At 41.5% G+C, this 72,089-nt stretch overlaps 3 protein-coding genes across 8 annotated transcripts in view; 1 reads left to right on the top strand and 2 right to left on the bottom strand.

Moving 5' to 3' along the window:
- Positions 1–10,329: 10,329 nt before the first annotated feature.
- On the top strand, positions 10,330–39,403 carry tnn (tenascin N). Its single transcript, XM_035635292.2, has 19 exons — positions 10,330–10,492; positions 15,406–15,603; positions 15,819–16,019; positions 16,846–17,220; positions 20,795–20,928; positions 21,029–21,158; positions 22,709–22,891; positions 23,183–23,272; positions 28,260–28,523; positions 30,441–30,704; positions 31,181–31,444; positions 32,734–32,997; positions 34,824–34,954; positions 35,567–35,705; positions 35,846–35,997; positions 36,322–36,418; positions 36,528–36,692; positions 37,182–37,345; positions 38,664–39,403. Exons 2-19 carry the CDS (start codon positions 15,408–15,410, stop codon positions 38,811–38,813), a joined length of 3,363 nt encoding a protein of 1,120 aa, XP_035491185.2. The 5' UTR covers positions 10,330–10,492; positions 15,406–15,407; the 3' UTR covers positions 38,814–39,403.
- Positions 39,404–43,417: 4,014 nt separating this feature from the next.
- On the bottom strand, positions 43,418–52,668 carry LOC118311067 (uncharacterized protein KIAA0040). 2 transcript variants are annotated; one of them, XM_035634579.2, is made up of 3 exons: positions 52,496–52,667; positions 48,880–48,947; positions 43,418–48,357 (listed from the first exon to the last, which is right to left on the bottom strand). In XM_035634579.2, exon 3 carries the CDS (start codon positions 47,704–47,706, stop codon positions 47,374–47,376), a length of 333 nt encoding a protein of 110 aa, XP_035490472.1. In that variant the 5' UTR covers positions 47,707–48,357; positions 48,880–48,947; positions 52,496–52,667; the 3' UTR covers positions 43,418–47,373. The 2 variants fall into 2 exon arrangements, with proteins under 2 accessions (XP_035490472.1, XP_035490474.1); XM_035634581.2 differs by lacking the exon at positions 48,880–48,947 and having other exon boundaries at positions 52,496–52,668.
- Positions 52,669–61,697: 9,029 nt separating this feature from the next.
- The window catches only part of tnr (tenascin R (restrictin, janusin)), a 147,459-nt gene continuing 137,067 nt past the window's right edge, over positions 61,698–72,089 (bottom strand). For all 5 annotated transcript variants that reach the window (XM_035635287.2, XM_035635289.2, XM_035635288.2 and 2 more), the window contains 3 exons: positions 67,831–67,992; positions 67,084–67,247; positions 61,698–65,408 (listed from right to left, as the gene is read on the bottom strand). In XM_035635287.2, coding sequence (XP_035491180.1) covers positions 65,289–65,408; positions 67,084–67,247; positions 67,831–67,992 — 446 coding nt within the window. In that variant the 3' untranslated portion in view covers positions 61,698–65,288. The remainder of the gene's footprint in view (positions 65,409–67,083; positions 67,248–67,830; positions 67,993–72,089) is intronic.

Genomic DNA, 72,089 nt, shown 5'->3' on the forward strand with positions numbered 1-72,089 from the left:
TCTGTTACCGAGGTAATTAAGGATTACTCACTGGCACAGCCGCCCCATCCATTAAAATGACAGCATTGCAGTAAACATGGTCACGATTAGGTAACCTTGGACTTACCCCAAGCCAGCAAGCAAGAAGCCTTGGCGCTGTCTCTGACTCAGATCTAAATTGTTAGGCTCATGTTGGGCTTGTCTGCCTTTTATCACCTTGCAAATATTACTAAACCGCAACCATTTCTCTGGGTGACACGGAAAAACTGATGCTTGCTTTCATTTCGAGCAGGCTACACTAATGCCGCAACTATCTGGTCTACCCAAAACATGTTATAAATCAGCTCCAGCTGATCCAGAACCCTGCAGCCCGAGTGCTGACCAGTCACACCAATTCTAAAGTCCTCACATCGTTTGCCAGTCACCTTACGCATTGATTTCAAGATAATTTTCCTTGTTTTAAAAGCACTTGGTGGTCTTGCACTACACTTCATTGAATGTGCCTAGTTACATCTCGTCTCTAGACCATTGTTTAGTAGATGTACAGTCCGTACATGCTGAACACCAGCAAAGAGGCTCATGCCTGCTCGTGACACATTCAGGAAGGAAAGCTCTCTGTTTCCACTCGTACATCCCACGCTTACAGGCATCGCCAACCAGCGAACCTCTCCCGTGTTCATCAGCATATTCTTTCATCCCCTAAGCAAGATGGATATAACAACGATCCTGTGCCTGATCAAAAAGCAGACTGGAGATGGGAAGGGGAGAGGGCATATTCACCTTCACTGTTCATGTGTCTCACCACGTTTTTCAAGGCACATATGCACACTCAAACTGAAACGAGTCTAAATTCCAGGGTTGACAAAACGTGTAGCTGGTAAACAATGTAAAATAATTTCTGTCTTTTTTTAGGTGACGGGCATGTCCACCTTTGACGTAACCATCAATATGACCTGTGACTATAAAACATACAAAGACCACATAATCAGATGGCACCAGGCTGCAGCAAAATCATCTTGAGATATAACGTTTGACAAAACTCCACTTTTACATCTTGGTGAGAATGTGATCTCAGTTGTGACCGTTTAAGGCCACGGTCAGAGGATATCATCTTATTTTGAGCACGTATGCCTCTGGTTGTAAGAATATTTGACACCATTTTGGAGTACAGTGACTTCCAGCTGCCAAAACAAAAATGTTCCTTATATTTCTGTACAATAACATCATATTATATGGGACCATAATGTGAAGGAATTTGGCACAGAAAACATGTCACGGCTTTCTGAAAAACTTTAGATTTCCAAATCTGAGCCGTATCCAGGTATTTTTCAAATCTATATAGCCTCGTAAAAATTTCTAGCTCAGGCACATCTCACATCTGCAGTAGGCATATCTCAAATCATTAGTAATGTCGGTTTTAAATCTGCACTCTTTTTATATGCTGATAGAGAGAAATATTTTTCCAATGCAATTCAGTATATTTCAGGTATTTTCTGAAGAATGAATGTAGAACATCATGGAAAAGCTCTGGTCTTGATTATAGTTCTTTTTTTAAAAATGTGGATAAGATTATTCCTATGATTGATACGTCTATGAAAATGTGATCTAATTTTTTTCGAGCTTATTGTATCTCCAACAAACACATTACAGCAATTAAATGTCAAGAAAAGTATTATGTCTTGAACGACTAGTCTATACAAATGTGATTGGGTGCTTACAGTCCTTCTGAAATATTACACAATTTCGGTGAAACCATATTCAAAATGCATACAGTACCTGGTGCAAAGAGGAAAAACCAAACAGTGAGATATTTCCTGTATTACTCTCGCGGGGTAAAATAAATATTCTCCATGAGAAGTTGTAAACTTCACAAGCGGAGACACAGTTTTCAACTGTTCCTTTATTCTGCACCGGATGTCTCTGAATTTTTTTTCTTTTTTTTGAACCAAACATATGTTACAACATTTAAAAGCAGTTTAATAAATCACTGACAAAGCAAACCATTCAGACTGGATTTTTGATTGTGGAAAACTCCTACAGCAGCGCAAGTATATTTAAACACTCCATAAGTGCGCCTTGGGCGAAAGATCTTTCAGGCTTTCCAGTACTTTAGAACCAAACATACTATCGCAACAAATACAGTTAGATTTTGCTCAATGGTGTTTGCTTTTAATGTAGCGCTGAAACCTCTGTTATGAATTCAAAAACAGTATGTGTCCAGAAGTGAGTATTTCAGAAACAAGACTGTCTTGTTATATCGTGAGCAGCATATACCGTATAGGTATCAGGCACTGAATCACCAGTCTTAAGCAATTACTTTCCCTTCACTGACACGTCAGCATGGGAGCTCGTTCTCCTCTCAGTAATCAGTGTCCATTTGAACCAGATACAGCTCATTTAGCAAGAGGCCCTGACCTGACTGACTCAGAGGTCCCTGCTTTCCAGACTTCAGGAATGTCTCGCATTTCCCCAGGAGAGACAGAAAGCGCAGGAGAGAGAAAGAGAGAGCATTGTCAATTTAAGGCATGAATGTTGTGAGATCAGAAATAGAGGTGACAGGGCCTTTGCAGTAGCTGCCCCCATCCTCTGGATCAGCTTACCTATTCCTATCAGAACCGCTCACACTCTAGAGACACCTTAGAAATCATAAAGACCCACTTCTTCTCACTGGCTTTCAATTCCAGATCAAACCTCGATTCCATCCGCTACTGTGCAATATTCTAATTCTCAAACATCTAGGGTGTTAAAAGTGTTGTTGCTTTTTGTATTTTCTGTTTTCATGTTTTTCTCTGTATTATATACATATTTGATATTATTTTTATTTTCGTATTTTAAGCTAGTTCAGCACTTTGGTCAATTGTTTTAAACTTGCTCTATAAATTAGCTTTTTAACCTAAGTTTGGGGCAATGTATCAAGCAAAAACAAGCATAAAGTTTATGACAAAATCTAAAGGCAATTCTTTCAATTCAGTCATAGGCGTGTTTATCAGCCTGATCATCACATATGCCAAAACCTCTTGAGGTGAAAAAGGTTCATATTAGCAAAGTTTGCATGTATTTACATGCAAAAATCTCATTAAACATGACAAGAAGCTAGATTCCCCAGACTTTCTAAGTAAATCATGTTTTCAGGAACTGTCCAACATATCATTAATTAATTAAAGTTTAATAATATGGGCAATTGTGTGATGTGTGGTTGTCTCATACAGTCTGTTTTGATAATTGCCTCATGGATGATTGATTACCTGCTTAATATCATCAATCACACTATTGTAAGACTTGGGGTCTTTTGGGTCAAGTAAAAAGGACGAGTCCCATCAACAGACTTGCTGTTTTCAATTATGCTCTGCAGAGAGGAGCATCAACTGTAATTCTCAAACTCAAGTCCTCTGTGCTATCTGTGTGAATAAAGTATTTAATTAAGAACCTTGAAAAACAAAACAAAAATCTGATTTGTGTTTCATCCCAATACTGTCTTTCCTCATATTCCATGGAATATAAAGGGATGTTTTTTAAAAGCTAAACCTGTTAATTCCTTTATTTTATGGTAAAGTGTTGATGTCATTGTCAAGGAGAAGAACAGAAGCACTTTAAGATGATGAGATCTCAATTTAAGTCCAGTGAAAAAGGAAAAGAGAGCGAGAGAGAGAGATGCGGATACATCTGTGATTATACTTTGTCACTGGACCACCAACGCTACAGGAAGTCTTTCTTGACCCAGGAGACTCAAGTGAAGGGTAACTGCTGGTGCCGTTTTACAAAGCTGAAATAATTTCCTTTGTGTCAGGGTTTGAGGAGACGTAGATTCACGTGACCTGCCCTTTTCCATGTTTGAGTTTGAACTTACATGAATACAGGAACAAAATCACTCGTTCAAAATGCTGAATGAAAGAATAAGTACATGCTTTGTGTTATTTGACACTTTCACTCTCTCTGTAACAATGTGCCTCTATCTTTCAGTGGTGACCTACAGGTCTCGGCCTGTCAGTCATCTACGACCTTAACTATGTTTTTGGTGGTTGGCAGAAATCAGATACCTCATATGGAGCACTTTTCAAAATCCACATGAAGTGCAAACAGATTAGTCATAAAAGATCATTGTTTCTAAAATGGACCAGGCAAAAACTATTCGATCCTTCACAAACGTATTTGGTGTGTGAAGACAGAAATAGGGAAATCAAAATCAAAATCAAATCAAAATCCTGATAAAACTATGTCGTAAGGAGACATCACTGACATCATCAGCTGCCTTGATCTCCTCAGGCAAGTCGTCCACAGACAGCAGATAAAAGTCTCGATTGTTTTTAAAAAATGTTTAAAGTTTGGAAAATGTGATAACTTCTCTTAGTTCTGGTTGAAAGAGTTATGCGCTCTGACCAGTGTCTTGTCGATCAAATGATTTTTGATACTAGGCAGTTGCAGTGAAATGGCGGGATGAGAAGAAGGCATGTAAAATGGTCTCTGTGTCTTTAGATGTTAAGAACAATTGTATGTTTGATACATTTCTTAGATGATTAAACCTGCTTTTACTTTATATTATTTCTTGTTGAAATCTAGTCCCAGGCTACTTTTTATTGGGGAAGTTTACACCGTGCAGTCTGTCTAGTATCTATTTGTTCCATTTCCACTGTAAAATGAGCATGAGCCCCAGGTATAGGCAGGAAGTGACAGTGATCTTTATCAGCTAACCCTTTCTGGTTTCTCCTGGGCCTAAAAGAAGCTGCTGCTGAGTCTGTGAGATGAAAAGCCGTGACCACTGCTGGGTTATGTCAGCTGGTGGACCGGGGTCAGGCTTCCACATGGCGTCTCAGGACAGGATGACCTGACCCTGCAGGACTGGTATCCACATCAGCCCAGGACGTTCTGTTTCTGTTACTGTTGACACCAGCTCATCTGTCATGCTGCTGCTTGACTTGCCCTTGTCTGTCCCAATTAACTCATCTGCTAATGTGCTTCACTGGTCTCATGTGAATCAGGACTCATCAGTCAGTTATCTGCTCTTCATATTTTCTCAATTGTAGCGCATGTCAGTGGCAATGAATATATGTCATGTCTGTTGTGAGAACATGAGACGAATATATTCAAACTCTATATCAAACAGCTCCCAGATTTCTACGTTGCGATCTGCGGCAGAATACTCTGCTCTGTGCCATATGCTGTGTGACCAAACAAAAAGCCACATTAATCTTTAGGAAACAATGTGAAGGTGGCCTGTGTTGACCGCTCACAGTGGTTGAAGAACATTAACAGATAATCATGATTGTGAAGAACTGTGGTTTGCATTAGAGATAATTGAAGACAGGGCAACGGCTTTTAATTTATGAACATGCTCTTTATGTGTGTATGTATATACAAGTTTGTTTGTGAGAGCACAATGTGGAAGGCATCAAAGGCAGCTGAACACACAACAACAAGAGGCATGAAAGGAGCACATCCATGTGGCCTTAGTTTGTCTTCACTTAAACGACTGAGGCTCGATCTGCTCTGTGTCCTCTGATCTGATCTGTTGTCCACCAAAGTCACACACGTTCAGTTTACACTGGTTGAAAAATGAAATCACCCTCCGAGACATCTGAGAGCTGTAAACATGCCGAGTGTGGCACCGAAGCCCTGCTCCGGCTTCCTCTGATCTGATCTTGTCATTTCCGTGTAAACAATTAGAAAACATTTTGGCCCCATTATTGCATGTTTAGACTGGAATGGTGCTTTTTTGCTCAGTGATGGAAACTGTCAGCTCTGAGTTGGCTGTGTGAACACATCCCAATAACCGCTGGGCCAGTCAGACATTTAGTCAGTCTTCAAACATGGTTCACATATTTAGATACCTGCGGATGCTATTTGGATCTGCCCGTCAGTTACCATTTTGCACGCAGCCCCTCACAGTGCAGCTCCCCTTCAGATCAAATCAGCTCTCCCAATCAACAGTTTCCAGACCCACAAAGGAAACAAGCAATCAGATCCCCTTACCACAGTTAGTCTGTGTGTGATTAACTACACCACAGGGTTCAAAGGGCAGCATTAATGTGCTCTTTCTTTATTTATTTGGAAGAATCTAATGAGGGTCCAGGTTTAAGTTATTGAAAGTGTACAGACAAGCAGTAGTTATAAAAGGCTGAGACTGTTAAAATAGAATAGCGTCTTTACACTGAGGGTCTGTCAAAGGTGTTTTTGTTATGTGCTTTATCTTTTTAGCTATACATTTAATCCCAAAAATATTGAGGATATATATATATATATATATATATTATAAAATAGTAAACAAAGTCCATTACAATCCTAGGTGTTGTTTTCAGATTGCTTTTTTTGTCCAATAGTTACTTTTGGGAATGTTCAAGTAATCAACTAATCAACTCAGCACATGCTGAAAATACTGTCTGTCAAAATGAATTCATAGTTTCCATGTCCATTTAAAAAAATTAAGATAGTTAACAGCAGATCTGAGCACCTTAATGAATTAATTTTGATAAATAAGGAAGACCAAACCTCTTTATTATGACAGAATTCATCATTACACCAATTTGTTTAAACATGACTTAATTAATATTGCATTTATCAGCTCATTTAGTGACATCTTTGGTATAAGTGGGTATGTTGCAAGTATCATGGGGCAGGAATTTAAGCCGCTTAAGTACCTTTGTAAAAAGAGGTTGCAAAAATTCACAATTTACATAAATGTTCTAATATAAATATGAGAGAATCAGGAGGGCTGATATTCATCTTGACTGGGAGGAAATCCAAGATGTCAGGACTGCAGCAAGGGAAGAGGACAAATAACTACTTTATTTAGCAAACATGAAAATCAAAGCCCCCGACCTGGAGCATGAAACAGAAACATACCAACATGCTCATTGCTTCATTAGTTCTATAAGAAACACTCACACTCACACTTATAGAAACTGAGGTTATTTTTGCAGTAGGCCTACACTACATGATTAAAATATACAGGCCGAGAATGTATGAAAAGATACAGCATATACCATGCATGGCTTTGTTGACAAAACCATGACGAGGGCCATCCTTCCACCTACAACCAAGCATTTCTTCTGTTCTGATAATGTCGGTCTCGTTAGGGTGATGATCACTCTTCGTGTTCTCGAAGCTCGTATCTGCGCTCAGTGTGTTGGGAGAATGAGAAAAATGTAAACCCCAAGCCAAAGCCATCCCTACTAAGCATCGCCAGATAATTAAAAGTAGATGCTGAATTGGAGTTAAAGTCAAGATTTTACACTGCCATCCACAGAACATCAAACAAGGGAATTCATCACGATGATCTGTTATTGTTGTTGTAAAAACCACCAGTCATTTTCATACAATTTTCTAAATGTATGCATTGTAAATCAGTATCTTTGATTATGACGCCGAGAAGAGAAAATAGACTTAAACTTGTCATTATGATTTTAAAACTGATTGCACAGTGTTATGGTGATAGAAAAACTACACCATACATGCTTATATTGGTCCCATATAGGTCTTGCTTTCACGATGTTATTCTCTTGGCCATGGTAAAATACAGCCTCACATAGGGCGGCCTTTTTTCATCACATCGAGCAAAAGAGGCTAAGTGCCTGTGTCAAGGATTAAGAGACTTAAACTTGAGAGAAAATCATCACAGGAGGAGAAGAGGAAGACGCCCTCACATGAACCAGATCCACGCTTTTGAAATCGGCACCTGCCAATTTAGTACAGTTCAAATCAGATCTGTGACACCATCAGTCAGCAGATTTGAATGAACATTCAGCTTCTGGTGTGGAAGGAAAAGAAAAGGGATGACTTAACAGGAAGAAGAAAAAAAAAACTGTGGTGTGTTGTCTTTCTCCCTGGAGAAAGGAAACTGGAGTACAGATGTGCATCACAATAAAGGAAACATGATTGAACATCCAACCTGCTGGGAAGAGTCCTGTTACATCTGGTCCTGGTGAGGGATACGTTTGCCAGCATGGGCAAACAGCAGCGGGCACTTACAACGGGATACAGTCCTCACATTTCTCACTGTCCCATGGCGCTCTACAAATGTCATCGCCTCAAACATAACATGTCCGCACACACGTGACTCTCTGATACCACGTGTGTGTCCACTGTGTGTTCAGTGCAGCCAAGAGTTCCCCTTGTTTTGTTGGGGAATGATCCGCACATTTGTTAAGTAGAACTGAGGAGGGAGAGATGAACGGATTGAGAAACGCGTAAAGGATGGGGAGAAGTTATGGTTATGAATGAGTCTGTGAGTATGTAAGATCCCCTACTCTCTTTACAATAACATTTTCATCCTAATTTATCTTTGTTTTTCTACCATTGCACACAAGAGAAACTACAAAACTACAGCCACTAACTAATTGCAAGAGTTCAAGAATTTGTAGGAGCAGGAAGATGAGAGGAAGGACTGAGGGGTGTTTTTAAAGGGAAAGATCACCCATTGTTTACAACCAAACCACAGAGCATCAGTGCAAAATCTTACAAATATTCAAACCACGTGTTCCTCACTGCTGATTTGGAGTCGGTTCACCTATTAGGTTCAAACATGTAAAGTTGATGTTGGATAATTAGGTTAGAGTCTGTTTGCAACACTGCACACACAGAGACATGCAAGGACACAAGCACTGGCAATAACACGACTAGGATACAAGAATACTTGCCGGCGACATTAAAACCTCCTCCTGTTACACGCGGTAGCATTTATGCACTAGCAGAATCTTTTGACATGATAAAAAAAGGAAATTTAAAGATTCTCCTTCATCCAGGTCATAGTTATCCCCACCACAACCTAATCCAGTTGCTCCTGATTTAACACCTTTGTGGTTAAAGCAACCTGATTAATCTCTGGTGTCTTTATTTTCTAGTCGCAGACTGACTGAAGGTCTCCTGGTTTCACATTTCTTTGAAAATGGGAATTAACAAGAGTGTTGGAAAGCTTTTGTTCAGCAACAAATGTTAGGCTAAACATTACTTCCACTGGTGTTCCACAGTTGTATTATAACTCCCAGTGGAAGTGTAAACGCTCTGTAATGACTGAGCCATTTTGGAGCATCCGGTGAGTCACACACACCACAGGAGGAAGAGCAGACAGACACTGTTAAACATGACAGATATTATCTATCAAGCATCATCTTGCATCTCAGTGACAACAATAATATCCTTATTCAATAATTATTCTTTTTTTCTTTTCTTTTTTCTCCTAAATCTATATCCTTTGCTATAAAACCCAACTGGACAGAAAAACACGTTAAATTCAAAGATCTGGTTTTCTCGTTTCATCAGATCCAAGAACTCAACATTGTGTCAATGCAAACAGAGCACAATTAAAAGTTTTTGAACACCATCCTGTACAAACATCCACACCTGCTCTCCCAGCTTCAGCTCCAGTTTCACTTGAACAATCCCACCGCCCTCTGTCTTCCCGCAGAAATCGGAAACCTTACATATATTTAGAGACAAACAGCCGCTGTCAGCGTAAATTATTGCCAACCTTGACACTCGGGGTCTTTTGGTATTAGTCATGGTGGTCGAGGCGGATTTCTGCCACTGTTTCTATTTATGCACTTTAAATTTACATATACTTGCATAGCACAAAAACAACTCATTTTTCCCCCCTGCGCATGAATTTAAAGTGATCATAAAGCAGGCTCCAATTTTTGGAATGTGAAGATTGTGGTTTTTCTGTCAGCCTGCGATTAGTGCAAACAGCTGCTCTTTTTGAAAGAACGGTAAAAACATAACACCATCAAGTCAACACTTTTCCGTTTCTATCTGCTAATCATCTAAACAACAACAACAAAAAAATCAGAGCTTTCTCGATTATTATCACTACATTGAAGAACCCATTCCCCCAGACTGTAAATTCCCTCAGCTTATTTGTTTGTCTCCATCTCTAACGTGATGATATTTACAATGTCGATCGAGTTCAAATTTTGTCCCTTGTCTTTTGAGCCTCCTCGTGTATTCAGTCTTCACTTTTAAAAATGAATTTCATCAAATTGTACCGCTCCCTAGTGGTTCCTTCTCCTCCAGAGCCTACTCAAGGTTTTTCTTGATTCCAACCTTTATCCCCTCACTGTGTTTAAGCCCCTGCTCCTTCTGCTAAAGAGATTAATTTCAACTTCTTCTGCTCCTGTAAGCAAACACATACACGTACAAAAAAAAAGAGAAAAAAATCAATTAATAAAAAGTGAAGTGTTGAACTACTGAGGAAGCGAGGTAACAGTTGGGACTTACTCTGGGGGGAAAGTAGTAAAGGCTCATTATCTCTCTTCCCCTCCCTTTCCTTTTTTCATAAAATCACTTGAGGAGAGGATGAGAGGAGAGGAGAGGAGACCCTCCCAAACTAAATGCCCATTGGCCTACAGGCATTTGGGAGACATTCTAACAAGGGAGGGAGGAAACGTTTTTGGCAGTGAAGAGGTCTTTGAACCAGTGGGCCTGGCCTGTCAACAGGTGGCTGAGGAAAAGTGACACTCAGTCCTTCAGAGAAAAGAGAGAAAGAAGGTGGAGGAGGAGAACGCTTAAGAAAAACCCCTCAAGGGTAAGGCAACTTTTTTTTATTCCATTCCTTTTTCAAACATAGAACTTCATTGTGTTAAATGGATTATTTTTGTCTCTTTTTAACCCAGTTTTGGATTTTGACAAATAGAGCGCTGGTCACCATCAGTCTCATTAACATGAAGGTTTCATTGTTAGATTAGATTCATCATTTTGATTTCTGCTGTGCCCAGGGAGTGCATTGTTTTTTGTATGACCCCAAGGGAATGATTGGTCTCTTTTCCATCATCCCTCTCTCTTGCTCTTTTCACCTTTCACACCAAAATTTTCTTCTCAGCTATTCATCAGCTATTCCCTCTCTTCTATTCCCTTTACTCTCCCTCCAGCCATCTCCAGCCAACTCCCGTTCACATCTTTCCTTCCCTCGCACCTTTTCTTCCTTTCCTTCACATCCACACCTCTTCATACATCTTCTACCATCAGATTGCCACTAAGGCTTTCGGTGTACAACCACAGTCTCTCACTGCGACTCTGCTGACAGTTCCGTGCCAGTCTGAAGTTTGACTTGACACCTGGAACTTATCAAGTGTCCTGCGACTGAAGCCGGTCTCGTTTGCATGGCAGCATTTTGGCTGTGGCAAAGTTGTGGAAGTCAAGTTAATAACATAAAGATGAGATAAATTATTTTATGCTTTTAAAATGAAAACATTTTTGAAATTTTGATCAGTTAAAAAGCAAGTTGGATAATTATAAATGGTCAGGCAACATTACATCAACACATTTATTTCTTATTGGAATACTTTTTTGGTGGTGCGACAAGAAGCAAACAAACAGACAAACAAGCAAACAAACAAAAAAACAACAGAAAAGTGACATAGAAGATGGACATATTGATCAGACATACAAATAGCAATAACATGAAGCAGTTATGATGATGAAGTGTACGCTTGGATGTTTGTATGAGAGGCAGTGATCTTTACTGAGTGTGGATTATGTGGTGGAGAAAAGAGGAAATAAACAACTAAATAACGGAATAAATAAAAATAAATACATTTTAAGGAAACAGACATTGGTATTGTGACAATAAATATATGACTAAACAGTGATTATATAAACATGTTCCTTGAAAACTTTCAATATCCAGCTAATATCCACACTGTATTGTAAATAATCCTATATTGTCTGTCAATAAAGGTGCCAGCACAAATTTTCCTCTGTGATAATAACATCAATATTTATAATAACTGTGTGCTGGGGTGATAGATGGTCTCACAGGGATGTCGATCCAGCAGATTTATGTTTAATGCTACTGTGCTGGCTTAGGGAAAACACAGAAGGCCTCAGTAAATGATCTACAGATGTGGGCCCTCAGCCATGCAAAATGATAGAGAGACAGGAAGAAGGAGAGAAGGAGAGAGTGAGGGGGTGTAGGTAGATGGCATATAAAAAGTATTTAGATTGTAAGATGTGACTTTGAATAACTCACAGCTCCAGCTATGCAGTTTTCTATTTTATTTTTTACCTCCACTGATTCAAAGCGACCCCTTGGGCACAGGAAAGCTACTAAAGTATTTTGTATTATATCCCAAAATTATCTCTACCTAGGGCTAAGGCTGTTATTGTGATGTGTGGGTTGTATTATTTCTTTCTTTCTTTCTTGGTAGGTCAGGTTTTCATCTGATAGCCCAATAGAGGGGAAAGGCGTCTCTATGGTTGTGATGAAGCCAAGTCCTTATCGAGGTCTCCGTGTGGTGTGTGTGTACGGCAGCAGGAGGCAGACAGAATAATGAAGATATGAGCTCTGCTCGCAGACGATAATTGCTTTCAGCTTCGTTTTATTCTCTGTTTCCCCTCTCTGTCTGCAAGCTGCTGCGAGGGGAAGGGAAAGAGGAAAGGAAAAACAAACGTCCACACACACTGCAAGTTTTGGAACCCCATGTAAAGGCACGGCCTTTCCGCTCCTCCTTTTCAACCCACTCCTCATCTCCTCCTCAGGGTTTTTGGTTTGGTCCGATGGGATTTGTCTAGAATTGAAACCTGGCGAAACAGTCAGTCTTTTGTCTGAGGCTTAATGGCTCTCCAGAGAGGACACTCTCTGCACTTCTTTTATTGCCGCTTCTGTATATTCTCAACACAAGGTACTTTCTACAGCTGATTGTCTTGTCTCTTGTTGTCTCTCTTCCCCTTTCTTTCTTTCTTTCTTTCTGTCTTTCTTTCATTTCCCAAACTCTGAGATTATGAGATTTTCTTGAGTCAAACTCAAACACACAAGAGTCCCTGACAAACTGTCAAGAGGCCTTCAGTGAAAGGTGTCTGTGGATCCACACAGTGTTGTGTGCAAGTGATTAAATAGCTGTAAACTGTAAATGACACGTTTCACACACCGTACACTGCACATGAGCAGAGTCTCACACACTTTTTTTCTCCCAAATAAAAGTGTAAACAAACATCTTACAGGCCCTTTGACATAGAGAAGTTATTGTCAGGAAGGAATTTTTTCGACTGTGTTTATGGACATGTTGAATTTTACTTGTGTCAGTTTGCAAGCCAGGTTGAAATGCTATCTGGATGGACCGTGTGCTGAGCGAGAGCAGCCACGGGACTGAGGACACTCTGTTACCCTGCTTCCTCCTTTATCAGTCTATTACATATCTATCTATCTATCTATCTATCTAGTCATCCATCCATTTATTAATCTGTCAATTTTTCTATCCACTCTTCTACACATTCATCCATCCTCTTTGTCATTCATCTCACTAATTCTCAACTGCGACTGCACCGCTCCCCTCTTTATTCGCCATTTCCTCTCTCTATTAATCTGTATGAAACTCTCTTCCTGACTCAGACATTCTTAGCTGCCAGTTTGCGGTCCTTTGCTTGGGAGGTCACAGAGCGCTCTCGTCCAAGAGAAATAAGAAAATGCCATGAAAATGGCGAGCATCAAATAAAACCTTGACTGGGAGCTATAAACATGCTTGTTAAGCATCTCTGCACGCAAGTGCTCAGTGTCATTCCACATGGTTATAGTATACTAACTATAATGTTGCTGACTGCTGGACTGTCACAGATTCACACACACACTCTCTCCATCATTCCCTAAGCAGTCTCTCTCCCTTACTTCATCTCTCTCACTTCGCCTTACTTTCCGTTCGTGTCTCTCCATCTCTTTTTCTTAATGTCTCTTTCACATTGTCCCTGGGTTGCCCTCCCAAATCTTGGCCATTCATAAAACATTGACACAAGTCTACGCTTTTGGCCACCACATATGGTCAAAAAAGTAATTTCCCCGTGATGTCATAGCTTGGATTTCTTGTGCAGGCACCAGTCTCCAACAACCTCAAGCTTTTGACCACGCAACAATCAAACTGACAGCTAAAACGGAGTGTGCACTTGTCTATTTGTCTTCCTGAAAAAGTACTGGCACATTTTAAACAGAGCTACTTGAGTTACATCCTGTGTAAATCATCAGAAGAAAGATACATAAACCAATGTTTATTTAACTGAAAACAAACTGTGTTCAGTTGAGTAAGTAGGTAGTTTTCCACCTGAGCTCATACATAAGACCTTTCTGTGCAACTCAAGAGGTCAGGTATTCTCCACTTACTTACGTTGCATCTCTGTCAATTTGATAATGGGTTCATTGCGTTAGATGGAGGATTGGCAGGTTTTGGGTCCACTTGTTGACATTTCAATGTTCTGGCCAGTGCTCACACTTTGTCCAGTGGGATTTCAGAATCTGTTTCTCTCTCTGTACATTTTCTGCTTTCCCATCTGCTTCAGTCTTTAATATCGACAGGACAAATATTTTATTCAGCTTTTATAGTTCCTGTGTAAAGTCCAGATAAAACACCGAAATACAGAAGAAGGTTCTCTCTTCTGTGGTGACTGAAAGCAGTATTTAAGGTCTTGCAGTACTTGCTTCATACAATAATCCTGTATCTTTCCAAACAAATCCAACAGATTTATTTAAGCATATATGCTACTGTATTACTGTATATGCAGTTTTCCAGTTGCCATGAGCCTCCAACACTTTATTCGTGATTTTTCAGGCATTCTATTAAGGGTTTTGTGTTTCCATAGACCACACACGCTCAACACAGTTAAATCAGAAGTTTATTCTGCTGCTATTTACACCAGAAAGTTAATTTCTTCTGACCAAAGTCCAACCTAAGGCTTATTGAAGGTTAAGACAGCTTTATTATTCTTTGAAAGCATGCAATTAGGTTTCCCGCGTAAGCCGCTGCAAGGTTTCAAGTTCACATAACATCACTGTCATGAGACACAATGACATCATCACCGAGGACAGGTTTCTATACTTTCTGAAGCTCTGAAACGCCTGACTGAGCACAATTGACAGTTTCGAGGAAAAGGATCTCTGGCAAAGTGATGACTGCTCACTTTCTGCTGCCATACTGTGGAATGAGGAGACACACGTACGCACACACACACACGCACAAGCACAAGCTTCCTGGGTTAAATAAAGAGCCGTGTGCCCTTCTGAATGTAGTTTTGTTAAGAAATACAACTAATCCACTCATTTTTTTCCTTCCTCATTTCTCTATAAAACTCTGAATGGAAAGCACAAATGAATAATGCTCTTTCAACCCACAGACTAACGTCCCTTGACCTGTGACGACAGACATCTACAGTTCCGGCTGTCTGTTACACAAAGTTCATGCAACAAAAAAAAAAATGCATTCACTTGCATTCAAAAAACAGATGGAATACTGTATAGATTTCAGCTGTATAATGGTGTTGTGCCTCTGTGAGAATCTTGGAAGTCAATTTGATGCGCCTTGATTTGAGTTGTTTAATTTTTGTTCTCTTTGACACTTGAATTTGGTAAAAACAACTACTTTAATAAATATCCTTATTTTTCAGCTGTACACTGGCTGTTACACTCGAAACTAGCCTTATTCCAGTTTAATAATCTTCTGCTCTTATCTCGTCATATAGCCATGACAACTAGACTCCTGTGGAGGGCCCTGGGCCTGTCGGCCCTACTCTGCACCATCTCACACTTCAGCCGCGCCGACAACCAGCCAGGCCCCTCAGCCCCAGAGCAGGGAGTCACCTTCAGCCACGTCTATAAAATCGACATCCCAGGAAGCTCCAGCTGCAAACTAGAACGCATGTCAACCCAGGAGGAAACAGGTTATTCGGATCAAAATAATAAACAGCAAGAATGCAAATATGAAAAAAAAATTCAAACAAGGAATAGGAGTATGTGCATGCATTTTCTGTGCAACATGCAGAGGGATTTTGGGCTGTTCTCCACTTTTACACTGGACATAAGTGTTGTACTAAAATCTGTAACTATCAGTGTATTTTGCGATCTGATAAAATTTGAATTTTGTTGAATTTTGTAGGTCTGCAGACAGACACCACTACGAATGGAGAGAATGATATAATCTTCAGACACAACATCAAGCTGCAGACGCCCAAGTGTGACTGTGAGGAGTCTGAGAGTTTCAAGTCCTTGATGTACAGGGTCAATGGGCTGGAAGAAGAAGTCAACTACCTAAAGACCCAGTGCACTCAGGGCTGTTGTGGAAAAGGCGGTGCTGCAGGTAAGCTCTGCCACAACCCAAAGTGAAGAGGCTGAACTGGGAAGCAAATGGTTGACTGTTATGCGCTCAAGCTGGTCTACAGTAAAGGGAGGTAACATTATGCTGGAGGACAAATATGAGTAGTCATTGTAGGTACAAAGCTCAAACATTTATTGCCAGAACAAAAAGCAACTTAATATCAGGGAGCACAAAGGCCAACATAACAAACCAACCGACCCTAAGGTGAAACAAAAGTGAGATCTAACACCACCATCAAAGAAAAGGTTACAATTCTAATGCTTCCGACCTTCAACACCAACAGGAGAAAGGAGGGTTGAAACAAAATGGCAGCTCTCCCCTACAGAGCGTTCTGGCAAAGACAAAAGAAAAAGAAACTCTGATCAGTAACTGAAATGTAGAAATAAACGTAAGCTTCTCTAACACAACTCTTGAGTGAGCAAGGAGACAGCTGTTGAGAAAGAGCAAGCAAGCAACAGGCAGCATGTGGCAGAGAGAGCGAGGTGCTGGCTTCTCAGTCCTTTTATGCTCCAGGTGACTCAAGGCTGGACTGATTGAGGACATGTGATGATCTGCAGCCAATGACTTGATGGGGGAGGATCACGAGCTGAGGGCCACAAAGCCTGAGGAGCAGCACAGCAGACACTTACAAACAAATTACATTCACTTAGGGGGAGGGGAATGTAAGATTGACCAAGTGTAGTGTTGGTCTGAAAAACAGTGTATTTTCTATGATCTACATATTTTATAATAGTATAACGGAGAATGTGATTGATACGAGTGAAGAGGTTTGCAAGTAACACCGTTAGAAAAATTCTCTTTTCTCAAGGTGTGGACACGAGCTGTAGTGACCATGGTACCTACCAGCACGACGCCTGCAGTTGCCTCTGCGACCCAGGATGGGAAGGCCCAGATTGCTCAGTGTCCTCCTGCCCAGATGATTGTAATGACAATGGCCGCTGTGTGGACGGGAAGTGTGTGTGCCACCAGGGCTACAGGGGAGACGACTGCAGCCAGCTGACGTGTCCAGGCGATTGCAACGACAAGGGACACTGTGTGGATGGAAAGTGTGTGTGTTTCCCGAACTTCGCTGGTGAGGACTGCAGCGTGGCCAAGTGTCCCAACGACTGCATCGGCAACGGCCGGTGTGTGGACGGCCGGTGCATCTGTGATGAAGGCTTTTATGGAGACGACTGTTCATTAGGTAAGCATCTCAAATTCATAATGCATGATTACACTGATAAAGACAAGTTAGGTTAAAGGCCTGGTCACAGCACGCCACGTCCTTGTGATATTGATGGGCCCAGAGGCTTGGTAGAGAGTACTCGCATGCTTAGCTGGCCCCTAGTTTAGCTGGTGATGTCAGGGCTAATCCATTTGCAAGATGGGAGATGCCAGCACTCCCTTGTGACTTTACTGCGCAGTTTACTGATACCAGGCATTTATGTGGGGGAGTTTAGCTTTGGTGGAGGTCTGCCAAGGTCTGATTTGTGTTCATCATTAGACCTAAGATTTACATTGAACCTTTTTACGTAGTCACCTCTATGGCACTGCTGACATTGAGCAGTGAATATTAATTGGCAATTAATAAACATAGTTGGTATCGCATTAAAAATTAAAAAAATGTATAAGAAGCTCTGGAATCATTAGGAAAGAAATGTCTTTCCCTCTCATCTACTTTTGGGACCTGGTCAGTGCAGTTGCCCTTGCGTCAGCTAATCGTCTACCATCTGTTTAAAACATGTTTGAGCGTTCCTAACTACATCATTTCAACGGCAATTCATATCCAGTCATATTCTTACAGTTGCAAAGGGTGGCTTCACTAACCAGACAGTTGTCACTTTGGCTTTTCTGCCTCATGACAACAATTCAGCAAAAGTTAAAATGAGAAGCCTGCTACCAAAATATTTCCATCTGCTAGCAAATATTTTTGCCCAAATTAATCAGTTTATTTATACTTTGTGGATTTTTTCATTGACTTTACTTTAATACAGTAGAATAACTGTACTGTTTGTATTGTTGTTTGAACCATAAGAGCTGCCCTAGAGAGAAGTCTTTTAGCCACAGAATCTAAGAGCCAACTATTTTAAATAAATGGTCACTTTTTTGCCGCAAGTATCTCTGAGTGAAACTATACAGTTATGGCAGTTATGATGGCCATAGTGACCTACTTTTATGGAATTCAAAGCATGTTTCCGACAGTTATTTCAGATACAGCAGGTGATGGGGCCCTTTCAGTGGCCTGACCCCGTCACCACTAGCAGCTTTGGCCTCTAGACAACTTATGACATCAGGTCACATAATAGCGCAGGAATATAAGAACACCCATCAGTCTTTTGGGGCTCCATCCAGTTTTGACCCTGCAGAGGAATCATCACCTTTCTTGCTTAATGCGTTACTTGCAAAACCAAACTATTACTGTACTGCCTCAGGTGCAGAGTATAAAATTGCATTGTATGGCAATTTAAGGCCGGGCAAGCAGAAAGGTGTGGAGCAGCAACCCATCATGGAAACTTTAATTCGTTGAGTTCACACTTTGAGAATGATGGTTTCGAAAGAAAACCTACAAGTTTTGGCAGAACAACAGATGCTTATAATCTACTTAATACAAATGTCTGTCTTTACTGAGACTAAGATATTTCTCCTTCTACACTTATGCCGGAGTGCAGAGAGCTCACACTCTGAAGCCTTAGTTTTAGAAAGTAGAATCAGGCGTAAGTCTTCACAGTAGCAGGTCAAATATGTCAAACCCTTAATGGCGATTTAGTTTCTTCAAGCTGTGCTTTCCTCTGCAGAGGCACAGAATGAGAATAATTAGAGACAGATCTAAAGCTTCATGTGTAGGAGTTGTTGAATGGCATCCAACATCAACAGTAGCAGCAGGTAACAGAGGAAAAGTCAGGGAGGAAGGGAAAGTGGGAGGTAAGAGGGAAAGAAAATCCTTGGTGTTGATTTTAGGTTTTATTAAAAGTGGGAAGAAGCAGTGGGAGGAGAGGAGAACTTCAGCAAAACAGTCGAGACGTTCTTTGTTTCATGTGGCTATTTGCCATTTCAACACCTAGATGATGGACGTCAGTTTGCTCCCTGGGTGATGATGGCAACATGACTCTCAAAGTGTGGCTCATGTAAAGAGATTGTGTTCTACATAATGTACATTTTCGTTTTTTTTTCTCAACCATTTTTGCCCATTTTCCAAGTTGACATTCGGCTCAAAAACTTGATTCGGTTTAATTTGTAAAGATTTCTAAATGGATGGGAAATGTTACACATTATAGGAATCAGAGGAACAAAGAAGAACATGTTGTTTGAATTCCCATTCCATTGGTCCTGAGCAGTGTTAACACTGATGCTCCTTTATTGCTCATTCGATGCAGATTTAATCTGTCACAACAGTCAAAACATAGTTCCAGTCATATTTTCCCTCTTAAAATTATGTTCCATTCCTTTTCAATCAAAGAAGACGCAAATCACTGCTAGTTTCCATTTTTTCCAATCTTAATATGGTAATTTATTCACCCCAGCTGCTCTGAAATATAACTCGAGGGTAAAGGCTGTCGATAGTCTTGCGTCAAGTAGTAACGGGGGGATATTAAAGTACTGCTATATTTTAGGAAAAACATTAAGCTTCCTGTCTTTGCCGTGTGGAACAGAGTCATCTCTCCCTGGCCAGAGAGATGACTCTTTCACCACCCGTTTCAAATCTTATCCCTTGAAATGTGCTTTCGTTTCTGTGTACCATGGTTGAATTCTCCAAATCTACCACCATCTACCATTTATTTCAATGTGTTATACCCACAGGAAGTTCTTGTTCGTGGGAAGCCTCACTCCCCAACACTGCTGACTTGCTGTCTTCTGTCTTTTGGCTGCTGTTTTGTTATTGCACTCCCCTGTAGTTATATACCTTCTTACCCTCTTAATGTATTTCTTTCCATCATTGCCACTGGAGCGAATTTGCCTTGTATAACCACTGAAAAGCAATATTTTTTTACAAATATTTCCATCTCAGGCTGGGAAAGAAACCTCAATGTTCCAAATTTTTATTGCGTATGCCGGGTTTATGACTTGTCTCCAATGGTGTAAGAGGAACAGACAGGTGAAAGAGAAGGAAAGCTTCAGCTTCCAGGCACTTGGTTTCATGGTTGTCATTTTAGTACAATTCACACTGCAGAGACTTGAAACCTGATTGAATTAAGTAACGCATCACAATGAACGTCAAGTCTAATTTCACTGTTGGAGTTTGGAAGACATGTGCAGGGGACTCTTGTCTTGAAGATTTCAGTCCTGTTTGATTTGGCGACATCTGCAGTTACAGGTGGTACCGGCAAATGGTGGTTTAATACGACAGGTTACAGAATTCTGACAGCAGCAAAACAAACATGTCCTTTCAATAAAGATCTCAGACAATAATTGACATTTTACATCATTTTATGAGAAACCATGACTAATTTGTGCACAGCATGAGTTTGCAAGCAGTAGGGCACAATGAAAGGAGTTTGTTACCTCCCTGAGAAGTTGGTGTGCGGCACTCATCACGCAGCGCACTGAGAAATTTGACTATTTCGTAGTAAATAAATCCTGAATCCAAGAAAAATACAAAAAAAGATCTCATGTAAAATAAACTTTGACAGAAAATTGTGTGATCACCTAGGATGAGACAATTCAAGCAACAAGCTGACTGAGAAAATTGGCTTTTAGAGCCTTTAAATAGAGTGAAACTTAAAGATATGACTGGCAAAGGGAAACCGATACAATGACGCCTCTCTCTCTCTCCCTCTCAGTGTTTGGCCCTCAGGGTCTACGGTTGGTGCAGGTGACTGACGTCTCCCTCCTGGTCGAGTGGGAGTCCGCTCGTGGGGCAGAATATTACATTTTGACTTATCATCCCAAAGATGATAAGAGTGCCCCGGATCAGGTAGTCTTGCCCCCCCTCTTCTGTCTTATCAATAGATATTTCAGATGCAGTATACACACACTTTTACACATTCCTTTAATTTCCACCCGCTGTATCCCAGGTCCGGATTCCCAACACAGAGAACTCCTACCTCATCACAGGACTGACCCCTGGGGTCACTTACATTGTCCAGGTGTACGCAGTCATCAAAGAAATCCAAAGTGAAGCGGACAAGATTGAGGCTACGACAGGTGAGCACCTGTGATCAGATCTTGAAAAAATAAATAATTAACAGCATTAAACAAGTGTATTTTCTTTCGATTAAATTAGCATTTTTCAGGATGAGCTTCCTTACTGGTGAAGTAGAATCAGACTGGGTGCAACCTGTTCCTGTGGTTTTTAGACAGTATGGAGTGATGTGACCTAATGGAGGCCAGGTATGGCCTGCAGGTCTTGGGCATTTAGTTGGATTTTTCTGCAGATTAAATGGTCCCAGTTGGGTTCAAATGTGAGCACACGTGTGGTGAGCCATTAAAACGTAAACTGCAAATGTCAAACACTTGGAGGTGTTGCAGCTTAAGAAAGTAGATTAAAGGGAATAGGCAAGGCAGGAAGATGGCAGGCCAAGTTCTACAAGGGAGGAAAAGCATACATTGTACCCTCTGTTTAACATTTTGGGCCCTGGTTTGAAATTTGATGAATGAATGTTTCGTGAATGGCGACTCTTGCTAAGTGCACTCATTAAAACGGTGATCAAAATTAAATGGGTCTGAAAGCTTTTTCAGTCGTACTCAAAGCTGGAGCTTGTCATCACTACGTGTTTCATTAAGAGCTGGTTTGTTAACCATTTAGTTAAAAAGTAGCCTAATTACAGGGAAATGGCTTGATGGGAAGTCGAACTTGTGCACAGATGTGGTCGGACACAGATGTGAAGAGAAAGATGTTACTTGGCAGGATTGGTGGGCGGGAATGAGACAGACAGACAGACAGACCGACCGAGCGAGAGACTGAGTTTGACTGTAATGTGTGGTTAGCCTGGTTAGCCATGGAAAACCTCACAAAGCATGGCATTCCCGTATGGGCATGAGGAAGCACGTCATCATCTGGCCATGGTTTCTGTGAGGCAGCATGAGGCAGTCATTTCACTGAGCACATAGTTTTCAACTTCAAACGATGATCTACTTCAAAAGAGGGTTTAAGTGAATGTTTTCCTTTTCCCCTTAGGAAAACCCTGTTACTGACATTAAAAAAAAAGTGAACCCCTTTTCATTTTGGAGCATTTGTTTTCTTTTGATGGTTCATATTATGCTGTAATTTCTCACCATAAGCTGCAAATCCTGACCGCCCTCAATTTCTTATCATGTAAGATTGGCAATTACGCAATGTTTACATGATCACCATGACATATACATGATGTAACCAAGAGACATGCCCTGTTAGTGTATATGTTTACAATGGGAACATGTATTTAAATGAGGTGCCATGGGGTGGGATAACAAACAAGATGATTTCACCCAGGGGGCAACTTGAATTTTCATGATAGGGTATAGTAGGTACATATATCAATATATTGTTTTGCTATGACTCTAAATGGCCAAAAGGCAAATTCCTTTTTGGCCGTTACCCCAGGAAGGTCACATTTGTGGGTGGTAGGGATTCATCCTTTTGCCCAAGGACATGTGGGAGCAGAGCAGGGCAGATGCTTGTGGTTACTGGGAAGTTATATGCAGCCTTTCCAGTTTGAGGCTCACGTCTGTACATCCACATCCACCTTGTTGTCCACCACTTGTATCCTTCCCAGATGTCTCTGCTATTGATGGTATCCAAGTTCTTGGCCAGACAGAAGTCTCTATCCAGGTGGACTGGAAGAACCCACCAGCTGAAGTGGATCACTTCAGGCTCACACACACTGACCCAGAAGGACAGGAGGAGGAGCTGAACGTACAGAGTAGCCAGGAGGCACGAACCAAACACACTATTGTGGGTAAGTGTTGTCAAAGCGCCAACACAATTCGCACTAAATATAGATACATTCTTAAAATATGCTGCAGTAGCAAGACACATGTAAGGACATTTTCCTCAGAAAGTTGTCAACAACACAAATACCATTGGTGCCTGACCATTATACTGAAAATATTTTTTTCTAATACTTTTAATCATCTTGTTACATTAAACTGTTTTAAATAAGTTTTAGGAATGTAGCGTATTATAATAGTACAGAGTGCATTTTCTAACATCTCTCCCAGTTAAGTTGAATTAACTTGTCTTTCTGCAGGTCTGCATCCAGGAACAGAGTACCTGATCTCAGTGCAGGCCATCAAAGGAACAACTGAGGGGAAACAGTCGTCTGTCACTGGTGCCACAGGTCAGTGTCAACACATCAGCGTTCAAGAGTTATTAAAGCTAATGCGGCTATCTGATACTCAGTTATTATCAGTAAGCAGAAGATGGGACCAGTTTTCCTGAGATGGACTGCTGCTGCCATGTAGAAATTACTCTGAGTGCATTTGTGCAACGACTCGCTGTGCCTCGTGTGGATGACACTTATAATGAACACTTAAAGTGATAAATCGGCCACTTGTTGAAGTGAAACACATTAAAGAAACAAGGGTATCTGTACTGCACTTAGTTTTGCAACATCAACGACAGCTCGTAGTTCTTGTCAAACCATCTATAATTCACCAGTGGTCAGACGCTAATAGGAAAAACACATAATCTGTCACACACATTACGCTGATACTGGTATTACCTTCCACACACACAGCCAATGACAACAGAATAAAAATGTAGCCAGCAAGAGGCACAATTATGAGTTAATACATAGATGGCTGGAATGCACTGCATAATATTCCGGACTGTTCTATTGGCGGTGGTGAACATGGTCACCGAGGGGGAAACGTGATATGTGTAACGAGCACAAGATGCTCCCTGATGGTTGAGGTGAGAAGGTATGTGATTTACAGAGTCCGTCTGGTAATGTTGGATTTTTGGTCTAGCTGTGTTCTGGACTGGTTTTAAGACGTGCAGAGGAATAAGTGTTCCCTTTCGACAGTTGCTCTTGACATTCAGAGGCTAGTTATTATCTAAAGTGACTGACACTTGGTCCACAATAGCTCAACAGTTCCTTCCATTATTCTGCTCATTTGTGCCTGGTTATTTGCTGCTTTTCTTTTCTCATTGCCCTTCCTTTCTTTTCTTCTTAACCTTTACTTTTAGCACACTCAGTTTAAAAGCAGTCCCAAGGTTAATGGCTCCTCTTTTTTTTTTTTTTTTAGACCCTAGGCAGACAATTTAATGGTTTTTAGTTTTAGTCATCAGTGTTTGCCGGGTGTTTTCAAGACTCACCTTTCTTCTTTTAAAGCCTGTCAGGTCCTCAAAGGGGCCCTGCCATTACTAATCTTGTTTTTTTTCCTCACCTAATTGCAGGTGCGTGTGAATGTGCTAATCTACACTTGACAGAGTAGCTTCACTCTACTCCAATAGCTACAATGCTTCATTTTAGGCGTAGCACAAAAAGGCTTAGAGCTCTCTGAGGAAAATAGCCCTCAGCTCTGCTTGCCAACGAGCATGTGTTGGTTTCATAATGACAGATGTGATGCAACAGAGAGCGGAGTCACCTACTATCTCTCCAAACATGTTGTTCGCCCTGGGCCAGCATGGTTATATGTGGTGACGGATAAAAGAAGCATAAGGAGGGAATATGGAAAAATAGGGTTAGTGGTTACAGCAGTAATTCTCAAATTGTTGGGGGGGGGGGGGGGGGGGGGGCATAGAGCCTCCCACTGTAGGGAGGCTGTTAATGACCAGGCAAAAAATATGGAATGAAAATAAGATGAATGACGAATTCATAGGGAAATTGCTGCTATCATGCTGATCTCTGTTTCGCTAAAATTTAACTTGGAACCTTTGTTAATAGTTGCTTCCGCATTCATTGTTAATGATTGATTAACAGAGGCTATGCCAGAAAAGAAGTTTTGAGAACAACCGGGTTACTGCAAGAAACTGAGATAAAATTAATGAGCTGGAATAATGGTACCAAACGGGAACAATACTGATATAATGAGAAATGGGAGATATTCATAGGGAAATCACGAGCAGAATAATGAATAAGGCAGAATAAAGACATATTGGGTCACAAAGAGGAAATTTCAGCGACATTATGTAACAGTACTGCAGGTAATGCCTTACTGTGTAGCCACTGCTATATGAAACTGAGCTTCGTCCTCAGGGGGCAACAGCTGACTCCTTCCATTATAGATGCTCCACTGTGGAGAGCTCTCCCTACTCTCCCTCCTTGCCATCTTCCATTCTTTCAAATTTTTAGAATTTCAGTGGCTTTCACGGTTCTCTGTTGGCTGATCCAAGAAAATTAGAATATTTCTCTAAATTCCAACTATCAAGAAATTGATTAACAAAAACAACAAATGTTTAGGCCTAATACAAAACAATAGAATGTTGAAATTACTTTGTAGAATAAATTATTTATCTTGTGTCTGCAAGATGACGCTGGCAGGGCTGAAGACATATGTTTTGAAAATGCTTTGAATTGTGAATGATATAAACTTAGATTTCAGTATGGCCTTGCAACTTGTTTGATGTAAGACTAGAATGAAATGTCTGATCGGTAGTTACTGAACTCTATATTTATCAATTATGGATTTCCTAATGTTTATCCAGTGTAGCTTTGTGAATCCTCTCCTGTCAATGCTGGCCTTGCAGCATATACACGGTCGGTATGTAAGTGTTGACTGAAATGATTAAAAAACATTTATGAAAAAATCTGAATCAACGGAATCTCTGTTTGGAGCAGACGTTTCATAGTCACTAACCTGCCAGAAGATTACATGGAGTTTAAACATGACACACCACGGCTGCTTCTGCAGTTTCAAATTCAATAAAGTCAACCAAAAGCACATGGGCTCCACTGACTTCGGCAGAGAGAATGAATGTCGGGACTTGGCGTTATCTGGACACATCATAGCACCCAATGTGGTTCAGTGGGAGGACCATGTCTCCTCAGGCTTGGGCATCAGACATTTCTCTATTTAATAGATGCTAGAAATAGGACAACTGAAAATGTGAAAAAGGACATTTAAAGACGGTAATGTGGATCCATGATGGATTCATGACGTAAAACTCAAACCCACAGACTCGTATGCGTAACTGCCCTTTCATCTGATCAGGTGTGTGTGATCATGCAGTGTCTGTAGTAGGCAGGACATATTTCTGTGTGCATGATCTCAATATGGTGACATCTCCAATTTGCATCCATTTTAATGGATATAATGCAGCATAATAACATTAAAGTTGTTTTTTTTGCACCTTTTTTGGGAGTTACAATGACTTATTCATTAACGTTAATAATTTATTAATTTGTTCAACTCTGTGGACGAAACAGTGAAACTTGTTTGCTTGTAAAATGGGCGGACAATGAGATTGTTTAAAATTAGCTTTAATTTCATCCATATCATGTTTTGCTGCTCATCTTGATAAAAAAGTACTTTCTGTCATCATAAGGAAAACTTTTAGTTTAAAGCCTGTAGCCAGGGGACTCCAGCCCAAAACATAAGTTACACGTGACAGCCTCTAAAATAACGGCACCATATCGACACACATTTTTCCTTGGTTCCATCCGCAGACATACATAGATGTATGGCTGCCGCTGCACAGTGAGGCTGTGAGGTTGTAAACGATGAAAGATGGCCGTTACTCTGCGCCTCGTGGTCAATATCTCTGCTGAACATGCCAGCCATAATGGATAAGCTGTTTTCCAAATGGCTGAAGCGACAGCTCGTGTTGTGTAGCCCGGTAGCCGCTGTCGCTCTTGCAGCTAGTGGAGTAGAACGTCTGGAGTAACTCGATCTATCATGAGCTGTAACTTCAGAAAAAATGCGGGCTCCCTCAGAAAGTAGCAGCGCTCTGGAAAAAGAAAAGATCTAATAACACATAGAGACTCTCAGGCAGCAAAGTTATGTAGCCTAATTAGAGCAAAAGGAACAGCACCTCTTTGTTCAGAGGGTAACAATATGACACCAGAGAGGGAGAAGGAAACCTGTGTTGTGCAGGAGAACAAGACCTAGTTGAATTCAAGCTTCGGTCAGACGGTTGCCAACCAAACGGTACAAGATGATTTGAAGACTTGCACTTCTACATCCAAAGAACCAAATGATCTCCTGCTGTTTTACATCCTCTTTAAATACAATCTTGCCTTCAAGCGTTGGTGTTTGTGCTATTTCTAGGAAGTTTTGGGAAATGACGGCACTGCAGGTGTTGTAGGCTTTATGGAAATTACACTGCTCCTCTAATACAGTAACTGTGGCAATGGGCCTTTTGCCTTTGCAGACTTACCAGCTAGGCTATTGGACTATTACAAGTGCATTTTTTTAAACTAAAAATCTCACTGAAGATCCAAACGACAAGACGCAAACACAATCTATCTGTATTTGTTGCCCATTTGTTGTTAAGTCATAACCACACAGTTTTATAGATAGATCACCGACTATATGCATGACCTCTGAATTTTTATTTCATTTTCAGCGGAGGAAACACTCAAACGCGGAGCTGTTACGAATTCTTTCTGCGGTTTAGCTCATGACAGACTGTGGAGCAGTGCAGCCAAAAGGACAGAAAAGTGACCGCAGGAGTAGAGACAGGGTGAAGACACAGAGGGAAGACAATGTTAGACAGTTGGGGCGACCTGATGGCTGAATGGTTAGGGTGAAGACTTTCCCTGAGCAGCACCATTGACCGCATCTCATCCGCCTGCACTTTCACTGCATTTTCTGTCTATCATCACGAATCAAATGATCCCCAAAATACCTCAAACAAAATGTAGACTGTTTCATTGTTCCTTCCTTCTCCTGGATGCGTCATCAGTCATTTCTCATGATACAGACTGTGCAGTGACTCAAGACTGACCTCAGCTGAGCCGCTGCCACAGGGGAATAATCCTAAATGATGATTGCTTTTACATTTCCCTCCACTTCCTCCGTTCCTGTCTTACTGTGCCCCTGTGACTCTGGCTCTTTCATTTTCTTTGTCCCTCCCTCTCTTTGTTGCTCCCTCGCTTCACTTTCATTAAGATTCTCTTCCATCCACACACACGCACCACCAACTGCCCCGCTTGCACCATCCATGTCTCATGCAGTTCCTCGGGCCCACTGACTCTACAGATAATGACCCCTGGTCGGGTTGTGTGTTTCTGATGTTCTCCTGAAGGCACCTTGTATGCAACTGGATAATGTCTTTCTTGCACCTTGGACATTATGGAAGGCTCCGTTAAATCACTTCAGTGTCCGAGGTTTGTTTCTCGTTCTTTCTTATCTCTTCTTTCTTATTTATCTCCTTTTCAGACATTGATGCCCCGACAAACCTTGACACCACCAAGGTAACAGAGGACACTGCAACGGTTTCATGGGATCGGGTCAAGGCAGAAATTGAGGGCTACATGCTGAGCTACACCTCTGCTGCGGGCTCCAGTCCAGAAATCCCTGTAGGCCGTGACAGCACCTCATACAGGCTGATTGGCTTGAGGCCCGGAGTCCTCCACACAGTCTACATCTGGGCCTTCAACGGAGACAAAGTCAGCAGGAAGAGTTCAACAGAAGCTGAAACAGGTAAACTTTGAACAGAGCCTGGGTTCATTAGAGGATCTTTTGTGTCCACCTCACAGACGACCCTCATTCGCAGGTAAATAATGGAGAGTAGGTTGAAAAGGTCATGTGAAATGATGTAAAGACACAAAAAATAAACTACTCGCCCATCTCTTTGAACATGCTGGTGAATCGGCAATGTGAAAACATTTTTATCCTCTCCACTCGTTTTGATGTCAGAGATCTGTGATGCTCAGATTTCTCCCAGCAGTGTGGGTTGTTTTTCTTTCATACTTGAAGCTTGAGAACATTTTGAGTTTCTTTTTTAAGATCCTTTTGTGAAAGATGCTCTTACCCCAAATATCCTCTTTGAGCAGTACATCAAAATTTCCTTTTAGTCTTTTGTGTTTGGTTTTCTGCACAATTTTCTTGTCTGGTTTATTTTGTGGTAGCAAGAAGTAAAAAGCATCAGTGACTTTTAACACTTAGCACACTAAACCCTTGTTACCTAACTGCCAAGAGGGAAACTCTCACAAAAGAAGGCTGAACCTAATTAAGCTGGACACCTAATGTAAAAGGAGATTTAGTTTAGCCTGGGGCCAGATGTCTACAAGACATTTGAGAAAAGCCAATCTCAACAAAGCCAGCCATTTAGTTTTTCCTGTGTTCTGATATCTCTCAATCTGCCTGTTGTGAACATTAACGGCTGTTGTTGTCTGCTTGAATTTATGTTTCTGAGGAAATGCCGCAGAAGAACAGGTCTGAGTACTGACTGGCAATGATTCAACTAAAACTTTACAAACTCAACAGCAAAAAGAAGATCCTGTTCTCACATTTGCACTGATGCATCTTTTCAATACCAACAGCAGTGTTTGACACGGCCAGGAACAACTAACAAATGTTAAAATCTGAAAAAAAAATTATCGGTTTCTACAGTTTTTCCATCAGAGCTTCCAACGCTTTTAGCCAAATGGTTAAGAGATGGTTTACTGCTGTGAGTTGCAGTGTCTGCTGAAAATTTAAAAGTATTTTCATATACGACTCTTAAAGTCTTTTTTTTCCCCACCAAATTCAGATTATTTTTCCTGGTTCCTTTTGACGAGGGAAGCAGACATGTTGGCTCCAATAACTTCACTCATATGTCAAACAACAGGAGGCAAATATCTGAAGTGGCTTGAAACTCAATTTGCTGGCTGGTGATGTGTGCAGCGTTACACTTGTGATCTCTGAGCAACATGCAAAGATAAACTTTTACAAATATACTCGTACCAATCTCTTTACATACTGTACAGTATGATGGCTGTTACATAGAAACCTGCCACATCCACAGCTAATCTTGACTGAATCGCGTGAATGTCATCAAGTCTGAATCCGATTTATGGCAGGGGGTTAGTGACAAAGATTTTGAGATATCTGAATATAAATGTGGGTTGTATCTAGGTTTTGTCGTAACACAAAACATCAGTAGTTTGGTGATTCATCAACAGCTTGATCAACATGATCTGTTGTGTTGAATTACTGCGTGCTGCTGTAGTTTGCATGTATTCAAATTAACACAGCTTGTTATGTACTCATAGTAGATTTTCTTACATATAGTAGCAATGTGATATGATGTCAAACTTGAATAGCAAAGAGAAAATGTGTCAAATAGGGTTTCATCATATTAAGATATTTTACATCCGAGCAATTCTTTTAACTTTACTTTTGCATCAACAAATCCCCAAAATAGGCAATTCTTTTCATCAAAAGACCAAAAACCCCCGAACTTCTCCACTGATCCACGTTTTACATCTTCTCCAGTGTTTTTGTCTTTTTGCAAACTGACTGCAGGTTATGTGAAATAAGTAGCTACACACTGCTGGATTCCGTCAGTCTTGTGTAATTTCTTTTATGTTTGCACTATGTGTAATGTTTTCTAACTGACCATGAATTCTCATGCAGAGCTGGATGCCCCTACTAACGTCTTGGCCCGTGATGAGACAGAGTCCAGTTTCAGGGTGTCCTGGGATCAAACTCATGCTGAAATTGATGGCTACGTCCTGACCTACAGCTCTTCTGAGGGCTCAAGTGCAGAAATCCCAGTTGGATCTGACAGTAATGGTCATTTGCTGACTGGCCTGAAGCCTGGGGTCCTGTACACAGTCTACGTCTGGGCCGTCAAGGGGGACAAAGCCAGCAGGAAGATCTCAACACAAGCTGCGACAGGTCTCAGATCTACGACTTGTTATTCAAATCCAAAGCACTTAATTACTTGACTGTCTAATGACAGATTTGGAGGAAAACCCCTTTGTCTCTGCTAGACACCATAATAACCCAATATGAATCTCTGTCAACTCTTATATTACACAGATGGCTAGAAAAACTAAGGGGGGGGGGGGACAGCATACAGTATCTTAAGTAAGGTTCAGAACTACCCTGAATTGCCAGAACAACTTTATCATTTTTATTTGTCTTGGAGAGAGAAATCACCCCTTAGTGCACAGTTACATCGATATTTGGTGGCTGCAAAGGCCACAATAAGGACTTACATCATTTCCATACTAATCGAACCATTAAGTGATCCATCATGCCCATCTCTAGTCATTATATTCAACCTCTCATTTAGTCAGGTTTTTTACCACATCTGTCATCCATCTATGTAATGTAGTGTGTTAATATCATCCACCAACATCTTCCTCTAGAACTGGATGCTCCTGCTAACCTCTCAGCCCGAGATGAGACAGAGTCCAGCTTCAGCGTGTCCTGGGATCCGGTCCAGGCAGAGATTGATGGCTACGTCCTGACCTACAGCTCGTCTGAAGGATCTAGTGGGGAAATCCCAGTTGGGCCTGACAGCACCTCTTACAGTCTGACTGGCTTAAGGCCGGGGGTCCTCTACACTGTGTACATCTGGGCCATCAAGGGGAACAAAGTCAGCAGGAAGACCTCAACACAATCACAGACAGGTGTCAAACATAAATTGTTGTTTAACCGAAATGACCAATCCTTTACTACCTTATAATTACAGTTGTTTTGACAGGACAACAAGACGACTCCCTTGTAAACCCAAAATGAAAAACAGGTAGTTTTCTCACATGGTCGACTAATTAGGATCTTCTTGTTTAAGTAGCTTTCCAATGTATTCTTCCCTCCGTTCATCCATCTTCTTGCCAACTGCTTATTCGGGTCACGAGGAACAAAGCAACCCAAATTTATTTCCTGGATATCTAACTTCGACTCTTCCTCAGCAGTCCCATGCCAGGGTAATCCTTCCACCCTGTCCTGGGACCCTGCAGTCCCCTCTCATTCAATCATGTCTGGAGCTTAAAGAGGCCTTCAGGGATGTTCTCGCCAACTAGACCAAACAAGTCTTTGCTTTGTCATGCAGACTGAGGTCAATCAACGTGTTGGGGATCCTCACCGTGGCCTCTTGTATCCAACAGTCTGACTACGGACGGTTCCACTGAGACGTTTTGTCAGTCTACTATATTTCTAACTCTAACTTGTGTGTAAGATCCTATGTCTGGATCCATTCCTTGGATTAGCTACCCACTCATCTGAATTGGGTAAGACAACTTTAAGGGTATGAAAGGCCTGGAAGGAAATTGCCTGCAAAGACTCAGGACACGTTTGAGACCCTTCTTGAATGCTGGTCTCCACCTGTAGTTTCTTTGGTTTCAACAATCAGATGCACTCTTAATTTTCTAACCACAACTCCATGCAGCTGCTTGTGTAACACAGTTAAGACTTGAAGCTCACATTTTCAGCAAGTTGAGAAAAGACGGATATTTTGAGCAATCTGAATTCTCTCAACGTGCACATACACCAGTAAATACACCAGCAGAATCTCCAACTGTAAAGCAGCAGGTATTTGTGCATACCTACTGCATATGATAAAGACTCAACTCTTGCTGTAGCCACGACTTTATACAGAACGTGATATTCCATCTAACTTGAAGAGGGAGAATCCATCTCAGCTCAAGTACAGAAACATCTTTGGAGTGTGATACTGTTCGAGTATCAAATGTCATTTACCCCACAACCTTCATCAAGGGGCACAAAGCGTTCAAGTTTCTGCATCAGAAACTGTTTTTGTTGAAATATATTTATATAATCTTAATTTTACTCAGTTATTTTATTACTGTTTGTAGAGAATGCACGTTAAATAGTTCAATTTCCCTTTTCACAGAGAACTGAAAACATCGCACCTGTTTGTAGTAGTATATTAACCACCTCCACTAACATCTTCCTCTAGAACTGGATGCTCCTGCTAACCTCTTAGCTCGAGATGAGACAGAGTCCAGCTTCAGGGTGTCCTGGGATCCGGTCCAGGCAGAAATTGATGGCTACACCCTGACCTACAGCTCGTCTGAAGGATCTAGTGAAGAAATCCCAATTGCGCCTGACAGCACCTCTTACAGTCTGACTGGCCTGAGGCCTGCAGTCCTCTACACTGTGTACATCTGGGCTTTCAAGGGAGAAAAAGCCAGCATGAAGATCTCTACGAAAGTTGAGACAGGTTAATACATGTTGAACTGTCTGGATTTTCAGTTGGTAAAATCAAAGTTCTCTTTAAAAGTGAATTTATATCAATTTGTCGTCGAACGCTGATCCGTTTTTAAGGAAAGTAGTGCTCTTCCTGGAGCTGTAGCATGTTCAGTTGCAGTAAAGCTGTTTCCTGTAGCATAGTGAGGGAAGAATTACTGTAAATTAAGTTATTTGGAAATCTAAGGGATTTATGAGGAAAACAGCATTTTATTTGGTTGCGGATACCAACACTTGTGGGTGTGTTGTACTTTTATGTAACACTACTCGACACACAGGAGTCATCAAGTATCAGGTGTTAGGGAATAAATCTGGATAATTCACTCAACAGTTTGAGCTCTCTGGGATGCTTGTGTCATGTCTGAGATATGTTTTGGTAAATATACAGCAACTTGAGCTTCTGTAATTGTTTAGTGTGTGTGCTTCAAAACAGCCAGTACCATCCAAAACAGTGATTAAATCAAACCGCAGTGGTCTACCACATCTGAAAACCAAAAAAAACAACTATTGATTGACTGTCTCATTTGAAAAATCATGATGCTTTTGATTTATGCACACCGAAGGGCAATCCATAATAACTCATGTCATGCAATGTTTGATTTATTAAACTAAAACATGTATTTCAAAGTCAAAATTTGTTTACTCAAAACTTTAAACTACCACAAAGCCCAGAAACTCCTGCTCTGACAGAAAATGCTCCCCACAGGCCAGGCCAGGTCACTGAGTATCCCTTGCTACCCGGTGTGGGGTAAAAATAGCAGTGGCAGCATATGGCGAATGGTTTACAACAGCAGTATCTTTGTGTGAGCCAGATGATCTGTAAAATCACCTTTTTTCAATTAGGGCAGCAAATGGCTGAGTTTTGGATTCTAAACCTGTTTCGTCGTAACTCATTAGAAACCATCAGTGGCCACAGACCAATGCGGTGCCCGGTTCAAATAGGAAAGCCATCGTGTCAAAAGGAATCATCTGGGATATATTAAAGTGTGTTATAACATTTGTGACTTTATTGTACCTAGTAACAAGCATCATTAACGTGCCAGTTGTGTCTGTGTTCCATAGACCTTTTAAGCAGCATCACTTTGAAACCAGTGGAACCTCTAGATTTGTTTCTCTTCACACTGTTTCACTTATTATAATTCATTTAGCAGATAAGGTATTTCATTTTCAGCATATTTGAACAGTTAATCTTTCAATTAGAGAAGCAGCAGAATTGCAGAAGAGCAGTGACAGTCTGAATCGTCATTTGAATAAATAATGGACTGGTTGACACACATCCCTTCTAATTTCGCGAGCCATGGGAGGTTAAAGCTCCCACTGGTTACAGCAGGCGATGTTGTGTCAGGCATAACATTTCAGCATCTGTTTCTAATAGGGGAGAGGATATAACTGTCAGTTTATAGAGGAACATTGTAAAGCTGCAGGTGGGTGGTAGTCGTCTCTGGTGTTGTGCTCGAGGTGGAGAGAGGCTGAAAAGCTATACAGTGAAATGCATCAAACTGGCGCTCCAGATTAAGGTTCATAACGGGAAGTAGGACTGAGTATTAATGCATTTAATAGTTATTTGTTAGTGTTAAAAAAACATTTGATTCTCATTTGAGAATGAGAAATGTTCGTGCAAAAACGCATCTGCAGAAATTACCCAAACAACTCTAAAATGTCTGTATACACAGTTGAACGCACTCGAGTGTGAGCACCACCAAAGTCCCAGCCCAGGGATCAGATTTCTTCAAGATGTGTTGATGAATAATTGAATGTCCTTGTGCTGTAACGCTCCCTGATTCATGCTCTTGCTCACAGATATCGATGCCCCCAAGGACCTGAAGGCAACGGATGTGACAGTGGAGTCTGCTTCTCTGACCTGGATTCCTCCTCTGGCTGACATTGAGGGCTACATCCTCACCTACAGAGATGAGGATGGCAACATGGAGGTACGGAGCCATGAGGTTCAAGTAACACGCGTTTCCTCACCCAAACAGAAACCACACCAAAGGGTATTCAGATGTTAAGATCGACTATAGAACTAAAAAAGTTACCTTTAAAATGTTGATAGCAGTTATATTAAATTTGCCTAGAATAAATCCTCTTGAAAAACTGGTGTGGGTAAATTTGCAAATCATTCTGCATTTGTTGTAATCAGCTTAACTGTATATTTACAGTAAGTGTGCTGTAATAGAGGAGCAACTATGATCTGTACATCAGTGTAGTTTAAGCCCTGTCCTTGCCCTAATGTGAATGTATTGAAAAAGGCTAAGATGCATGTTGAATCTAGGCTCTGTGGAACGCTGACCTCTTGTGGCCAAAAGTATAATTTATCTAATTTATCGAAGTGGTGTTAAGCACACGGATGAAGTGATCGATCTTTTTATTGTCTCTGTCTAATTGAAGTTTAAGACAGTGCCATGACTCATGCCGTGGACTTAATCAAAGGTTATTTTATCAAATCAGGAGCATCGTATCTATACATCATGTGGGCCTATTGGATTATAATATACAGAGTGCTGAGTAAGATTAATTTGTGTTGCTCTGTGTGTTGCGGTCAGACTGTTGAAAAGCAGCCTGGAGCCGGCGTGAGCAGTTTTGCTGTATCCAGCCTGGAGATGGGGAAGACGTACATTGTCACCATCATTGCCTACAGGGGCAACAAGAGGAGCAAGGTGGTGGAGACCATCTTTAAAACAGGTCTGTGCTTCAGTCATTATTGTCCTCCCCAATACGTCAATGAACCTCTCTTTCCTGTCTTGACATGTCATTTTCCTTTACTTATAACTCTTCTATAAGATCTGTACTTACTAATGTTCAAATCTCATCCTCCTCCCTAGTCGGCCTCTCATACCCCTTCCCCATGGACTGTGTTCAGATCATGAAGAATGGCAACAAGAAGAGCGGCATCTACACCGCCTACATCTACAATGACCGCTCGAAACCAATTGAGGTTTACTGCGACATGGACACTGATGGAGGTGGCTGGCTGGTATGGCTTTTTGATCAACTGTTCAGACCATAAATATGAGAAAAAAGCTATCCTTTAAATAAGGTTTTTATGATGTTGATAACACATTTGCACTGATAATGTGGGCGGATTTTATATCAGTGAATATTCGAGGAGCTCTGTACCAATTGTACTCAGGAATTTCAGTTAACTCAGAGGAGATCTACCTAACCCGTTAAAACGGTTTCATAATGTCTTCTTTTGAATCCCCCAACAACCTCTAGTGGTGGAAATGGTAACCAAGAGCCCATGGCAAATTATCTGAAATGTTCGCGGTACAACTGTCACACAGCTCGCTGTTTTCAGGTGCTCCAGCGCCGTACCACTGGCAGGCTGGACTTCATGAAACGCTGGAGGCAGTACATAGCAGGGTTTGGCAACATGACTGACGAGTTCTGGATCGGTGAGCGGACCGGTGTTTTCTGCAGCCACTGAAACATGCATGAATATAAAGAACAGCAAATGAGTATTTCCTCTCCACTTCACATTCTCCGTTTGTCTGTTCCCCGCAGGTCTGGATAAGATATATGAGCTCACCAACACTCCCACTCAGTATGAGCTGCGGTTTGACCTGGGCGTGGGCTCAGAGAGGGCCTACGCTGTGTATGACAACTTTAAGATTGCTCCAGTCAAGCAGAAGTTCAAACTCACCATTGGCACATACCGTGGGACAGCAGGTGGGTCTTTTGGTCCTCAAGTCTCTTCCAATTTGCAGGGGAGTATGACGGACTGAGACTGAGCAGACAACTTGTGCAGCTTTCAGGGTTTACATTTTTCCTCTCTGACACTTTACTGATATAGGAGTTACGGAGAAGGAGAGAGGGCAGGGATAGCAATGAGAGACAGAGGTGGGAATAAGAGGGGTCCCGAGCACTGCAGGCACTCTGCGGGGTGCTGGGACAGCAAATACCCACCCCACAGTTGGTGGGATTGACTTGTCTCAGAAACCTATATTCAGTCAGTAATAGACAGTAGCTATATAGTGGAAGTGGAATCTGAAGAAGTCGGGGATTGAGTGGGCTTTAGAGCCCTACAGACAGAGATGCACAGCGAGTGTGACAACGTATGTCTGTTTCTGTCATTTTATTAAACGTCTTAAACAAGTCTGAAGTCTGTTCTTTTGACATTAGAACATTTCAACTTATTGTTGTCGTTGATGATCCCAGGCGATGCTATGACCTACCACCAAGGCCGACCCTGGACTACTGTTGACTCCGATAATGACATCGCACTGGGTAACTGTGCCCTGACCCACCGTGGCGCCTGGTGGTACAAGAACTGTCACCTGGCAAACCTCAACGGCAAATGGGGAGACACCAGACACAGTTTGGTGAGTGATCGTGATGCACTGAATGTACCAGTTTGGCTTTGAAGGAAAATAAAAGTTTAAGAAGAAGGGCAGAAAAAAGGCAGCTGGTAGAGTGGTCCATCCTCTAACCGCAGGGTTGGTGGTTCGATTCCCAGCTTCTTCTGTCCACCTGTGTCCTTGAGCTAGACACTAAACCTCAATAGCTTCTCTAGGGTCAATACATGTCAAATAATGATAGTTCTCTGCCATCGCATTCAATCACACTGTTGTGTCACTGACAAATGAATTTACACTGACTGGACGTAACAGATCTTGATGGAAGGTTTAGAAATCTCCGTTTTCTGGTGTTGTGTGCCTTCACACCAGCAGGTGGCAGTGATGGTATTATGTTGTGACACTAACCAAAGTTATGAGTCTTTGTCATCAATCTTTGTATTTTGGAAATGGGCCTGTCAAACATCATGGCCTCGGTGCATATTCCCATTTGTCTCTCTTACTTATGAATGAAAATACAAGTGGATCCTAAAAGCTCTTTTACTCTCCGTGTTTCCTATTCTGAATCCCCCCCCCCCCTCTGCCCAAAAGGACCGTGGAAAATACAATGCCTCTCCTAAACGCACAAAAAGAAATAAGCAACTAATGCTCACAACAAACCACTTCTTTTCTTAGGATTGACGACTGCTCAAATAACATACAACAAACGCAGCCGACTCTCATGATAGAATACATGTATCATTGCTATTTGGGATCCTTCCTCCAGATCCTTATAGACACAAAGTAGTGCTGGGTGGGAGACTGTTCCCTGGTCAGCCATCAAAGACTGCTTCACCCCAACACGTGTGCTGAGGTGAAGCAGAAATGGCCTGAATCCATCAGCGGTGATAAGAAAACACATTTCTCACACCAGCTATAAACCACAAGTGGTTTTTTTTTTTACCAGGCTGATACGGTGACAACAACAGTTGTTATGTCTAAGGGAGACTGATACTGAAGGAAATGCCGGGGGATTTTTTTTTCTGCTCCTGTCGATGTGATTTCATCCATAATATTTCCGCTGCTGATGTCTCCTGCAATGTTTGTCAGCGAAATGCAATAACAGTCAAAACAAGTTTGTACTCACATGAAACGAAGCCAGAGGCTGGTATTTATTAGTGTGTGTCATTTTGCCTGTCCATCATGCTGCCTGCCTCTTCCGTGACTTCAGGCCTCTGCTCTTTGTTCCCCACTTTTGTAACAACGTCTCCTTGCAACCAATCTTTGTTTTCCTGCCTGTTTTTCGCTGCTCTTCAATTCCATCTTACCAAACTCGTTCCCTCTCAATTCGCTGTCCCGCTGTCAGGGAGTGAATTGGGAGCCATGGAAGGGCCACCTGATGTCCCTCGACTTCACCGAGATGAAGATCCGACCCGTGGGAGCCTTGTCCAGCAGGAAGAGGCGATCGGCGTTGCCCAGGGAGAAGAGCAGAAACACAAACCTCCAGAAGAAATAGAAGAGCCCGTCCTACTGAAACCACAACAGCCGTGTTCAGCCGTGGTCACCTGCCATCACACTAGACTGGGATGTACAGCATCTCTTCTTATTGGTGTAGCTGCGAGCACATGTTTTGTTTCTATGACCACACAGGAAATTATCACAGGTCCACGTGCCTCTGTGTCTCAACACATTGTACACTTTTGCTGTACTTTGCATTGCTCCGCATGTAACTTATTATCTGTTTGTCTTAAGTAACATGCACCAAAAACGTCCTCGATTAAGTGAGATTGTGGGAAAACACCATATGTTGATTTGAAGTGAACTTGTAGTTTTTGTTAAAAAACATAATAACCTCCCGTTTCACTGATTCTGGTAGAAACTTCAATTATAGATCCGGAAACGGTTATTAATTGGAAATCAAGAAATCCAATATTCCAATTACTGCCTTCATTTAAGCCGCTTTTATTAACATCAGGGCACCGGCCCAGGATATTTGTATTATATTTGTTAAATTCATGTTCTACGAATAATTTGATTATAGCAACCTTGCCTGTGTATAGCAGTAATGTCATCATAACATAAATGTTTGGGGGGAAAAAAAATGTTGAAAGTGGTTTGTGTGCTTTCTTTTAGATCAGGGCCAGACGGTCAGCGAGTTAGTATCCTGAGTTTATTGATTATGAAGCAGCATGGCTGTGACACATTAAACTGCCACTGTGCCTCAAAAGCTGTCACATCACATTAGTTTGTGTCGGACATGCCAGGGGATAATGGTGGAGGGCTGTGGAGATTGGCCATATTGCTCCCGTTTTATATTCATGTGATTGGGGACGGGGCATATCAATCAATGTGATGTCTCCATATCAAATGTCGACAACAATCTAGTTTGTTTGGCCCATCCTCAGAAAATTGATGACCACGGTCTTGTTTTCAATCTGGAAATCTGACAAAGGTTATTAATATTGGTTTGATTCTGGCTTTTTTACGTAATTATGTACTTTTTTTCACACTTTTATAACAACTCAGTTGGTTTACGTGACAAGGGCGGAGTACATCAATCAACCTGCTAATCTGCCATAACTGTTTTACAGTCCCTGCTCCTCATAAATTTGGAGCTGCCTACATTTTATATTATTTTTCAGCCATAAGGTTTTTTCTTCCTGCCGATCCTCAAAAGCTTTTCCAGCTTAAAAAATCAGGATCCACACTGAGGAATTAAAAACCTGTATTTGACTATTCTTATCATTTTAGTCAAACTTACAATAGCATTGCTCATTCACATTCATACTGCACATTCACCCAAGAGACACATGAAGGTTTGTTACACAGAGACATTGTAGCTTTCCTTTATAGCGAGAGCCTTTAACAATTACTGACAACAATTAATGAGGAAAGATTTTAATGAAGAGCTGGCGGTTCAAAGACTAGATATCTTTCCAAAAACATCAGAAAAGATGGTGTATATTTTTCACCACTACAAAGTGCTCTATTTGAATTCAAAGACAAATTTCTTAATGGGGAAAATAAAGTGTTTTTCAATCAGGAGAGACAGGAATGAAGAATAATTAATTATTACATATCTAACATAATATGTGATGACTTAAGTCTTAATAGAGTCTTTGGAGCTTAGGCTCAACGCAGAGATATTGTATCGAGGGTCATCTGTTCTGAACAGCAGCAAAATAACTCCCACCTTGGAGTCCAGGCGCTGGTGGTGATGGTAGTTGATGACTTGCTAATGAAAGATGAAGAGCGATAAGTTTGATGAGTCTGCAAAGACTTGAGTGGTGATGCTGAGGTGGAGGTGCCTAACAGCAGGCTGAAAGGACTGAGGCAGAAAGAGAAATACTATTTTAAAAAGACAGCGGCAAAATGATGGGCTAAAAAGACAGGTGTGTTTCAATGCTTTTGGATAGATGAGACCAGCTGATGAACAGCCCAGGGAAATGACCGCAAGAAACTGACCGTGTGAATGCGTGAGGGGAGGAAAGGCCCGACGAATGAGAATTAAACTACGACCAAAGCATGCAAAAGAGTAGTCTTCCCGACTGAACATACGCCAGAGCTTCATATTATTGAGTCAGTAGATACACGACAAAACTGAGAGCAAACACATTATAGTCAAGAATATCAACCATAAGTCAGGAGATCCCCAGTCATCAGGAGTCGTCCTCTGAGCAAACAGGGCATATTGACCAATTTAATGGTGGACCACATTGGTGGTCGAAACATCACCATGCCCAGAGCCCTCTGAAGATATCCAGAGTGCCCATACCTTTAGTTTAATAATCTACATCTCAAGGTCTCTTCACGCTGAGCTGCATTCTTCATCTGACCAAATCTTCTAACCCGGGGTCAACTTCCAACAGCATCAGTTTCACAAGAAGATGGTTTCTTGCTGCGCAATGTCAAGCTATTGTGAAACTTGGATGACGCCTCACAGTGAAATTGCTCATGGATAATGACGCTATGGCCTTGAATTGTAAGGCTGATGAAGACATGAGTGGTGAAACTCTCAGATTTGTCGTGTTGAGTTGAGAGACTGCACTTACAGGGAACTCATGACTGGTTGTCGTCTGGTGTCGCAACAGTTTCCCAATTCTCTTTCTCGTAATCTGTAGACGGCAATAGCTCAATTGGACCATTTTGACACAGTGGCTAAAAGTGTCTGGAAGGACTATGACCAGCAGCACATCACGCCATTTAAACACAAAACATACAGTTATAAAGATACAAGCTATTCAGACAACACTGCACCACTTCCGGGAAGTCCTTGCTACAACGTCCTTCAGAGAGGCCAAATGACAAAGAAACGAAGTAAGGAGAACCCATTTTTGAGTGTTTTTTCATCCAAATCAAATACGAGTGTGAGAAGCCTGCTGCCTAAAATTTGGCAGCAAATATTTCTAGCATATCATTTCATTTCAACTTTGAAATGAAATGTCTCACAAAAGCTCATTGATGCAAAGGCCTTTTCAGCCACAGTGATTGCAAATTACTTTATGGAGATTGGTTCCTGCCGTCGCTCTGCAAGGCAAGTGGTTTGCTTGGTGCCAGGATAAACAGAGAGGGGAGAAGGAGCAGTTTGCCCTTTCTCTCTCCCTCTCTCTTTCTCTTTCTGCCTCTCACTGCTGTGTGTGTGTACATACAGTACACAGCATACGCTCGCTGACGTGCAGATATGTACTGTACGCCTGTGTCACTCGGGTGTCACTTACGCTTTGGGTTCAGCCCGATGTTCTTCTTCCATGACTCAACTCTGTAATGTGGCAACAAGGGAGTGTTTGTTTTAAGGGGTGGAGTGGGAGCAGTTCATGGAAAGACAGAAATAGTGACCAGGGAGGAGGGAAGAGAAGAAGTCTGGAGGACTTTTGAAATGAAAATGTGTGTATATATATATATATGTAATATCTATTCTTATGTATCATTTTTATTTATTTATTCCGTGGCCTTTCTTTGACAGTAAACAACAGAGTGGGGGGTGGGGGGCGACATGTACTAAGATTCCCAGCTGGAATCAAAGCAGGGCTTTTGCACTATTCAGCTATTTTATTGATTATGATTATTTATTTATTTTTGATTATTTTCCTATTTTGCATTCTGGCGGTGAGTTGACTCAGTCACATCTCTGTTTAATCCTGCAGCTTGAACGTGCCATGGAAATATGCATCTTCATGCCGCCTGAACCGGTTCTGTAGTGATTGGTTAACTTCTCTGTGCTGAGTGTTATTAAACTGCATTTCTATCAGGAGAATGCTGTATAACAGGTATGCTAAATAACAGGCTATATGAAAGTTTGTTTGTGCGATATTAGCCACTATGAGGAAAACAAATGGTTGAATACAACTGCTGGTTAAAGCTCCTGTCACCCCATTGGTTGTTGTCTACAGTTACACCTCGGATAAGCATATCGACGATGAAAGAGAGATTTAAAGAAAGAAATGAAACAAACACGTTTTATACCTGCTGAGATTTAAGTTATGCTAATACTTTGACAACGCTGAACATCCGATGCAGGTTAGAAATCAGGATCCATGAGATGGAACAAATTTCCCAAAGTACATGTCTAAGTGTTAATGTTGTCAAAGATGAATTGCTCCTCAGGCCAAAGTGATTACTTGCATCAAAGATTGCTCCGCTACGGGCGATCAAAACAATGACGCAAATTAGATGTTCATGGAGATCACTAGAGGCAGCAGTGCTTATTAATTACACTCTCTCTCATTCTCTGCAGCCTTGTTATGTTTATACAATTCATACATAGAGACCTTTCTCCATCCCTTTGATTCAGTTACTTTCTGCAATTCATTATCGTGAAGAATTGATGATCAGAACCGCGCGCAGCAGATGTCACACTGCATGTGAGTGCAACACAAACTAGCGTTGCTCTTCAATGATATATATATATATATATATATATATATATATATACAAACATATATATAAAGGTACAGTGTGTCAACAATGTAGAAAATGATCATGGGCTTTGTTGCCTTTTTTCTGATTTTCGAGTAGCCACGTTGAACGAAGAGGCCCGTGCAATATGTTCACATGACTTATGTCAAAACGCAAAGGCTCTGTTGACTTTCAATTTATATTAGAAAGAATAGGTTCCACAAAGACAGAAAAAAGACTTTATTTCTCTCCCTCTCATCTCCCACATTTCCTCTCCTTTATCATCGTGTCTCTATATGTCAGGGTAAATTATGCATGCAAAGCTGCAAACAAAGCCCAGCCAGGCACATAATTAAAAAAAACAACAACAAGATAAATGAATAAATAAACAATCACATCAGCATTTTTTTTCAACTGTAGAACAACAAAAACATGTCCTAAATATACACTGTCAAGCATAATTGGATGGGATCACAAAAAAAGGGATGCTACCATATAGACAACTATGCAGCTGATATGCTGTTCAAGCGGCAGACAAATCCTACACCTCCGCTCCGTCTGATCCCAACAAACTGACACCAGGGAAAGAAAAACATATATATATTATTATTATTTAAAAAAAAAGATTTTACCTTTTGACTCCCGCAGATGAATACAGCTGATACATAGTCCCTGGAAAATAAATGTTCAAACCGAGGGAAGTCAAAACATATTAAAGCTCAACATTACAAATACTGCCTAACAGCTGTCGACAGGGAAAGTGTGAATGGTGTGAACGTGTTAGAAAACAAAGATCAGCATAGTATACATTTTTAGCACAGGACTGCAAAAACACCCACAATACTGTATAATGGATTTGAAATGTGTGATAATGAGGATCAGTAACTCATGCTCAGCTAATAACTGGCTGCAGCCGGGAGGCAGCTGAGATGGAAAGAATTAGAAAAAAATATATATATTAGCCTGTGAATTATTGAGCGTGTTTAGTAGAAACAGAAAAACCATCATTTTCCTGCCAGGCTGAAATTAATGCTGAGGGTAAAATATTGTACCATAATATGGCAGTCGAAAAATAGCAATCAACTGAGGTGTTATTTTCAGCCCTCCTACCGCCGCTGCAATCAATGATCAGTTGGGTTTAGATCCCTCGGCACGAGACTCCCTGCTGCGACTCCCTGCTTCAGCAGCTCAGGTTGGAAAGTCAGACCAATCTTGTAAATCTCTTCCTCTTGTAGTTTAAAGGAATAGTTTGACATTTTGGAAAATATGCTTTATTGACTCTGTTTTGTCGAGAGTTAGATGAGAAGATTGAAACCACTCTCAGGTCTGTGTGCTAAATATATACAGCCGGAGCCCGCAGTCAGTAGAGTAAGTAAAAACAGCATGTTTGGCTCTGGATGTACCTCACAAATTCACCTACCAGAACATCTGAAACTCACTAATGAACATGTTGTATCGTCTTTGTTTAATCGGGACGAAAATGTCCTGAAGAAAAAAGGAATGGAAATCACAATTTGCTGTTTTACATGAGGTAATGCACATAACTCCTTGTAAAACAAGTCTTTTTTGGAATTGTTTTTGCAGATTAAAGAAACAAAATGTAATTTAATTAATCAAAAGACAAAGGCAAACCGGGTGTTTTCAGTCTTTGTGCTAAGCTATGATAACTGACTGCCGGCCACAGCTGCGTTACTTTACAGATATGAGAATGCTATCCTTCTTCACTTTTACATATTTTCCATCATGTCAAACTATTATTTATCTGCTCATTTCCCTAGTTATTATCATTATCATTATGGTGTCAAGAAACCTGTTCAGCCAACACCTGAACATGTCAATGATGTTATCTCCAGGCGATCCTTTCAGGCTGGCTGGCAGCACTGACTTGTCACCCTGCAGGCTCCTCAGGCCAAACTCTGCAGTTTCTAGCGCAGAAGAAGAGACAAACCTCACTCTCCACATGGGGACGTGTGCGCCTGGGCAGCAGTGACACGAGTGGGTCCCGTGTTCCCAGCAGCACTTGAGCAAGTAGATCAACCAAGTGCCGGCGTAAACCAGTTCATAAGGATGATGATGCTGCTGAGACACTTCTGCCTAATTGGGTTTTGAGTCATCATGCGCTTGAAAAAAAAGAATCTGAATGAGCCTTCGGGCACCAACCAGTCAAACGAAATCACTCGATTAATTCAGGGTTTCTCTTCCTCTTGAATATTTACAGAACTTGTGAAGTTAATTTCAGAAAATGTATTTTGAACACACAACTTCGCGTTCACATAATTGAAGAGTTTGGCTAATTGACAAAATAACTTCTAGCTGTGTTTGTGCACCGGCTGAAGGTAATTAACACGCTGCTGTGTCCACAAGCAGTGTGGACGCATACGAACCTGAGCCCGTGTTCATTAAACTCCTAAGAATGACTGTTACAGTGACAACCCTCTAAAGACAAAACTTCTTTGCAGGGGCCGAGATGATGCGACACTTGAATCAAGCTGCTTGCTCCTACTCCTGCCGTAGCGCACGGGAACGTTGCTCTTCCACTTTTTTTGAGTGAGGAAATAGAATATTCTCAGTTATACCAACCATAATCATAATTCATATACAATTTTTTAGGATATGAAGATCCAATAATCACACATGTCGCATAAGAGAGCTGATAAAAACAAACGGAATGGTCAAAGTTGTCCTGTTGACATTCAAAGTATATTGATGGATTCTCATTGTGAACTTATGTACCTAGTAACAGCCACTGGAATTCTACCAGCTAAACTGGCAGAAATGAAATGGTAAAAAGCCTCCTCTCTTCTATCATTCACTCTTCTGACAGTTTCTTTTTACAAAGCCAACCTTTTAAACTCTGTGCCTCCACAACGCCTGCTCAAAATGAAAGCGTGCTGGGCTACTTCTGTAATCTGAGCGTCTGAGCTCTGCACTGCAACTTTTCCACTTCCCTGATATCTTCTGATACTATTGATATTAATAAATATTAAATGACCAATGTGACATATACAACGGTACAGTGATTTCTTGCTCTTTGTCGTTGTTCTTTGGTCTTCGACAAAGACATATGGAATTTTACACTTCAAAAAAGTTAATAAGTGAATGTAGATGTATTGTCCCATTGACAAGTCAACACAAGAAGAATTATGGTGATGATACACATTGTTTCAGGTAATGTGTTGAAGATTTTTATAAAATCACTCAAAAGGCAGCGTCCTGCTGTTTCATCTCAGATCTACTTTTAAACCTCTGAACCTCTGCAGCTAATTCACAAGCATTGACAAATGGTTTCTATTTTCAAATGTGCTAGCATGGAGAACTTTAACTTTTTGATTTTGCTTGAGAAAACTTCACTGACTTATATAGCGGGTTCAAAGTGCACAGAAAGATCTGTCAACCGTTTTGGGAAGAACCAGAGATTTTATTTCTCACTTTTATTCTTTTCTTTCTTTTTAATCTTTTGTTGAAGAATTGTGCCTTTAAGGCTGACTTGACCTGAATACTGGAGCATTCTCAAAAACCAAAAAGTAAAAGAAGTGCCTCTCCTGTGGACCAAATTATGCAAATACACACACACAAAAAAGAAAGCAAGAACAGGAAATAAATCCAAATGATTGTGCATCAATTGAGTTTAACCACTTGGACATCAGTGCATTTTCCTTTTGAAAGTGCGAGTGAATCACCACTTTACATTGCTGCCTACATGTGAAAAGTAGGCAGTATTTGAATGCCGGGCAAACCTGAAATTGGCGCTCTCTCAAATACAAATGCTATGAATTTCACATGGGAGCTCAAAGAACAAAGTGCTCTCAATAATACTGCACTTCTCTCTGATTCACTCTCTCTCTCTCGCTAACACACTCACATTTATACATGTGCCTGTCTGAATATTATATGTACATCACCAAAAAGCTCATACTCAAAGCTGTAAACAATGTAATCAAATCTCCACATCTAGCATATTGAGAAAACATCATATGACAGTGAAACAAATCTGTACAGTTTACATATTTCAACCAAATCTGTGCCTATTACAATGTGAGGTGCTTCCCGCCAGTTTGAACAATGTCCTCGGGCTTCTTCAAGTCTACGGCGATCGGAGTTTTGCACTTTTGCGACACTTGATCAGCTCCACTGCACCAACGGGTCGAGGTTCAGCACTCTTAAAAAATAGAAATTCATTCCTACACCATAGCCAGGGCGACCGTGTCAGGTGTCATCGGCCCCGTCTGGACAGAAATCCACAAGTCCTCAGTATTGGCCGAATTTTTTTTCTTCTTCGCCTCCGACCTTGTGGTTGCCATGGCGTCTCCGCGGCAGCAGCGACAGCAGCCGTTGGCATGGCGACAGCAGCAGCAGTGGCAGCACACCACCAGAGTAACGAGGAGGACCAGCAGGGGAAGAGTCAGGAGGACCACCAGGCACACTGTGTTGTAGGCCCCCTGGTTGTGTTTGTCTGTAGCAAAGCTCCAGATTTGGTTGAAAAAATCCCGAATACTGTCAATTTTCTCATCCATGGCTTCAGGATGCAGAGCCGTGACTCCTTTTTAATTGAGTCTGCGTGGCGGTTTTAAAGTTTGAACGAATCCTCTCGACAGTTGTGAAGTTTTATGAGATAGTAAGCGAGCACAAGGGGCTTTTACAGATAGCAAAATTATTGAGATATGGTGTTAATTTGTCTTTAAAAAAGTATTTTTATGTAATCTGACTCCAGTTTTAAAGTGGCAAGTTGAGAAGTTTTACCAATCCAGCAGCTGTCGGGTCAGATATCTCTGGTGACTCAACACTGAACTTTCATGTGCTTGTCTCCCGCACTTGAGATCTGTTTTCAGACAGTTGCCCTGAGAAGCATGTGTTGTTTGTGTTCAAAGAGAAACACTGGAAGTTGAATTCGGGGATGGCTCCTTCTTTAGAGTCCTTAACCGAAGGCCAGAGCATTTTTTTCTAAACAAGACCAAAAGCTAATTTGTTTATTAGAAGCTCTCTTTGAAATCTCTCGGCTGTGAGAATTCTGATCTTGAGGGTAAAGACAGTTTTTTTTATATGCCACTTGACATTCCACGTATTGTTTTCTTGGTCCTCGTTCTCTCGAGTCCTCTCTTGTCCTCTTGCTCTTTGGCTCTTGGTTTAGTTTTATCCAGTTGTGAAGAGGTGGTTCAATTTTGTCTCTGGAACAAAACAAAAAAAGAGAGAGAGAGAGAGAGAGAGAGAGAGAGAGTGTTCGTGAACAGAAATTCAGTTTCCAGCAGACAGCTCGTCTTCAACCTCCCTCTTTCCTTTCCCTGCCTCCAATCCATCTATCTTTCTCTGTCTTAAACGTCTCTACTCTTGCTCTCCCCCTCTTGTCAATGTCAGCTTTAGATTTTTGCTCAGCTCTCCCCTCATTAATACTGCAGAGGAGTCATTCAGGATTCAGCGCAGATCTCTCTAAGAGTCCCACTGTGGAAGACGGGGGTGAAGGGAGGGAGAGAGAGACAGGCGAAAAGAAAGGGACAAATGGAGGGAGATATTGCGACCGAGGGAAGGAGAGACAGAGACAGAGGTAACCAATCTGTGAGAGTCCCGCTGAGACGCAGAGTGTCAGGAAAAGAAAGAGAGGGGAGAGAGGACGGCCAGAGAGAGAGCTGCTGAAGGAGGTTTATATGAATACACACAGCTAATGGTTCCCATTGGAGGAGATAGATTCTTACCTACGATTTCGGGAATGTCCTCGGAGGACATCTTCTCTTAACAGCTCGCCCGGACAAGAAAACACACACTAGTGAGAGAGAAGTAGGAGGAAAAGTCAGTCTGAGTGAATGAATGTAACTTTGTTCCCTTTTTTTCTCTGAACATAGACTGTTTGATTACGTCTGAGGCCTTGACGCAACATTTGTCTTTAATTTGAATAATTATAAATATATTTTTTTACCAAGATTTAAACACTGTTGGACTCAAGTTTGTCTCTTCAGGTGTCTCTAGCTCACAGGCGCAGAGATCCTTTATACTGTAATTGCGGGAGCATTTCCATCTCACATTTGGCTGCTCCTGAGGCAGAGATAGAGGAAGATGCACCTGCTTGTGGAGAGCAAACAGATTTGGCATGGCTGTCGCTGTGTCTCGCGCTTCATGTGTGAAATTGGTTTACCCACAAACACTCACCCTGCTAACTTCGCTCTTGTTCATTTTCTAAACAGGAAGCCGCGAGCTGAAAGCTAAGCAGGCAAGAGTCACCTGAAACGTCAAAGCGAGAGTTCAGAAAGAGCGGCCGCATCTCTGAGGAAAAAAAGAACGGATCTAAAGTGCATCACCACATTTGAAGTGGTGCTTATTTTCGTATTAGAGATTTTTTTTTTTTTTTTAAAGGCACACGGAGTGTGCTGGGCTGCGTGAACCTCACAAGCAAATGTTTCAGGTGAAAGCTGGCCACCTTTTTAAATTTATACTTCATACCTGTCCCACTCTGGGACAAGGTGGCAAGATTAACCTGAGATGATTAAGAAGATAGGAAATTGGGGGAAAAATATATTTAAGCTACCGTGTCCAATTTTCATCTAGTCTTTTTTTTATTCTTGTTAAGTACTTGATCATTTCACCTCCCTCTCCTTCATTGGTTCACCGCTTGCGCATGCGTATTGTCCCGTCTCCTGGAATTCAAAAGATGACGGGCAACAACCTTACATCTTATGCATTTTCATTGATTTTACACGTTTAAAGCATTTTAATGCTGTGTTCAACATCTATCGGGTTACGGTTAGGGTTAGTTGTCGTTGCAGACCAAAGTTAACATCAAATTTTAATATCTGGCTCCAAGTGAAAACTCCAGATCAGAAGGTGCTGATGATGCACCTATTGCGTTGCCGACCGCCATTAAAAACAACGAAGAAGAGTGTGCAACCAGTCACGTTGCGATCTCTTATCGTGTTGTGGCCCTTCAACGCGGCCTCAACCATAGCTCAAGCAGATGGTCTACTGTGCAGTTGGTTGTTTGGTTATAGAAAACACTACGAACAAGGAACAACAATGGTGAAACGTAAGATTTCAGGGATCTCGTCTCTTGGACTGATTGAGTAAGTGTTTGCAACGTGACTGCAGTCATGACCGATAAGAACCAATCAGGAAGTGAATGCGAGTGACTGTGTCATCGTTTCCAAACGTCCCAGTTTTTGCCCGTCCATACTACAACGCAGCCCCAGAGTTATCAAACTAAAACGGTCCGAGCATCGTTTCCGGACGTAGCAGCGGTGATGAGTTTTTAAATGAAAACGTAGTAAAGTGGGTGTACCCTATACTGAAGACTGTGCGCACACACAGAGCCACATTTTCACAAAGCAGGTACAAGCTGTTGCGATGAGCTTGACTGAGCTGCAGCTCCCCTGTGTACACTCCGATCTCCTTCACATTATGAAAACACTGTCAACATGACAAACCAGAGCCACTGAACAATAAGTCTATTGGAAAGTGACAAAGGCAGGGACCAGCACAGAGGTCTGATCTAAGCTGTAAAAAAGACATAACAATGAATCAGTGGTAAAGTCATTAAAGGTGACATACTATGCAAAGAGCCTGCCTGCCCACAAACTGTGAAAATAACCCACCCTGTTGTTTTTTTCAGAGCTGACTAAATCCGACATCCTGGCTCTGAAAAGAACTGGTTCAGATTTCTCTCCCACAGTGAGGTCACAGTTGGACTCTTTTGGGTTTACCCCGTCCGGGAGGCGGGGCTAAATGAAGTCCAGGCGTTTTAGACGGAGGGTGCAAAGAGGAGCTACAGGAATGGGCAGTATGAGAACACTGAAGCCTTTTCTGAACATTAGAGCATGTAAACCTTTTCAAGTGGTAACCCTAGATAAAAGTATGAACCTGAATATGAGCATAATATGTCACCTTTAAATAGAATGGATAAGTCACTACACTAAGTGCTATGATCATCTCTATTCTCTGCCAGAAACAATGAGGTCACTGTAGGTTTTTTGTAAAGTGACCACAGTGTTACTGACAGAGGCAAAGGAAAAAAAAAAGAAAGAATGTGCTCACATTCAAATGCTTTGTATAGACAGTTTAGGTGAAGTATTGCATTGTCAAAATATTTCTTGGCTGAAAACAGCAATTGCCAGTAATGTCGCCTCAAGCCTGAGCAGGCTGTTTGCAGCACTGTGAAAGTAACTAAGGGGATTCACACTATTGCTGTAGATGACGTCTGAACTGAGGTCGATCTGCCATTCAGCAAAGGTACAGAAGAGCAGATGTCATTCATGAACAAAATACATGATCAAATCATGTAACTTCTAATGTTTATACAAAGGTTGGACTCTTAGTACATTTTCAAATGGCACCCCAGGCTTTAGAGACAACGTTCCCTTGCTTCATATTATCACACCGAGATGCATTTTCAAGACTCTCACTGGGTACTTCACTTTCTCAAGACATTGTGCTCTCCTGGATCCATTCATATGCAGGAAAAGGCCCTTTCTGGGCCACACAAAGCCAGGAAGGGGCTGAGAAAAAATGTTATGATTGCACTCAGTTAGCTCCTGCTGCTTTGGAAGGGACATTTGTGACCCAGAAGACAAAAGTTGTGACAGAAGGCAAGGCAGGAATCTTTAATGACTTGCCCGCAGCACATGTTGGGAGCAGATCGCACACAGTACGTGGACAGTTGGACTCGAGTCAGCCACCAACGAACCACAGAAAACAAGAGTTATCTTAGATGACTAAGCGCCGGTGTTTTTTCCTGGTTGGATAAATGCCTGTTGATGATCTGGAGGAGTGCAGTTCTCCACAGTGTGCAAGCCCATTGCAGTTCAGACTTGCATCGACTCGATCCCGACTGGGTGTAATGAGGAAAGTGGAGGACAATCCTACAGTCAGAGCAGGAGGACGACCGTCTCTCACATGAAACGAGAAGCTGTCATGTGTTTGCTTTTTCTAAGGTTTCGTTGAACAGAGCGACGGGAAGTGATTCTGTTTGCGCCGAATGCAGAGAAACAGTCACAAATACCGAGGTTAAACTGTTTTAGTGCACAAAGTGAAACTTAGTTGAGTGAGATGGTTTATTTAAGTTACAGGGACACTGGCGCTTTCAGGGCCAGGAAGGAACTTATCATCTTATCGTTGGAACTTGTCAAACATCCTGTCAAATGTCACCATTGCCAAAACAACATGGGCTGTTGTTGTTTTTTGAGTGTGCTACAGTATCAGCAATTTGATCTGCTTCCCTCGAGTCACACAACAACAAGCATCACCAACTCACATAAACCACTCAGTACAATTTCGAGGTATCTGAAGTGGCTGGCTCTAAAGATCGGTTTGAAAGTGGCACCTTACCCCGCAGGCACTTGTGAAGTGGCAGGTCAGGTCTCCTCTCGTGTATAATCCAGTCAGCTGCTCAAACTTCTGCAGTTTCTGTTTTGGCTTCTGGCTTCTGCTCCGCTCTGGTCCCCCTCACCCAGACATCTTGACAAGTCTTCACTTTCTGTTCCTGTTCCGTCCTCCTCCTTCTCTCCCCCCCTCCTCTCTCTCTCTCTCTCTCTCTCTCCCTCTGTGAGTGTGTGTGTGTGTGTGTGTGTGTGTGTGTTTTGGTCACAACGTAATTGCACCCTGCCCACTTTGTGCAAGAATGGGCCCTCTGTCTGTGCTCTGTGCTCACTGGATTCTTGTGGTTCCTTTACTGTACTCATACAAGCACCGAATGACGTCAGGCAGAAAATAACGTTGTAGTGAAATTGAGTATGATGTGAAGTAAAACCATGAGAAGACCTTTACTAAAAGTTCCCCTCAACAATTTCCACGTGAAGGATATTAAGAGCAAGTTTCCGTACATGCACTCATCTGAAAGCCTTGCAACACCGGAACAAGTTGCAGGCAATGTTGCAACATTTTGCATAAGAACACTAAATTACAGCTCCCGCCCATCGGAGAGCCCCACAATGAGAATAAAAAGGGGAAACAAAAGCAAAGTGTGTGTGGGTTGTAAGCACAACTAGGTGATAGATCTAGATGCGAGTAAGATATGAAAGAGTGAGGTCACACACACACACACACACACACACACACACACACACACTTACTATGCCTGTGGCAGAATGGTCAATGCCCTTTCAGTTCAGCCAAGCAAAAGAGGGAAAAAGCATTATGCTGGTATTAAATTGCAGTCTATGAATTTTCCTCTCCTGAAAGAGGGAAGTTGTGAGTCAATGTGTGCTCATACACAGTATGATGTGTGCTTTCGAACATACAGTAATGTATCAACTCAACGTCTTCTAACCGGGAAACGTTTCACATGAAAAATGTTTAACTTCGGCTGTTTCATTGTTCAGTGTCAGTCTATAAACTCAGCTATTCAATAATTTAGAAAATACATGAAATGCTGCTCCCTTTTCATCCATCACAATATTTCCACATCTCGTACCCTTTAAAGAGTGGTGGTGAAAATATCAAAAGGTTCAACTAGAATTTTGACTCAAAAGCCTAAAAAAATGGACATTTCCTCCATGTGAACTGTGAATCAGATCACCGCTGTTACTTCAAGGCTGCAGCTACGGTACATTGAAACATTTCCTTTCATAACCACGGCAACTTACTTTGTATCTACGGGGTATGGTTACATAAAAAGTGATGAGACCATCCTTGCCATGTCTGCAGGTGTGTCTGAGCCATCTTAAACAAATAGCAACCAGCCGCCCACACACACACACACACACACACACACACAGAGGTTTCTGCATGACTGGCAGGGCGTGTAGTGCGACACAGTGGAACTATATCCCAGCTGCTCTTGGGGCACTGTCCAGTCACCTCGAGCAAAGTATTGATTAATGACCTCAGTGTCGCAGCACTGTCCTTGATGGAAATACTTCTTTGCAGTAGTTTACATGAGAATGATTCACTTTACACTCCATTTACTCCTATGGATTGCTACTTGCAGGTATACCTGCATGCAGACATCGTCTTCTCCTTGTGTAAATCTGATTTTATGCACAGATCCCAAGTCATGGAGTCATGAAAAAAATATATTAGTATTTTAAAAAAAATAGGGGAAAGCATGTTGGATGTTATGCGACAATGTGCCTGTTCTGATCTGCTGTCAATCAAAAACACCAGGCAAATTCTGCTCAGTACCAATGAGCAGCAGTTGCTGGATGAATGCATCATATCCCCTTTTTTTTCTCCATTTCTTTGACACTGTATATTGTTGTTATATTATAAGGACCACATTATACCGCCCCTTCCCTCCAAAGGTAACTTATGTTCGCTCGTATGCGTCTCATTTCCTCACTGTAAACCTTCCTCTCCGTTTATACTGTGTTGACCCTGAGCTATAAGAGGCGTAGCTCCCGTCTGGTTTATAGGAACTTCATTCTCAGTTGAGCTCACCTATAAGGGAAAGGCTCAGACAATATATCCCTTTATCCTGCTCAAGTCTGTAGCTGAACAAATTGCAGGAAAGTCCGTTGGGCTCACACTGAATCACCGATCATACGACCATGATAGCAAAAAAAGTGACAGTGACATTACCAGTGGCGTTGGCCTCATGGAATTATTGGACTCTCCTAAAGGGTATTACAAATCACTACAACCCACTGGTTCTGCCAACACACACTGAAATATGTGTTTGTGCGTGTGTGTGTGTGTGTGTGTGTGTCACTGTGCACCCTTTGAGATTTTGAATGTGAGTGCTAATAAAAAGTGACTAAAGGATTGCAATAGTGGAATCTGACAAGTATCCCCAAATAGCCTGCTAATAAAACCAGTTCCCCGGGGGCAAACCTTTGCAGTGATTCAGTCCTGTAACATGTTTGGGCCCAGCACTGTGAAAACGGGCATGATGGAGAGAGACGTTTGTCTATATAAGGAATTTCGTCTTGCTCAGAAAAAAAGAAAAGAAAATCAATCTTTGAAGAGCTATTGGTTGGTATGTAAACTCAATGCACCTAAATGCACATGCCAGCAATGAGGTTGGTCTGTGCTATTTTTAACATTTAATTATGTCATAATGTCAGCATAGTTATCACCTGACATGTTTCAAACATTTCTTTCTTGACTTGTAAAGACCAGATGTTTGATCACTTCCGAGCATGAACACATAAAAAGTGATGCTGTCAGCTTGCCCTAAAGGAATTGCTGCTTAATTTTAATCAATGGGGACTTTTTTTAAGTTCTTCTTTGCCACCCAGTATTTCCAAATACAGAAAGAGCAAAATGAGACACCATGGGAAAAAAAGAGTCATGTCATTGCCAACATTTTAAGACATAAGACACTTTATTTGTGTTGGTGACTCACACGGACCGGATTGTTACAACCCAAATACTTGTTACAGGTATTTAATGTGGCATCTCAAATGACAAATGTGCACCCTCATAACCAATCTACCAAAGCGCTATGCCTTCTGCAAAAGAAAACAAAATTGCCGTCCAAATCTTGAGCATGTGACTGCTTTTCCTGTAGGTGATGTGATAAAGTACAAGACCATTCCTCTGCTGAACTCGTCCCCCGGGCCACTGTAGCCCTGAGAGACACTTTTATATGTATGTCAACTCTCATATCTGAAAGGCTCCCGAGGACCTGTCTGTAGTTCAGCTGAGGCAGACAGCATTAAATAGCCCTGCTGGCACATGGCAAAAATCAAACCCCATTTCCTATGTGGCCTTAATTCATGAATACAAAATAGCAAGGTATCTCTGTGGAACGGGAAAAAGAAATTGGAGACATATGCAGTGATGGAAGACGTACTCGCATTCTTTACCAAGGTAAAGTACCATAAACCATAACGCAACAACAAAAGTACCATAACGCAACAATGTAAAATAATCCTACACAAATTAGATTTTGTCATTTGAAAATTCTGTGAAGTTGAAAGTACAAAAGAGAAATCAGCAAAGTGCAGTTGATATGTTATAATATATGACATTATTCTTTGTGACATTGTGCATTAGTGTGTATGGAGTAGTTGACTATTGGATCAGCCACCACGTGATCGGTGTTATTATCAGACACATCATGTCAATTGTGAGGCGAGAAGAGGAGAGGGGAGGAGAGGCTAGGAGAGGAGGGGAGGGGAGAAGAGAGAATTAACAGAACGAATAAAATCACAACCAGAGCAAAGGCACTGTGACTTGACCCTTTGAAATCTAATCAAAATCAAAGCATGTTAACAGGATAACCAGTGTCTGTCTTCATCGTTTGCTCTTGGTTTAGCCCAGCCGCCTGTCAGACTGTTTTCCTGTAACATCACCATCTGAACTATGTCAACTCCCATCTACATTTACAGGCCGGCCCATTCCAGAGGCAGAGTCAGGCTGCTCCCCTGGCGCCGCCCATGGGCAGAGTCATGAGTGCAATGCTCTCTTTGCTTTGGTTTGTGCGTGGACAAAACCTGAGCACCGGGAGGAAGCAAAGACTTTAGTACAGGGCATAATTGGCTCATTCATTATTAGTTACGGCGAATAAAAAAAACGTCTCATTAAGCACTGTTCCAGCTCCAGAGCGTCCATTCATGCATCTGTTCATTAACTGCAAGTGTTCACGACCTAATGAATGGTTGGATTGATTAGTCCAATAATAGGTGTTTTTCCTTCATCTTCCCTCTAATTACAACAAACAAACAAAAATAAGCAGCAGCTCAAGTAGCAGGACACGACGCTGGACCAGCACACCCCTACTTACCTCTCCATCAATCCCACTGAGGTCGTCCAGTCTTCAGGCCTCCCTCGCATCTCTGATTTATGAGGCCCTGCGCAGGCTGCCCCACTCCAACTCATGGAGTTTTGAGCATCAATAAACGCCTGATGAAAATCAAGCTGTTCGCCGGCCGGTCGCCCAATTAAGCTCCGGTGTTTACAACACTATCAAAGAGAGTGTGACTGGAAAATCTGCGATGAATCCCCCCCCCTTATTCAGATGCCTGCCAGGGCCTGTTAACTTCCTGGATTCAGTGAGATGTAAAGAGACTGTAGGGGCGCACGGGAGACCGGGGATGGCTCACAACGCCGCTTTTCATCAACTTCACCCCGTCACCAGCTCCGTGCTCAATTCTGTGGAGATATGTGGAGACGTTAGATGGATGGGGTGAGGAGGAGAGGGGGACGGGTACAGAGGGGGAAGGGGGAGCAGACAGGAGGAGGATGGCTTAGAAAAAGTATTGAATGCCTCCTGTTCTCTTGACAAAGTTGTGGTCGACTCATTAATGCATCTAGTAGCACAAAAATTGAATTTTCTGGCATGTGTGCAGCACATTTTACATCGTACTATGTTAGGAGAGAAGAAACATGAATTATTAAATCATGTTTCTGTGTCTCAGACTTAATGTTCTGTTGAGCTTCTTTACTTGTCCAGCCAACTACATTGAGCCTTGAGCTGGAAGTAGATAAACTCATTTTGTACAACTTCATTACTGCCACTAATGTAGAAGTGGGCAGATTTGAATAGTACGTGGGTTGGTACACTGCTGCCAGGGCCGTGTCTGTGCTGATTCCTATCTGAATTTGACCTCAGTCTTACCTCAGCCACATTATTAACCACACTGCTCCAACTTCTTCTTACTTAAGCAAATTCTTTCACACGATGAAGCACAGAGTCAGATACACACTCTCACAATTGTGAGTTCTGGATGTTAATATTCAGTTACGGTAAACTGTGGTTGCGGGGTGCGCGGGCAGACTGATCTGCACTGTACTGATACTAATACTGTGTGTTGACTAATGATTCTAGCGCCAGTGATAGGACAGATCGATAACAAAAACATGGATGCATCATACTAGATCAGATCCTGGGTACTCAAACACTCTTTTTAGTGCTGCAGTATTTAAATGTGCCATTTGCCAAAGTGAAAAAAAAACCCCGTCTCGTGCTTGAACATGAATGTGATTCTGCCTGTGCAGCTAACTTTGTGAATAGCCTCATGTAGCATCATCCCTGCTACTAGTTCCTGTTTCTCTCTGGAATATGTGTTACGCAAGCTGCTGCCACCGTCTATCAGAGGTTGCATGTGGGAGTAGAAAGGGTACGCTATGCAAGAATGTGTGTCAACAAATCCCCCTCCAAACAACTACTGCACCTTCACAGGTTTCCAGCAGCAGCTTCATTTCTAAAAAACAAGAGAAGACGATCAGCTGTTATGACGTGTGGAAATGTTGTCCGTCCTAGCTGCTGTGTGCGAGACATGTTAGTATTAAGTCAGAAGGAATTTAGTTTATTTTGTGAGTTTTGGATCGTGCCAAAAAACAAAAGGTGCTCTGTGGAGTCTTCACCTGTGTGTCTCTGACGTGGTGAATCGACAAGGGTGCATCAGTTGGTTTATGATGATTTATGTTTGCCTCAACAAAGGGGTTGTGCGGCGACATTCTCTCCTTTCCTCTCGTAAAGGATGGTACAGTGAAGGAGATAAGAAATTAAGCAATTTTTTTCCCTCTGCACTTAGAATTAGACCAGCTGCTATGGTGCTCGCCACTTGGATACTTCTGCTTCATTTCACTTAGTCAGGAACCTTCTTGACAATGACTGACTTCTTTGGTGACGACCATGACAGCCACAGAAACAGTTAAATGAATAGCTCAGTTGTCAGTAATAGGCTGCTGAGCAATGTGCAGGATTTGTGTTCCCCTGTTTTGTAGTAATCTGAACACGACTGGGTCTAGTGACAGACTGACCTGAGGACAGTCAGAATCGTGGCGGAACGCATGGGTGCGTTCACCTGCTGTTGTATGAAGGGCTGCAAACATGCTGCAATGAAAAGTATAACAATGTTCATATATAAGCTCAAAATGTTTCATATAAAGTATTTGCTTTTGAATGACTTTGGGGGTTACTTGATTATCAAAATAGTATTATATTTTGTTTAATCGTCGCAGTAAAGTGTAGTCTGAGGAAATTAGTCAGAGGAGCTGAGCAAACCGATGTGCTGCTCACAGCTCCATAATGAAGCAGTTGCACAGAAACGCAACATTAGAGATCGCTCGAGTTATTATGAGGACTGTGAAAAAGTTTGGGGTTCATTATGAAAGTGTGGCAAGACAAATTAGACTGCAGCAGGCCGCATGGCTTCGTGGTAGCGACTTTGAGATAAGAACCCAAAAGAGCCTGCGTCCTCCTTGTATGAACTCAGACAGAGCGTAGGTGGTGGGGTGCTGCAGCCCCAACTTCACTCTCTCAGGTTCACAACCGGCCCCGTAAGCCATTAAGTATGACTAATGATTATTCAATAGCTACTGGAGTAACTAAGCAGCAGTCCAAAACAATGAAAATGTAGATTTGTTCCAACTCCAAATATTAATTATAATGTACCGCAGTGTGTCACGCGACTTAATTACAAAAAATGAGTAAACAAATACAAGGTCATTAATGAAAATCAATGTGTCAGAGGTACAACATTCGCTACACACTAACATACTGTAATCAAGGTCAAATCAACTTCTCCTAATTTGTTTCGAGATGCAAATTAACTCGCTGCTGAGGCAGCTTCTGCTGACTCGCTGGTTTGCTTTTGAAATTGCGATCTGCCGGCTGATGTGTAACTGCTGACAGCCGAAAGGCGTAACATCACAACGGAGCACTGGCTGCTAAATTAGCACAGAAAGGACGACAGGTTGTCAGAGTTAGTTTATGTTAAGTATACTCTATAGTTATTGGTTTTATTAAAATAATAATTCTGTTCCATAACTGTCCCTGGAAGAGAACCCCGTCAACATATCTAATTGTTTTAAAGACCCGACTTTGCATGTGACGTGTTTTGTTTGGGTAAAGACTGAACAGGAGCTTATCTCTGACCTTTACTACATCACTAATACTGTGTTGCTCATGTATTTGCCTGACTCTAATGTATTCACAAACTTCACGCGGGCTCATTATTTACCAAGTTGTTTGTGCTGACCAGACACTTGAATGGATAATTAATGAATAATAAGAACATGCTGTAATTAACCAATGAATCTTGAAAGTGCTGAAATGAGGGTTTGCGAGTAGCTGTTATTGTGATCAAATCTGAAGCTGCGATCATGAATGTGTGTGCGTCGGTGGTTTTGCATATTCTTTTCTGCACGAGGAAACACGCTCAGGCCGTGAATTAATCAGAACAGATGATTCAGAAAAATTACCAGGTCTGAATTCACACGCTAGTGCACGCTCTCAGGACCAGTCAAAAAAAAATGTAGTAACTTAATAACTTGATGTTTAACTTTCATTAACTAATTTCAGCATTTCCTTCAGGATTTTTCCTGCATCTCTGTTATGTGTGTGTGTGTGTGTGTGTGTGTGTGTGTGAGTGTGTGTGTGTGCGTCTATGACCATGTGATGGATATTTACACGCATCGCAGGACAAATTAATCAATAAACTTGTTTACAGAGTTTGTGCTGTATCTCATTGAAGTTGGCACCCCATATGAGCAGAATGTGCATGAAACCATTTTGATTGTTTGATTTGATTATCAGTTTATTAGCATTAAACATAAGATAAATAAGCCGCAATAACATGAACAATGGAGCACATTTGTTTTACTTCCACAAGCTATGCAGGAAATGAGACCCCTTTGGAGTCAACAGGGCTTTAGACCTAATAAACCAATTGCTTAAAATTATAATATCTAATTTCTCAACACTGGTTGAGCACAAATGTATTTATGCCCAAAGAAAATGAAACTGTTCAAATCATATCCTGATCATAGAGGTGCAATGTTAGGACAAGGTCCAGTAGTTTCGTTATCACTGTCATACGACATGTTTAAATACTGTAGATGCTGAGCCTGACCTTTGGGAAATATGCAGTCATTGCACAGAATAGGCTGTTCAATGGTCTTAATGTTAATAAAACTAGTAACAATTTAGCTTGGCTTGTAAATTACTCTGACATTTGCAAACAGTGTGCTCCACTGGACAAACTATGTGAAGACATAATTTACAAATTCCTCGAGCAAGTTTTTCTTCATTATACTGTAAAAAAAAGAATTTGTCATATTGACGCATATCGGACAACATATGCACATATGACAATCTATCTGTGATAGGCCAATATCAACAAATGAAAATCAGACAACCAATGAATTATGAGTCTGCCATGTATAAGTTTTCTGACAGTCTTACTGTGTTGATTGAAATGATCAATGTAGGATGAATGTTTAGCCAATGTTGTACCACAAGTCTCCAACAGGTCCATGCAGGTCTGTCTGTGTGTGGGAGTATAAATTAGGTGCTGGAGCCAGACCACACAGGCAAATCTTTATGACAACACTTTTCACTGTTCACTTGTAACTGCTGCTGGTCTCACTTCGGTTTTTAATGACCTCAAATTAGAGGTGCAGACACTTCCAAAAGTTTATGACAACATTAATTCACAGGAGGAAAAAAAGGGGGAGTAGTAGGAGTAACTGCAGCCCGACTTCTTTTGTGTAACAAAAAATCAAACTGAACGAAGGATTTGTTGATGCAAAGACGTTGTACATGGATGTTAAAGGCCTTGTAAACTGTTCAAACATAAACTTAACTGTACATCTACCAGCATGTGTGCAAGACACACAAAGAGAAACAAAAGACACCAAATCAGACTATTTTAATATTTTATTAATATGTAGAAAATGCAATAAAAAAGGAACTATATAGTACATGTTCAAACTAGAGCTAAATTTGACAGTAATATCTAAGGTTATCCAACAACAAATCTGCAGGTTCAGTATATTTGAGCTTCTCAAACAGTCAAGATCACTTTTTGTCGAAATTTACATTTCATTTCCATGGCAAGATTTCAAATCATTGACGGCACCTGGCTTGTATAAGAAATACCACCAAACATTGTGGTAATATCAGTTAATCAACTACTAAAAGTAAACCCATGAAATAAAGCAGTTTTTTAAATGTTGATACCATAACGGACCCGGTGTCTTGATTAACATTGTTGTTTTCTTACAATTTTGCGTCAGTCACATTGCGGAAAAATAAATAATAAACGGTAGTGAAATACATAAACATGAGAAGCTCAGGAAAAACAAACGGTTGCAGTGTGAGTTAATTCTGTGACTCAGACAGACTTTTATGATTGAATAATGGAGGACATGCTCTTTTCAAACCCCATGTCGTACAGCAGATTGAAGGAAAAGAAAATCTCACATAATGAAAAGCACAACAGATAGAAGATAAAACAAAAAGGAATTGATCAGTTGGCTTGTCATGAGAAAACCAACCTACTTGAGCTTATGTGATGCTGGAGGGAATACAGTCACATTATTCAAAACACAAATAAGATAATTCGGGCTCTTCAGCTAATCCAGGCATGTCTTTGTCATGACATGACAGATGCATTTGTTCAAGTTTTATTTTTTGTATTTTTTTTTGAAAGCTCAAACTAATGCGTTTTAATTACTATAATGTACATAATGTGGTGTTTGTCCCAGGTAACAGATCAACTATTCAAAGAAAAAACCCCATACATGAATAGGTTATAAGCCTAAAATAAAAAGATAGGAGAGATTTAAAGTGACATTTTCCTACAGCGGGACAGCTCGACTCAATCAATTTCCTTTTGGTGATTTTCTCGTTGATTGCCAGAAACAGCTTAAATTGATGGAGGATGATTGGAAAAGTACATAGAATAAACATGAATATTCCACGGGCTTTCGTCTCGTACAGGTCGCCATGAGAGAAATCCCTCACGATACAAATAACATTCTGTTCTCTTTCTGCAAAGCGTCAGGACCTTTGTTCCTTGTACAAAAATACACGGAGGCAAACGTCATCTAAGTAGTTAATGAAATAAAAACATAGAGAATTTTCCTACTCTACTTTAAATCCCTTTGGGAGATGGATTGCATGAGAGGCTTTGAAACAGACTGTAACTCAGATCTGGCGACGGTCACGTGTTGAAACTGTTTGTCTTAGATTAAGTTGGACCCGGTAATCTGAGTTATCCACATCTTCTGCCTCACAAACCGTTTCAAGAGCAACTTTGACCCAGAGCGGCAAAGAAAAGAAATTAAAACATGATCTCATGACATTTACCATTGGGCTCAAGATTGCAATTTAAGAGGACATGCAGCGGGCTCCATCCACCCGTGAAAACAACACTGGCTAACAATAAAGTGGTTAAGTGGAAACGTTTTAGTGGGCTTTATGAATTAGTTTGCAGTTTAAGGGGGAACACATCAAATGACACAGTGTCTTCGACTCTATATATACACGAGTATATTAGCAGTAGTTCATAGAGGGGAGGGTCACTACTGTTTTCAGATCAAAAAAAAAAGGACAAAAATATCCACAGTCGTATGATACAAGCCAGATTTGCTGGTTCACTTCAATGGGAACTGAATGGAGGAAACTGACTGAAATATATAATATTATAACTGAAATATAGAAGCATTTCCAGCTGTTCGCAGAGGTAAAAATATTGTTGCTTGAAGCGATGGTGATATTGATTTCAAAGTACAATATTGGACAAATGCAGTTTTCTTTTCACTGATCGAATGAGACCACAGAGGATAATTAGCCTTTTGTTTGCTGTTTGTGGTCAAACTCCAGAGGAACTTTTTCCTCCTGCACTGGGCAGGAACCTAAAAAACATCAACAACAACAAAACTACAGTCAACTAACTAGCACTGAGCACTTTGTGCAACAGTGAGAACACTGAATAAAAGAAGGTTCTTGGTGGGCATGCTGCAGATTACGTCCGCCCCACTAAAAGAATACGTTCTCTGCCATGTTTGCTGATTACGTTGTTCCACTGGGGAGCTTAAACAGCGAAGCGAGTGAAATAAGGGCACAAAGGAAAAGCTTGGCTCCACTCCACCGACTGCTCTGGCCTCTTTGTTGAGTTCATTTCAGCTAGCTGTGGGGGGGAGGCGAGCCTGAAATCTGCAGTGTGCCCACCCTGACTTTCTTTTGCATAGAAATTTTGTGTCCACATTGCATAAAGTAACGCCCGGGGACACGGTTATCATAAAAGTCTCAGAATAGTGAGAATCTATTAACACGGGGGATAAGCTGCCTTAGTGGCTTTGGTGACAGAATTGACTGGCGTCTCTCCAAACAGCAGGCGGACTCTTTAATTATGCAGATCTTTGGTTAAACGTTACATCTATCGGCACCATCTCTGCAAGCAATCACAGCATCGACAACGGGGGTGAAATACATGTTAAGTGTTTTTGTAATTGACTTGAACGTGGTATTAAAAGCCCGTGAACAAATGAACGTATCAATTGAATTTAAATGAACAATAGCTTTGCTGTGTTCCCACTCTTAGTGCAAATACTGTCTCAGTGTGGCAAACTAGAATATGAATGTTTATTTTCATTCCGCTTCAATAATTACCGTTAAAACACAGGTGAAATGAGATAGATGACAGTGAAGCTGTTGCTGGTGCAAGGCTTTAAATGTGACGATGCTGAACGTTCAGTTTTTGCTTTTTGATGGTTATTTTCTCTCTTTTGTTCAGTATTTCTCACCGTGTTGTTTGATTACATCAACTTGATATCGGCTAAAATAAACCAAGGCATCAAATCATATTAAATAGATGGGACTTCTGTCACAATATCAGTTATAAAAATATATATATATCTTACAGTTAAGGGTTTCGATGGCATATACAGTTTATTTTTCATGAAACGTAACTCTTGAGGACCTTTCTGAGCACATTTCCTTGCAACCCCAGGGAAAGGCAAATCACAGACCAAAAAGTGGAAAAAGAAAAAGTTGGTTTGCCTTCCAATTTCTACAGCAAATGAAACCATTGTCATTCAAAGTATTAAATAAATTACATACAGTGCCTTCTATCGTCTGGGTAGAAGTACAGCAGGGAAAGACAGCTAAAGCTGGGCCGGAGTGAAGATACTCAGAGTTCGGACATTGCTTCACCTTCGCTGCTATTGTACTCATATGTTCACATCCATGCTCATAACAGCGTCTGGTTGTTGGTAGTATATTAATGGTTCATTGTATTATTTTACAAATGGATATTAATCAAATATTAGTACCTTTTTTTTGTGATAACCTATTTCTTCTTTGCAGCCTCCTCACTGAAGAGCCCCGGCACACATTTCAACATGCCTGTACTGTCAGTGAGGTGCGGATGGCAGACACTCGTTGCTAAACATTGTCCGAACTCCATTTATCCAGACTGTGGGGCTGGCGGGGGGGCGGGGGGGTTTATACAGGGGCAGACCGCCTCCTCTTGCTGCTGATGCTACGGAAGTTGAACGGCCTCATCTTCATCTCCACAAAGGGAATGGAGAACTCGTGGCCTTTCCAGTGGTACCAGTTGATGCCCTGTAAGAGTGGATGTACAAATTCAGAAGTTGCCCAACTCAACAGGGCTCATGAGGCACGGCAAGGCAGAGCATTTGTGAAAATGATAGAAAAATTGTAGAATAAATAGTCTGCAGATGGATGTTTTTTTTAGTACAGTGTATTTTGTTTTCAATTGAAGCAAACAGCCAAAGCAGGGGGGCAAAAATCCAGACTCAACAGCGAGCACAATCATGAACTTAATGCAATAATAGTCTCATTCCAGCCCTTTAATCCCCGTCACTGTGAAAACCCTCTCATTTGCGGCTATCTACCGAGAGGCCATTTCTGTCTGCGTGTCCTCATGCCCGTCCCTTTCTGCGCCCACTCCGTCTCATTTCATGTCATCAAAAAGACGAAGAGAAAAGGTGCAGAGCACAGCATGAAAAGCAGCAATGCTACAAAGCCTTTGTACATCCACCTAATCACAGCTTTACACAACACCTCACTTTTTTTCTTTTTTCCCCCTCAGTATCAAGCTGAGAGAGAGCTACATCACACGCAGCGGACACACTCGCGCCCCCCCCCCCCCACCTACACTGTACAAAAATACTTCCATTTCAGTGAGCGTAGGGCACCAGTGTATTATTCTTTTTAATCAAAACACATGCATGCTTGTTTCATGTAATAAAAAAATCAGATATCTTTGTAATTTGAACATGAGCTTATAGGTGTGGCACATTTATCTGTATCAGGATGCATCATCCTTCCAAGTTTCATGTAGCAGATATGGTCCTTTAAATTGGTTTACCTTTCAGAGTAGCTCCTCCATCATACTAATCAGTGTGATTAGTATGAAAATGAATTTCTGAAGGAGGTTTAAAGTCATTCAATTTACAAATCTTTCAAAATGACAATTTTTAACCTTTAATCCCAGTGTTGTAATCATGCCAGTTTAATGGGAGTTTTGTAAATGCCAAACCCTGGTGACAAAATGCCGCCCTTTTGGAATGACTGTGTTGAATTAAAGGGTTGGTTCACTCAAATGTCAAAAAGAAAAGGGAAAAAATAAGACATCAAGACAACAATAGAATGTGGGTGGATGAATCAAATTTGTGGCGCTCAAAAGATAATTATTGGATCTTTAATAAATCAACAGAAAATTGTTTCCTGGAAGGGGCCTCATGCTGTACTGATGTACTAATACAGTTCAGTTTAGTTCAGTTTTCATTAGGTAGTTGGAATGAAACTAAAACACATTTTGCATTTTTTCTTAACCTTGTGAATACAACACATGTCCTCTCCCCTGTTGTGGGACGGCTGCTGAAATCTCAGAGACCTACTGTAGATAACCCCCCTGGCATACTTGATTAAATGTTATAGTCATTTTTGGTTTCATCTTATGCGTAAGGATTTGCTAATTTGCTTGGTCATATATGACAATAAATCGATGATCTTAAGGTGTTGAACTGTTGGTTGGACAAAACAAGTACATTAAAGACCTTATTGTACTTGGAGAAATTGTCGTAGTAATAGTATTTTTCTAATTGACTGATCAAGAATAAATAATTGGCCTAAAATGTGATAATGTAAAATAACTTAAAACAGTTAGTTGCAGACCTAATGGATATTGTGCTTTAGTGATGATAATTCCTAATGCAAAGCAGATTCTTTTTCACGTTCACCTTTTGGTCAGTGTATTTGCTGAACGACTGACCTGACTATGTCTGGATTCGCCGTATTTTCCATTGAGGTTGGCCCGGTGGCAGTTCTTGTACCACCAGGCTCCTTTGTAGGACAAGGCACAATTGGTGACGGCGATGTCATTGTCTCTGTCTTTTGTAGAGAAAGGCCGGCCCTGGTGGTAGCTCAGAGAGTCACCTGTGATCAGAGGAGAGAGACAGAGAAAGCGGCGGAGAGCCGTAAACATCAACGTATGCCGAGCAACACTGGCGTGCGGCTAATGGTGTGATGAGGAGACATGAAAGATCGGGCAGACCGGAGAGAGAGATGGAGAGGCATGAGAGGCAGGGTGAGGAAAGAGGTCCTGCCGCAGGCTCTCTGAATTTATTTAAGCAGGGAGTATTATAATTATAAACATGAGGAGATGACGGGTAATTCTGCCATATGGTCTTGTTGACAGACTGGGAGATACATGGACGGCGAGGTGGAGTGGAAGTGTGGAGGAGTGCTGAGGCAGGTTTTAGACAGGGAGAAGAAAAGATGGAGGGGAAAGAGGGCAGGAGAAAAAAAAAGGCAGATGGCAGAGCAGGGATGTGTGCTTCCCACTTAAAGGGAGGAGAAGCACACAGTTTGCTACGTGGATGTGTGGCCTCACTTGCTACAAAGTAAGTGGGTTGGTTACAATGGTTTCATCTGCAGAGCCATATGAAATGCAAATTATTGAAGCATGTTAATTAATCTGTGCATCGGAAAAGTATTACTAATACAAGTAAACACATACCAGCAGTGCCGTTGTACTCTCCAATCCTGAGCTTGTAGAGGTTTCTCGCATCTCCAATGGAGAATTTGTCATAATTGGCGTAGACCGACTCCTGTCCATCCTTCATGTCGATCCTCAGCTCATAGCGGCCCTGAGCGGACATCCTCTGGATGTTGTCTAGACCTGCAGAGAAACAGCACACATGACTGTGGATCCTGCATTGTACGTGGATTCCAGAGAGACCAACCAAACCATGGCTCAATGACATCTGCTGATGGAACACAACTTTAAATTGAATCAGTTTGTCTGCGAGAAAATTTGAATGGATCCGTCGAGGTGTTCCTTAGATATCAGGTCGACAATGTCAAACACAACATGTATTGTGAGGTCCCTGTGACCTTGACCTTCGATAGTTTGACTGTACCAAATTTGGAAGGATTCACTCAAGCTGCTCCTGAGATATCGGGTTCACAAGATCGGTCAGACGGACAAACTGAAAACAAAATCCTGTGTCTACGGAGGTTACTGAGCGGCGGATAATAAATGAAACACTGAATCAATATTCAATAGTAATATTGAATAGTTTGTTAACAAGAAACCTCCACAAAGCACAAAGTGTGGAGTCAAAAATCACTAACTACATAGTGTGAAAACATACGCACTCAACTCCTTTGACCTGCTTTTGTTTCCAAGTAGCTCAAAATAATATTTCATGAATTTTCCGAACAGTGGAGTCGCCCTCTGCTGGTGATTAGAGAGAATACATGTTTCAGGTAAATTCGCATTAGCTTTACTCTCCGGACCCGGTGACTACGTCCATTTTTATTTACAATCTATGGTCCAATTAAATCGTGATAAGCACCGTGTCATACGTCTTTGTCTGCTGGTCGTGTGGATGTGAGAGGTGGACAATGTCACCACCGCTCGCCTGGAAAATGCCACATGTTGCAACTTTCTGAGATATGTGGCTTTGCTCTCTATCTCCACGGTAGCAGATGCGAGGCTTGTTTGAACTCAGACAGGCAATGCGACCCCACACAGACCTGAGATATTGGAACCACGCTCACTATCAGATCACAACGAGCACCCATTTGGAAAAGAGCCGCTCTCCCTGCTTAACCCCCAGCAGAAATGTCACATGTGCACTTTTTCTAAACCTGGAGAAAAAAGGTAAAAATCCTCAAACCTTCGCTGATAAGGAAGGGGAAGTAGAAATCCAGGAGGGCAGGGAAACTGTAAGTCTGCAGTAATATTTCAATGGAAAGCAGATAAAATCTGTTTTACCACCAAAAGGCACTTGCAGCGACAGGGGAAAAGCAATTGTAGTAATAAAATTGTTTTGAACACGTCACCTTAAATTTCTATTATACAATCGCACTGTATTATCAGCAATTAACAGTTTTATGGGATCAGACGGCGCTATTCCAAACTGCAGCAATTAAAACGTGGATTTTGACAAACTATTTCAGTCCTATTATACGACCAGTATTTACCATCTTGTCACATTTCATCACCAGCGTCTCTCGCACAAAAAAAAAGAGGGGAGGGAGGGGGGGTAAAAAGGAAAGAAAAGAAATAGGATAATGATCACATATCGCACGCAGCCACCACGGTTCCTCTGTTAGTACATCGTCAAACTGACAGTGTGTTCGGCGTGAAACTGGCTGAGGTCGGTGTGGATGGAGAATAGATTGCCCTCAGGCAGCGATAAAGACAGCCATTCTCAAGTTGTAACAGTTAATAATGAAAAGGTAATTCCCATATTCTGTACTGTTGGCCAGTGAAGTGCCTCCTCGTTTTAGTTTGAGTGGATTTAACACCGATGTTTATGGGTCCATACCATCCAGTATATTGCTGTTCTGTGTGTAGAGGCAGTGATTAGCTAAATGCTTGATATGATGGTTCGTGACCTCATCTGCAGGAAGAAGAGTGAAGGTCAAATGGTTTGAAACTGTAATGACCATAGGAATGACAATACCATCCTTTATGAGGATGTGAACAGTCTGTTAGAAATACACAGCCAGTGTTTTCCCCTCGCATTATTAGATTCAGGCTTAGCGCCTCAGTGTTCTTCCTCAGTATATAGACTGAATGAACAGAAATTCAAAAGGCTGAGAGTTCATTGTCACTCTATAGAGAGAAAGGACACTGCCTGAATATGGGCGTCCTGTATGAACAATGAATGAGGGGCATTGTCGGTTTGCACTTTTGCCAGCAGCGCAGGTAGTCACAGATCCTGATCGACGTCTGTGTTAAAAGGGAGAGCGGGCGTTGGCGGGACAGGACAGCATTGTTGTCGTGTCACATGTCACACCACTGATGCGAGGTTTAGCTCGACACAGTCTGCCTGCCGCCAAAATGACCCCATCACCTCCCTTGTGTTGATCTTCAGTGACGGTGGGAGAGCGGGGGGTCAATCAGAGACTTGCAAAACATTGTCAAACAACTTAACCGGCCTGTTTTGTGGCGATGAAAGATTCTTGTGGAGTGGGTTGATTCCAGCAACCCACCAAGCGTCATTTATGACTTTCGCCAAGTTATATTTTGTAATCACTTTTTGCTCATTTTGGACATGTCTGTTTAAAAGAGGCTTATGAGTGCAGCTCTACTAGTTTCAGTTAGAATCACTTACAGGTCAGTTTCATACAGTAGCGTTGACATATTACACTGTGTCGCCTGCTGTCACGTTATCTTTACTGTGGCATCACGGGGGGAGAAGCTTTCTCAGGAGCAAACGGCAGCTCTTAACGCTCGGCACCCTGAGGCTACATTAAGCTGCTTTATTGCACTGAAAGGGGGGCTGAGTACAGGGGGCTGGTACATAGTCGGAATTTGTGAGGGGGGGGGAAGTTATTGCTGATTCAGCTGAAGTAGAACCAGGTCAGATGAAGCGTTGTTCTCACCGACCTACATGTGCTCGGGCATCTTTATAATATGGGGCAAATCTGAGGCAAATCTGTGCTCGGATGTTTCTACCCGATCAGCTGTCCGTCAGAAACTGCTCAAACACTCCTGTTGCTTTTTAAATTGTCAGTGCAAAGATTCCGGTCTAGTGTGATGTGACAAAGATATGTCCAATATTTTTCATCAGCAGTCTTGAGGTCCACTGAGTAATTTTCTCCAAATGTCTTTGTTAAAATGGACGAGTTAATAATTTATATCAGCATTAACTGTTGTGACAACATGTGACACGTTGCCTTTGAATGTCCTCCCTGTGGTGGTGTTTTATCTGTCATATTCTACTTTAGTATGTTTTTATTTTCTATTTTTAATGATTGTATTTTAATGTCATTTTATGTGTTTTCAATGTTTTATGAAGAGCACTTTTAATTGCCACGTTGTTGAAATGTGCTATACAAATGAACTTGCCTTGCCTACAACAGTAGCACAAACAGCTTACAATATTATTCAACACAACAAACTGCAGCTTAAAAAAAATCTAAGAAAAAAACAAAACCGACATCATGTTGTCGGCCTCTGTTCATGACGGGTTGGATCTAAACCTCTTTGTGCATTTACCTATTACAGTATGCTTGAGTCACTAATGGACTCGAACATGGCAGAGCCATAATATGTTATGATCCAATGTGTCAGCTGCTAAGTTTTCCATCAATTAAACGTTAACTGACAAGAATACAACGTTCTATTTAGAGTGAGAGTGCCTGTGACACATGAAGAACATGACGAAAAAACTTTTTTTTTCAATAAGGGGTTCATTTTTACGTTTAAAACAGCAGCATAAACAATAGAACATACGGATTCATCACACTCGTGCAGCGCTGCTGTGAGAAAACACAGTAAAACAGATCAGTAAGTCTACACAGTTTCCCATTATTTACCTAGACCTTGGATGTCCGCCATCATCTAATTCATCCAGCCACATTGTCATTATGATCAGATTTTTTTATTATACTTCTCATAATAATATAACAGATCTCTAACTTGGTGTTTTGTGCAGTTGGAGCTGTGTGCCCACAAACACATTAACCCGTCTGCCATAGTTGGACTGGCCATCTGTAGCACAGGGAGGAATCCAGCCGCGTCGGTGGACCGCCAAAACATTCTGAATTTTTTTTACCGTCCTCAGCAGGCAGATCTCGGTGTGACACCTGCTCTAATTGTCACTCCGGTGCTCCTGAGAGCGAGCTGCGTTCATGTTCAGTGGGCGATCGCGGTAATTAACCCTCATAAACAGGCCAGGGCTACCTTGGTCCTGAGCATAGTGGACAGCTTGTCTACTGGTTTTTATTCAGAAACAGCAGCATGTCCACATGCGGTGG

Source organism: Scophthalmus maximus, chromosome 5 (assembly GCF_022379125.1).
Source record: "Scophthalmus maximus strain ysfricsl-2021 chromosome 5, ASM2237912v1, whole genome shotgun sequence".
NCBI classification, from domain to species: Eukaryota; Metazoa; Chordata; class Actinopteri; order Pleuronectiformes; family Scophthalmidae; genus Scophthalmus; species Scophthalmus maximus.

Excerpts from the sequence above, each read along its gene's own strand:
- tnn (XM_035635292.2), top strand. The coding sequence starts at position 15,408 with ATGACAACTAGACTCCTGTGGAGGGCCCTGGGCCTGTCGGCCCTACTC. Across the intron at positions 22,892-23,182 it reads AACCAAACACACTATTGTGG|GTCTGCATCCAGGAACAGAG; the intron begins GTAAGTGTTGTC and ends GTCTTTCTGCAG. Across the intron at positions 36,419-36,527 it reads GACTGACGAGTTCTGGATCG|GTCTGGATAAGATATATGAG; the intron begins GTGAGCGGACCG and ends TGTTCCCCGCAG.
- LOC118311067 (XM_035634581.2), bottom strand. The coding sequence starts at position 47,706 with ATGGATGAGAAAATTGACAGTATTCGGGATTTTTTCAACCAAATCTGG.